The sequence below is a fragment of the Dipteris shenzhenensis genome, chromosome 16 (assembly GCF_047967505.1).
Source record: "Dipteris shenzhenensis isolate YYH24624 ecotype China chromosome 16, Dip_SZ_1.0, whole genome shotgun sequence".
In the NCBI taxonomy this organism is placed as follows: Eukaryota; Viridiplantae; Streptophyta; class Polypodiopsida; order Gleicheniales; family Dipteridaceae; genus Dipteris; species Dipteris shenzhenensis.
Genome location: NC_141611.1, coordinates 54,407,018 through 54,479,106, shown reverse-complemented (window position 1 = coordinate 54,479,106; position 72,089 = coordinate 54,407,018). Strand labels below are relative to the sequence as shown.

Genomic DNA, 72,089 nt, shown 5'->3' with positions numbered 1-72,089 from the left:
GGCATCATTTTGAGGCCAAGCAATCTCGATCTTCTACCGCAGATGATGCTAGCCCTTCTCATCGGCTAGTTCATCCCCGACCTCCACTTCGATTCTCATTGGCCAGTTCATCCCCGACCTCCACTTCGATGAAGGCATTGTCACTGATGGTCATGTAGATTTAACCCTCAAAGACTCCATGTTCAAGTAGCAATTGGTCCTTGCTAGTCTGTCAAGACATGGCCAAGGGTAGCCGAGTCAAAATGTTAGCCCTTGGGTTAGGCTAACATGGAGCCACAACTGTGGTCACAGAGCTCCAACCTCAAAAGCAATGAATTGTGAGCCAGGTCCACCAACACTACACAACAAGTTTTGCAATGGTACTAGACATCAACTAGCCTTTTGAAGATCCAATAGCCAAAGCCTGGACCATGGAGTGGCTTACTAACCTCGAGCGGCCTCCCATGGACATTAGTAAAATATATATGTGGCCACCCAAAGGGCATGTGAGGCTAAGCAACCTCGATCTTCTACCATAGATGAGGCTAGACCTTCTCATTGGCCAGTTCATCCCCAACCTCCACTTTGATATAGGCATCATCATTGATGGCCACACACCTTTAACCCTCGAAGACTCCATGTTTGAGCAGAAATTGGTCCCTACTAGATCGCGAGGACATGGCCAAGGTAGCTGAGTCAAAATGTTAGCCCTCGGGTTAGGCTAACATGGAGCTACAACCATGCTCAATGAGTGCTGAGCTCGGAAGCAATGGACCCTCAACCAAGCACCATGTTTGTAGCAGAGGCACAATAGATTACAATGTCACCACCAATCAATAGATGTGGCTTGGGCCAATTTCTTGGAGTCGAAACAGAGAAGTTTATCAGCCCGAGAGGCAACCCTCAAGCTTGTGTCGTGATGGACCTTCCCTCTGACCCTCCTAGTGCTATTTGTATTCTAGATGGAGATGATCCAAAAAGTATTCTTCAAAAACATTCCTAATTCTTGCTTCCTCTATGGTATGGGTGGTCACTTCATCAAAGAATGCCCTTCTAGAAATAACCGCAAAAAGGAAAGACCGGAGCCGCCTCAACAGGACCCATAGGAATCTAAGGTTGTGTTGAGATATCGAGCTCCACTCATGATATGCCAGGGTGACCGTTGTGCATTTATGTCACCGACTTGTTAGCTGCAGATGCGGTTGGTACACCGCCCATGAATAATAGCTGGATGACAGCTATCTTTACGTACTCTAGTTAGTGGCTCAGTTAGTATGCCACCTTAGTTAGCTGAATTTGGTTTGAGACCCACATATAGGGTTTACCTATTCCTTTTGTACTAAGAGAAAAAGTTCTTTTAGCTTTCATAACTAAGAAGAGGAAAACTATTTTTAGCCTCCACCTTTGTGTGTATTCCCCCATTGTGTATGTGAGAAAGTTGCAAGTGAGACTCCTTACTTCTCTCCCACTCTTCACATAGTATCAGAGCTTGGTTCGTGGTAAGGAGCTCAAGAAAGCAAACCAAGTTTGCGGTGTCTTGGTAAGCGGATCAATGTTGCTTTCCTTTTTTGAGTTTGGGAGCAAATCTCTGCAAGTAGCATAGTCGGAAAGTGCAAGAGTGCACTGTCTCAGATTGGGATGCCCTTCGCAGTGTGACAAGAGGTAAAAATATGCTACACAATTGGGCAAAGCCCTAGGTGACATTATTTTTTTGATTCGAGGCCATTTCGGAGCCTGTTTTGGTGGCAGAAGTTTTCTACAAGCACTTAGAAAAGTGCCCTGTTTTTTGCTGTGTGACCACTATTCCGTAGGTCGATGAAAAGTTGCCATAGAAATTGCATCGTATGCCTATGCGCAGAGATGTTGGGAGTGACAAAATCATTTTTATTGCCTGTTGATGCAAAATCGTCACTAGGAAGTGACTGTGTGGTCAAACACCACTTTCATTAGTTTTGCAGATTTGCCCTTGTGAGGTAGAAGAAGTGTTTTTTGCAGTGACAGAATATTTTTGCAATGTTCTATAATGGCGTCTGATGCTGTTTCACAAATAGTCACTGAAAAGCTTGACAAGAACAACTTCTAAGCATGGAAGTTTAGAATGACGAATTTCCTTAAGGGAAAAGGCTATTGGGAGCTCATTACTAGAGCTGAACAAGAACCAGTTATTCCTAATGTTCCCAATCAACAGGAGTTGCAGGCATTTAAAGGATGGCATGAGAGAGCCAGAAAAGTTATGTACTAGCTGTCTATCAGTATTTCAGATTCTATGATTGTGCATATTCAGGATGCAAGCACGTCGAAGGAGGCGTGGGATACTTTGACAAAAATGTGCATCACAAATACACAAGCTAGGAAAATGCAGCTCAAGCAGGAATTGCATAATGTGTAGAGAAAATATGAGCATCAATGACTACCACATGAAGGTGAAGAAGATTGCATATGCACTTACTTCCATTGGGTCACCAATGGAAGATGATGATTTAGTTTCTATGACCTTGAATGGGTCTAGGAAAGGATTATGCACAATTCTGGACATCCATTGCCATCCGTGAAAAATTTCCTGATTTTGAGGAGTTGATTGCTCTTCTAATTTTTGAAGAGTAGAGAAATGGTGGTGCATCTTCTTCAGGAGGAACTTCAAAAGAAACTATCTTCTACTCAAATGCTAGAAGAGGTAGAGGCAGAGGTAGAGCAGGCCAATCTGGAGGCCATGGCAGAAATTAGAATATGCAGCAAATTCAAGAAAACCAGTCCTATGGAGGAGGACGTGGTAACTTTAGAGGCAAGGGGAGCCAAAGAGGTCGTGGTGGATGGCAGAGAGGCCAAAATGCAAACAGCAATGTTGAATGCTACTACTGAGGTAAAATGGGTCATATGGCTAAAGACTGCTATAAAAAGCAGAATGACATCATGAATGAAAAATTGCAGCAAGGCAATTATGCATCCTCTAGTAGACAAGGTGATGACAGAAATGAGCATCTGTTTATGGTGCAACACATGACCAATTTTGTGAAAAGTGCAAAAGAAAGCAATGATGTGTGGTATGTTGACTCAGGTGCATCAAACCACATGACAGGTCATGCAGAATGGATGCAGGATGCAAGGAAAATGGAAAGACCAGGATTTGTGGAGCCTAGTGATGATATTGCATATCCTATTGTGCAGATTGGTAAAATTTCTTTGTCTATGCAAGATGGAAAAAAGAAATACCTGTCTCATGTATTTCATGTCCCAAATATCACCAAGAACCTGGTTTCTGTTGGTTAAATGGTTGAGCAGGGCTTGCAAGTCAGATTTAATCCTCATGGATGCTTTGTTGAGGATATGAAAAATAAAGGTTGCTTGATAGCAAAAGGGAAGAAGAAGGCAGGATGTTTACATTGGATGTGGCCATGCCTGAATTGAGTGCAGCAATGTTTGCACATGGGACCGGTGTAGTTGCAGATATTGATATCTAGCATAAACGCATTGGTCATGTTAATGTACAGTGACTTAAATTAATGCAGGTCTAAAATATTGTTGCAGGATTACCTAAGTTCAAGGTTGCAAAAATGCATAAGGTATGTGAAGCCTGTCAATTTGGAAAACAGGCAAGGAAACCATTTCCTAGACATGTTCAAGAGAGTAAGAGGTCATTGGAATTAATCCACTCTGATGTGTGGACTACTAAAGTTGTATCTATTGGAGGTTGTCATTATTTTGTCACTTTTATTGATGACTATAGCAAAAAAGTTTGGGTGTATTTTATGAAAAAGAAAAGTGAAGTGTTTGGGCATTTCAAAGCTTTTAAAGCTATGGTTGAGAAAGAAAAAGGCCTGCAAATAAAATGCCTAAGGTCAGATGGAGGGGGAGAGTACCTCTCAAATGAGTTTGCAAGGTTCCCGCAGGAGCATGGCATAAAGCAGCAATATTCATGCAGTCATACCCCACAGTAAAATGGACTTGCAGAAAGGAAAAACAGGCATATTGGAGAGGTATCTCGTGCCATGCTCAACGAAAAAGACTTGCCATATTATTATTGGGCACAAGCGGTTGCTACAGTAGTCTACATAATGAACATGACTCCCACTGCATCAATACATGGCATTATGCCAAAGGAGAGGTATACTGGTAGGAAACTAGATATTTCTCATTTGAAAGTTTTCGGTTGCATTGCCTATGTTCATGTGCTAGATGAATTGAGATCCAAGTTGGATCCAAAAGCTGAGAAGTGCATCTTTATTGGTTATTCTCTACATTAGAAAGGGTATAGATGCTACAATCCTTCTACTTAGAAGTTTAGAGTGAGCAGAGATGTTTTTGATGAGAAGAGCAGCTGATATAAACCAGTAAATGTGATTGATGATGTAGATGCACAAAATGGTAATGCTGCACATAATTCACAACAGCAATCACAAAATATTAGTGGACCTATAGTGTCCTCTAGTAGTGGTTCACATACTTTGCCATGGACAGGCTAATTGAGATGAGGAGAATCTCCTAAAAGCAATGCTGATAGTGGTATGCAAGTATCACGAAAGGGAAAAGAGGAAGTAGATCAGCCCATGGTTGATGTGAATCCAGGTCACTCTTATGTGGATGGTGAATCCAGTGGCTCAGAACAAAGCCTTGATGATGAGTTGGGTATTCCTTCTATTGTTACACCTAGAGTAAGGAAGACAAGGGATGTTTTGAGAGCACTTGGTAGTGAGCCTATTTTGCACAGGTCTACTAGAGTTAAGTATCCTGTGGATAGGCTGAAATATGATGGATTTACAACCAAGCCATGGATGAAGAAATGGATGCCTTGGAAGCAAATGCTACATGGGAATTGGTGCCTTTGCCTAAAGACAAGAATGCAATTGGCTACAAGTGGGTTTATAAGATGAAGCATAATGCAGATGGTTCTTTGAGCAGATACAAGGCAAGATTAGTTGTCAAGGGGTATGCACAGACATTTGGCATTGATTATGAAGAAACATTCAGTCCGGTTGCAAGGATGGCAACCGTAAGAGCGGTCATTACTATGGCTGCATCAAAGGGATGGTCTTTACATCAGATGGATGTAAAGAATGCCTTCTTGCATGGTGATTTGCAAGAAGAGGTCTATATGGAGCAGCCACCATGTTATGTTCATGCTATTCATCCTGAGTTTGTTTGCAAGTTGAAGAAAGCCTTGTATGGCTTGAAGCAAGCATCTACAGGATGGCCTGAAAAGATAGGATAGTATCTTGTCACTATTGGCTTTCAGATTTCCACAACAGATTTGTCACTTTATGTGAGAAAAACAGAGAAAGGCATTATGCTTCTTGTCATTTATGTTGATGATTTGATCATCACAGGTGATAGTGATGAAGATATCCTTCATGTGAAAATGCTATTGAAGCAGAAGTTTGAGAGGAAGGATTTGGGAGAGCTACCTTACTTCTTGGGCATTGAGGTGATTAGATCCACAAGTAGGATATGGCTCTTCCAGAGGTAGTATGGATTGGACATGCTGTCCAAATATGGGATGACAGGCTGTAAGCCTATTTTAGTTCCTTTAGAGCAGAATGTGAAGCTGAGCGCAGATGCAGGTGAGCTTCTAGAAGACCCTACTATGTACAGATGCATAGTAGGAAGTTTGATTTATATGACTATTGCCAAGCTAGATTTGAGCTATGCTGTTGGGTTGGTAAGTCAGTTTATGCAGGTTCTAAGGAAACCGCATTTGGATGCGGCTAGACGCATACTGAAGTATGTGAAGTCCACATTGTAGGATGGACTATTTTATGAGATTGGGGTTTAGATACAGTTGCATGGATACACTGATGCTGATTGGGCTGGTAGTATTTCTAATAGACAAATTACTAGTGGATATGTGTTCTCTTTTGGGAGTGCTACAGTCACTTGGAGCAACAAGAAATAGCCTATAGTTGCCTTGTCGGGCATAGAGGCTGAGTACAGGGGTGCAACAATGGCTACATATGAGGCAGCTTGGTTGCATAATCTACTTTATGATATGCATCAGTCTACAGATGGGCTAGTTGTCATTTATTATGGCAGCATGAGCAGTATACACTTAGCAAATAACCCAGTCTATCATGCTAGAACAAAGCACATTGAGGTGCATTATCACTATGTGCGGGAGAAGGTTCTAGTAGGTTTTATTGATCTAGTTTATGTAAGCACAGAGGATCAGGTAGCTGACATATTCACGAAGGCATTGGGCGTAGAGAAGCTGCGCAAGTTCAGAGACCTGCTTGGTGGTGCAGGAATTGGGATTGAGCTTGAGGGGGAGTGTTGAAATATCGAGCTCACTCATGATATGCCAGGGTGACCATTGTGCATTTATGTCACCGACTTGTTAGCTGCAGATGTGGTTGGTACACCACCCATGCATAATAGCTGGATGATAGTTATCTTTACGTACTCTAGTTAGTGGCTTAGTTAGTATGCCACCTTAGTTAGTTGAGTTTGGTTTGAGACCCACATATAGCGTTCACCTATTCCTTTTGTACTAAGAGAGAGAGTTCTTTTGGCTTTCACAACTAAGAAGAGGAAAACTGTTTTCAGCCTCCACATTTGTGTGTTCCCCCATTGTGTATGTGAGAAAGCTGCAAGTGAGACTCCTTACTTCTCTCCCACTCTCTTCACAGGTTGTATAGGCCCTCACTAAACAACTAGTCTCTTCCCCCTCCAGAGACTAAACTGAGGAACAGAGTAAATAAACCTTCAAACCCATCGAGATCTTAGGAGGTGAATCAGAAGGGGAAGGTAAAGAGATCAATGCTGAAATGGAAGAACAGATGGAAGATAGCTCGGGGGAGGAGGTTACCACCCAGGATTTTGAGGCACAATTGGAGCACGTAGAACATGAGTCAGCAGACAAGGAAGGCCCTCCCTTCACAGTTGTCAAAGGCAGAAAAACCACCCAAGTGGGAAAGGCAAAGGCACAAGCTGACGAGGTAAACATAGGAGGAAAGGAAATCAACTCAATTGAAAGAAAGAAAAGAAGGATTTCAAGAGGCTTTGCATTATCTCCCCAAAACAACCGAGTCAGTTTCAAGAAGAAGAGAAACAAAAACGTCTCTCAATGATGCAAGAAAACTTTTACTTCTTGAGCATCAACGTCCAGGGCTTAACAAATGACCTTAAACCTACTATCTTTAAAAGGTGGCTTTGTTTTTCAAGCCTTAGACCTGATTTTGTAGCACTACAGGAGGTTAAAGTTTCAGGGGCTAAGCTATGTTGGAAACTTAGCTAGATAGATGACAAAAAACAGTGGTTTTACACTAACCATGATGAAGGGAGAGGTGGAGCTATTTTGGGAATAGTAGCTCACCTTACCAATGCAGTTACATGGCCACTATTAATTTTTGAGTCCTTTGAATTAGGAATTGACTCTTGCTCATCCTCTGTTGCAATGTCAAATTTTCTCCATTTACGCCCCTAATTCCGCTAGGGAAAGAGCTCTTCTTTGGGATTGAAAGATCCTTCAAAATAATTCTATCCTTCTAGGCGACCTCAATATGGTAGAATCCCATAGAGACAAGTGGAAGGGAATAGGTAACACATTAAGGGGCACGGAACTTTCTTCCTAAAATGCCCTCAAAGATTCTTCTCTATACTCATGGATATCTCTTTAGACACGTCCTTCACCTGGACTAACAACCAATCAGGCCCTCTCCATAGGAAAGAAAGAACAGACAAGATGTACTACTCAAGAGATATTGTAGACTCATCGCTATGCTTCAAGAGCGAAGCCCTTGCTTCTCTTCCTTCTTTGACCACAAACCAATCATAATTGCTCTGGATAAAAGCCAGGGAAAGAGAAGAAATTTATGTTTCAAGGCTAACCCTTTCTTATTTCGTTTACCCTACATCCACCAACAAAAGATAAACAGGATTTGGGAAAAAGCTTTTGATGGCACAACCAACATAACTGAAAATTGGATCAAGGCTATAGAAAGAATAGGCATTTTCCTTAAAGCCATCAAGAAGCGAGCAGATTCTATAGAGCTAGCAGGCGCAAACTAATTGAAGAGCAAATCAAGCTTCTAGAGGAGGATGAGTCAACCCAAGTATAGGAAAGACTCAAAGCCTTCAGAGACAGAGCCAAGGTAGAAGCTATCATTGGGGCAGCGCAATCCAAAGTTTACACGAGCGAATGGTGGGCTGGGAAAGGTGACAGACCCAATGAAGACATGTTTTGATGTCTTAGGAAAAAACAAGCTCAGGAATCGATAGAAACTCTGGTACACGAGGGCCGCTGTAGTGTGGGTCTCAGTGGTGACTCACGTGTCGTGGGGTAGTTAAAAATATGCCGATGGAGCTTCCACTCTCAGCTACTCCTTGTGGGAGAAATGCATAGTATGAGCCGTCTGCAAGAGTCACTCAAGCGGCCTCCGGATTGTTGTAGTGTGGTTTCACGTGAGAAAGAGTGAAGGGGAAGAGGGGAGGGGAGAAGGAGAGGGAGGGAGAAGGGAGAAAGAGGGAAGGGAAGAAGGAGAAGGGAGTGACGGGGGATAGAGTGACAACCACTAAGGTACTACAATGGAAACAAGAGAACACCCAAAACACTCCTTTGGAAGAGAAGAGGGATCTTGTATTCAAACTTGTGCAAACAACAATGAAGACCAAAGTCAAACTTTTGGCCTTTTATACAAGTCACCTTTTGAAGGGAGGGCCAACCCTTTTCCTTTTTAGCACTCTCCCTCACTTTACAACCATGGGCTCTTGGGCTCATAGGGCACCAAGGCATATTGCTCTTCTTATCGACTCTGCCTACTAGCGGAAATAGCGCTTGTGTTAACCATATTAAAGCACTTGGAACAAACCTAGTATTAAGAGGTGATCCTAATCGGTTCCCGAATAGCGCTTGTGTTAGCCTCGCCACTTCTAGGCTCAGGTGATTTGGGGCTCAAACTCCTTGAGCGCCCTCACACCTTCACCTGTTTGGTGTTTGGACCTCATGAATGCAGCTCAAAACTTGGAGTGACAAGGTTGGGCTTCTGTGAGACACCCCACGACAACCCTGAATGTTGGTGGGAAGCCTTTTCTTTGGAATATTTGGGGATCAAACTTCCTGAGTTTGAGCTATACTCCTTTCATGGCTATTTTCATTGGTGTCACTATTTCCTGTGGATGTGGAGCTGAACAGTGCAAGGCATATGCACTCTGAAGTGTGCATCTCCTTGTTCCAACACCTCCATGTTCTGGGCGGGGGCAGCTGGAACATACAACCTGTGCATGTTGCTTGGAGTCTTTGGACTTTTGGGCGTGGGCTTGGGGTATTTGGAATCAAACTCCCTCAGTTTGAGCTATACTCCTTCCGTGTGCACATTGCTTGTAATCATTGGCCTTGGTGTATGTGGGTATCAAACTCCCTTAAGCTTGTCCTATTGCAGAAGATCATTCTACTTGGTCACCTTTACTCATTGATTACCCTGAATTTGGCAGTTGTACTCAGATTGTCGCAGAGCATTCTAGAGAATTCTTGGGGAACCGAAAATCCTAACCACGGAAAAACTTAGAGCAAGGGGAAAATGTCGAATGGTCAGAAGGAGAACAATCCAACGGTTCGACTCCATCTTCCTAGACAAAGAACTCTCCCTTGAAGAGTTAAAAGGCACAGTCACTTCTATGGCAAAGGGAAAAACTCTTGGTGAAGATGGACTCCAAATTGAATTTTACCAAGTCTTTTGGGACACAATTGGCCTGCACCTTCTCCTACTCTGGCAGGAGTCCAAAGCAAAGGGGTTCCTTGATTCACGGATAAACATAGGCATGATTAAATTGATCCCCAAAGGTGGACCCAAGGATGCTCTAAAGAATTGGAGAACACTTATAATGCTCAATACTAGCTATAAAGAATACCATGCTCTAAAGAATTGGAGACCATTTACCATGCTCAATGCTAGCTATAAATTTTTTGCCAAAACCCTAGCTTCTGTTAGGCTCAAATTCAAAATGAAAGATTGGATAAGGGAAGAGAAAAAAGGCTTCATTCAAGGCAGGCACGTTCTAGAGGCCATTCTAACCCTTGGGGAAGGTCTAGAGCACGTAGAAGAGACAAACCAGGACATCTACGTATTTTTGTCAAATTATGTACTAAGAATATAGAAAAGTCCCAAATCTATCCTCTTGAACTCCTCAAAATAAAGCCATTGCCTATTGAAGTGATCACTAATTATGATCAAGGCATATATGGGCGACCAAATTGTGTACATTGAATCTTCAGGGATGGAAATCCCCCCCCTTTCCTTAACCTCCAAATTGGCTAACTCAGGGAGGAGACCCGAACTTTAAATAGTTGACCATCTAGTTGGCCTGTTTGACTGACCTAGCCCAAATACATGATTGGCCCCTGGGTAGCCTCAAAGAACAACACTAAAATTAATAGATAGGAAATTGGCTAATTCTCAACAAGGTGAGGGAGATAACATCTATCTATTTAGAATAATTAGAGCTTCTTTAAATGTGTGCGCAATGTGTCTAAGGAGAGAAGAGAAGAAATCTTGGTCGTCCTTATGACAAGTAAGATCTTGGCACAATGTTGTTTTGTCATAGGCCCCCCAAAACAAAGTAAGACATGTGACCCCCCTCCCCCACGTGCATTTGCAAGACCCCCCCCCTCTCTTTTGCACGCATGCCCCCCCCCTTTTGCACACATGGGAACTCTCCCCCACCCCCCCTTGCACGCAAATGAGTGATTTGGTATGAAAGCGGCCTCTAAAATTGACGAGGTTCCAATGATGGCACACATATCACCAAGAATATATTGAATGATGCCATTTTGTACAATAGGAATAACTCATCAACTCTATCCCAAGAAATTGTGGTCGTGGTCAAGGCTCCTCAAAGTCTTATAAATTATTTTATCAATGTTCTTACTAACTCAAATGATATGTGATGGTTTCTTGCAATACACAAAGGAGAATCGACCCAACCTACAAAGCTCATCAATGAACGTTGTAATGGAGAAAGTGAGCTCGTTACTATAAATGAAGAAAGGAAGATGAACGATGGGAATAGCAATTGTTCTTCCACGTTTGGTCAACTACCATCCTTACAAATGTATAACCCTATATGGCTAATGGTCCATCAAGATATATGAACTAATACATAATCACATCGTATGGCTGAGAGAGTGTACTCTACAAGAGGTTGCCCTAACGTAAAGATAATATTTTTCATATGTTTATGGATCAAAACTACAAACACTGAGAGTGTACTCTACAAGAGGTTGCCCCAACGTAAAGATAATATTTTTCATATGTTTATGGATCAAAACTACAAACACTGAGAGTGGAGCTTCGAGCAAGGCATATGTAGGATACATTGTTGTTAGAAGAAATGTGTGACTTAGTTAAAGCATATGCAATGGCTTTTAATCATGTAAAATTTAATGATGTCATTTATCACATACGATCGTCAATGTTCATCTTCTATGCCCATATTCTACTCTCCAACTATTCCAATATATTGTCATGCTTAGAGGATATGATAAAACATCAGCAATGTTAAGTACAACTGGCAAACATCTTCAATCTTAAGTTTTTCATCATTAGTTGAATTATTTTGAATATAAAATGTTATACAAAACATCCAAGCTCTATGCATCTATCAATGACAATCTCATAGCAATCTCGTATTAGCTAGTATAATAATGATGACATAAGCTAACATTTGAAGACTTGTTATAAGAATACATCACTAAACTAGTTGCACAATGTGGTCTCCTACTAACTCTTGATATAACATTAACGCATATCCATGCAAACAATAATCTCACAAAAGTAGCTTATACATGATAAGCTAGCTAGCTCAAATTAGATCGCCCTTTCATCATACAAGATCGTTAACTGCCTCTATAGTCTACCCAATATAGACCTTTTGCAAAGACATTGGATACAATTTTGTCTTTTTTTTAAAATGAACCCAAAGGATAAGGAAAAACCTTCTATTCGACCGCCTATCATACTTGTCTCGACCCAAACAACTCTCCCATGATCCTCTAGCCAACATGAAGTCCTTGAAATTGATGCCTTCTACACTTCGTCTCCCCCCCTTTCTTATGCTCATGATGGAGGCAAAATCTCAATAGCCCCTAATGCTGTTGACCATAGTCAATTTCTAACCGGCCTATCTTGCAACAGCTCTTCAAAGTGTACTATCCATCCAATACTAAGCTCAAAAAGGTATAGATCTATCTTAACACCCCTCCTAATGTTGTTTCCTATGCCCCTGAGAGCTTCATTTATGGAGCTATGTAGGTTGCCAACCTTATGTTTGATGGCGATTATAAGGTATCCAAATGGATTCCATTTACAAACTACCTTAGCTTCACCTATACAACGGCTTTAGTTGTGGATTGTGCTACTAGTTGTGAATGCTCAAATTTAGGGTATCATCATTGCTCAACTACAGCAATTCATGTAGGCCTCGGATGTTCTCTAAGATATTTTCTTTCTTGGTCGTAATTGGGTCCTCTAGAGTGGACTGAATCATCCCAAAGAGAACTCATTTAAACCCCTGAGGACAAGCAAACGAGCCTATAAATATCTGAGCTGCAGCCGAAGGCAGCAAGGTCTTTGGACTCACTAATATTGAGCAAAACTCCTATTTAAGTATTTATTTCTTTCTATTGCAACTATTAATATTTCATGTTGCTCTAGTTCTCTCTCTATTGACTCTTCAACAATGTTGCTGACTGGTTGCACGAACTCAACACATGATCAGCACAGCCTAGGACATTTAAGGCTTATGTCAGCATACACTTGGACAATATCTGCTTACGTAGCTCAGCCCTACAAGTCACCACAAACCAAAAACTGTTTGGCACTCATTGAACTGACAGACTAGGGACTACAAGACATAGGAGTCAATGTCCAGAGATAAAAAATTCTTACATAAATGTGCCTGTAAGTCAAGGTCCCCAACAAAACATTGCATTTGTACTTGGGGAATGTCTTAGTTCTTTGATTGCTCAACAAATGCTTTCACACAGTAAGGAATAACAGTAACCCCATATTCTATAAGTAACTTCAGTAACTTTAAGGCAATCCTCATAGTATCATCAATGTGCCTGTCAGTCAAGATCCCTAACAAACCTTGCATTTTGAATTCTTTCTTGATTGCTCAACAAATGCAATCAATCACACAGTAAGCATCAAGAATAACCCCATATTCACAGAAAAGAGTAACATTCTTGTGAAGGTCCATATTAATCGTTCGTCTATAATGGCCATATTTGGCCAATAACAATTCCTACCTTAATAAATGTACTTTTTAGACCAGCCTTCGCAAGAAGGCTCTATAGACAAGGTGCCCTTGCTATACAGAGACACCAAGAGGTGCAAAATGATCCAAAAACCAGCTGAATTTTCATTTGCTAACGGACAAACCCACTTGTGTGCCGGTCAGTCTAGAGGTGCAAAATGATCCAAAAACCGGCTGAATTTTCATTTGCTAACGGACAAACCCACTTGTGTGCCGGTCAGTCTAGTGTGCCCTTTGGTTGAAACATCTCCATCGACACTACACAACACCGAATTCTTCCAGCTCTTTCTTTACACGCGAGAAATAAGTTTCATCAGGCTACACAGTTCCAAACAACCCAATGATCAGCATGATTCAATAATAAAGGGATTGACATGCATTGCAACATAATCACTGCTCAATCAAGCAAATAGTTATAAAACAAGTTTATCGTCACTTCTGATTTTTACCGACACCAGTGGCCAATCACTAACCAAACAACAAATGGGAAGATGCCATACACCAAGCATTTATCAAATCGCTCCACTAAGCCGGAAACACACGCACCAGTAAAATTCGTCTCCTAAATCATTTCCCCTAGTCTACTGCTATCCCTGACCTATTGCCACCCAGCCCTCTCTACAATGCATGAGTTCACAATAATGAAGAAATGTTCTGAGGTTCTACATACGCTCGATGGTGGACCAGGACTGGTTGAGGCTGGCCAGATTGACCTTGTCAAACTGAGCATGTCAATCCAATCAAGCCAGCCCCACCAGATCCACCACAATGTCAGCATAGCCTGTCTGTGAAAGCAGCCTCATAAGGTGCAGCCCCACTCGCTTGCTTGAGCCTAGATCCTGCAGCAAAATGTTCCCAAGATCATCCAACACTCAAATATCACACTGCTATGGACGTGTGCTCACATGTACTCCCAAAGAACACCACAGACCTCAAAGACAATGTATACTCAAGTCACAGTCATGTATATATGATGCTCCAATTAGACAAACCTAAATACAAAAGGCACCCTCTGTGTACCTTAGTACCAAAAGAGGGCATTATGCCGCTCTTACAGGTACTCTCCTTCCAGCCGCCACATGCATAAGTGGTCTGTTGGGTTAGAGATCTAAGGCACTTGTGGCCCTCTCTATAAAGGTGGAGGTGCTGGTCTCCAAGCGGACTGAGGTGCTAACTGCCCAACCTTGCATATGGGCCAACCTGGCCCCTCCCTTCTGCCCCAACCTGGCTGTCTCAGCTTCTCATGGCCCTGCCATTCAGCATTTCTTCAGGGCATGCTAGTCCACATAGTTGGTTCATTGCCCTATTTTCTTGGGCCACCGATCCCACGTGTACTTGTTAGAATTATTGCTATAATTTAGCAGTGACCAATGTAATGTAATAAGTAGGTTAGGGTCACTTTTCCCTCACTTAGAGGTTTTTTCCCCCTAACCACAGTTAGTTCACTAACTATGGTTAGTGAAGTGATAAGGTTTTGTCACTTAGACAAAACCCATCACTCCATTCAGTTGTACCTTACTCTCATCTAATTGCAACTACATTTTCAGCTCTCTCACTCTCCTGTTTCTTGCTCTCACTGTTGCTCTCTCCCCTTCTTACATTTGGTATCAGGCGCCATACTATCTGTTCCGTAGGTATCTTCGCCGTACAGTTCCGTACACTGCTCGTCTGTACTTGCACGTGTCGACCGTTCGTACCAGCTCGTCCGTACAGGTGTACGGATTTCGACCGTACATCGCTGACAGATCCGTACAACTGCCGTACAGCCGGACTGACAGTTCCGTACTGTTAGTCCGTGTAGTTTGAAGGTGGGCTTGGAAAGTCACATTTTTGCATGATTTGCTTTGCAGGAGGATATTGGAAAGTTTTTTTGTCAGGCTCTTATGCATACAACCATTGTTTGGCTGTATTTTTGGGAACACATTTGGAGCTTTGGCAGACATGTTACAATTTTGGGGCTTTTGTAAAAATTTTGGCACACATTGCAAGCAAATTGCAAGGATTGGCCAAGAAATTGGGGCTTTTGTAGGAGATTAGCTATTTGGGTGAAATTTGGCTCAATTTCAACTCGAAATTTGGGGCTTTTGCAGACAGATCTACAGATCTAGTCTGAAATTTGGGGCTTTTGTTCAAAAATTGCAGATTTGGGGCTTTTAGTAAATTTGCCCCTTTTTGGTTGCAATTTCAAGCCACAAATTGGGGCTTTTGTGTTGGGAGAGCAATTTGATAGGCTTCAGTTCACACTGCCTTTCTGTGAGTGCTTTGAAGCGCTTTTTGTAGGTTTTGGGAGAGATTGCATGCTCTAGCAGATTTCTGACAGAGACATTACAGAGATTTGAGTTGCATTTTTAGCCAGTGTTTGGCTGTGTTTTTTTGGGATTTGTGCACTCCATTCCCAACAAGGGAATTCAGATTTGCATTTGCTGTATTTTCTTTCTCAGACATGGCCCAGCAAAATCAGAATGATTTCGGTTTCAGTAGTCTCTCACAAGAGGACAAGCTGGATGGTACCAACTACTCCCTCTGGAGTTTTATGGTACGCAATATTCTGATTTCTCGTAATTTGTGGGACTATGTAAGTGGGGATGAGTTCCGGCCAGCAAATGTGGCACCTAATACCCCTCCCCAACAAGGAGGAGGTAGAGGTCGTGCACAGGGTACAGCTGCAGCACAAGCTATTGGTGCAATTATACCTACCACTCCAGAGCAAAAGAGATGGGATTCACGTGATGCTTTAGCTTTGTCATGTATTTCTCTTTCAGTGAAAAGATTCATCATTCCACATATCCAGTCGTGTAAGACCTCAAAGGCAGCATGGGATATTTTGGAGAGCATGTATGCAGCTCGGAATGATGCCAGGGTGTCTTTTTTGAAAAGAGAATTGTCTCATACACATATGGAAGAGGGTGACTCCATGTCAGTGCACCTCACAAAGCTACAGGATTTACGAGAGCAATTGCTGAATATTGATGAGATCATTCCTGATTCAGAGATGATTACCACTACTCTGAATTCTCTTCTTGAGTCTTATCTCAGCTTTCATACCTCGCTGAATTTGTCGTTGAGGGGGGCTGCAAATCCTCACTTTTCACGAGTTGATAGGACTTCTGCTGCAGGAAAAGCAGACCAAGAAAAACATGGCTTCACGAGCAGGTGAACATGCCATGCTCTCAAAATTCAAGCCTAAAGTAAAGGGACAGGCAAAGACTTCAGCAAATCAGCCTTCCAGTGGTTCAAGACAACCTTCTCAAAAGGCTAAGGGTGATGCAGGTAAGCCCAAGAAGAAGGGAATATGTCATTACTGCAAAAAGCCAGGTCACTACATTGGAGAATGCAAGAAAAGGCTTGCAAAAGAAAAGAAAAACAGCTCCGGTATGGCTGTCTCAGATTCAACTCCTCATGCATCTGACAATGAGCAAGCTACAGCCAACTTTGTGGAGCACGACTATGCCTTCTTGTCTTGCATTTCAGACTCTCAGTTGGCTGCTCGGGATAGTACAGCCACTTGTAATGATGACACTTATGCTTTTCTGACGTGCAGTTATGATTCTTCCAAGGATGCATCAGCTTTCAGTGTCAATGAGACACAGAATACATGGTATTTTAATAGCGGTGCCTCAAAGCGTATCACTTCCAGGAAGTGTCTCTTCACATCTCTGTATCCACCACCTGTTGGTAAAAAGGTCACATGTGCCAACAACTCCTCCTATTCAGTCTGTGGTACAAGAGAAGTTGTCTTGTATGTGCCTGGTATCACAAAAAATCTACTTTCAGTGTCCACTCTTAACAGAGCTGGATTTCAGGTCATTTTAAAGATGACAAGTGTGCAGTCCATGATAGAGAGCATGACTATGCCTTGAGACTGTCTGGCACTTTGTTATGTGGTCTTTTTCAGCTTGACATGTATGAGAAAAGACCAGCACATGCTCTTGCAGTTTCCACTCCTACTGCTGCTATGCAGAATGCAGAGTTATGGCACGCGAGATATGGACACATGCATTATGGCAGCTTGATGACGCTTCAAAAACATGCCATGGTTGATGCATTGCCTCCTCTTGAAACACCTCCTCCACATGCTTGTGAAGGGTGCATTCTTGGTAAAATGCACAAATCTCCTTTTAAGAAGGATGGATCAGTTAAAGCTGTTCGAAAATTACAGCTTATACATAGTGATGTATGTGGTCCCATGAGGACTCCATCATTGGGTGGTCATCTTTACTTTGTCACTTTTATAGATGACTACTCCAACTACACTTGGGTTTATGCGCTGAAACGCAAATCAGAAGTGTTTATGGTCTTCAAACACTTTGCAGCCATGGTTGAGAATGAATCCAGACTCAAGATACAGACATTATGCACAGATAGAGGAGGGGAGTACATGTCTGCAAATTTTGATGCTTTTTTGAAAGACAAGGGCATTGTACATCAGCTTACAGTGAGGCTAACTCCTCAGCAAAATGGGAAAGCTTAGAGAAAAAATCGTACTCTTATGGAAATGGATAGATGTATGCTGAAAAGCAAAAAATTACCTCACAAATTTTGGCTTGAAGGTCTCATGTGTGCCAGCTATGTTTTGAATCGGGCACCCACAAAAGCTTTGAAGACCAAGACTCCCTATGAAGTTTGGCAAGGGAGAAAGCCTTCTGTGGATCATTTCCGTTCTTTGGATGCCTTGCATATGCTCATGTGCATGTTGAGTTCCGGCATAGATTGTCTGATAAGGCAATCAAATGCATTTTTGTTGGGTACAGTGCAGAGAGCAAGGGGTACCGTCTCTACAATCCTGTCACACGCAAGATCATTGTCAATAGAGATGTAATATTTTCAGAAAATTCAGCTCACACTCAAGCTGAATTTGATATGCCTTCTTCTTCCGGTGATGTCTTTGAGGGGTTACTACCCATTGCCTTGGGTTCCCCTGCTGATTTTCAGCCACAGGATGCCATACCACCTCCGCAAGCCGTGGAAGAGGTTGTTCAGCAAGAAATTGCAGATATACATGCAGCAAAAACAGTCCCAAATTGGCTGTTACAGACTCTCAGGGAGAGTAAAATTGATGCTCCATTACCCGGCAGAACTCGAGTGCAGTAAGGCATGGGGGAGGTGCTCATTCAGTTGAATCAGCTTATGCAGGTACTCTTCTTGATGAGGAGGAACCTGAGACATTTGAAGAGGCACAGGATAATGTGCATTGGATGAATGCCATGCACGATGAGTTGCAGTCCATTGACAAAAATCAGACATGGAAAGTTGTCGATTTGCCACCAGGTAAACATGCCACGGTGGGTTTTCAAAGTTAAAAGAAAGCCCGATGGCACCATTGACAGGTACAAGGCAAGGCTGGTCGCAAAAGGATATGCCCAGAAAAAGGGCATAGACTATGAGGAGACTTTTGCTCCTACATCCAAAATGACAACCATCCGGTCAGTTATTGCAATGGCTGCAAATTTTCAATGGAATGTTCATCAGTTGGACATAAAAACAGCCTTCCTTAATGGAGACTTGTTGGAAGGGGTTTATGTCAAACAACCTCCAGGCTTTAAAATTTCAGGAAATGCACTTAAGGTATGCAAGCTAAATAAAGCTTTGTATGGGCTGAAACAGGCCCCACGTGCATGGTATGCAAAGATTCATGCCTTTCTGACCAGCAAGGGGCTGCACAACAGTCCAACTGAAAGCACCCTCTACATCAAGAAGGATGGGGGGGATATTTTAGTCATCATTCTTTATGTAGATGACTTACTGCTCACAGGGTCAAATGAAGATAATATTGCAGATTTTAAAGCTGAATTGCAGTTGGAGACCATGTACTCAAAAATAAATCATATGTGGAATACTACATCAAATGAAGGGACCTTCTGACTCCTCTTGGCAGCCCTCCTCTATTGTAGAGAAGTACCACTACCTACTCAGCTGATGCAGTATTTGGAAGGCCTTGTGGGCATCATCATTGTTGCATGGAGATGCTACTGTGCCATCTATTCCTGTCACTGTTTTCCCTTTTTTATTTCAGAGACTTCCCAATATTTTAGTGGGAGGGGAGGACCACAATAAAAGGGGCTAGTTTAGTTGGCTTTTAAATTGATTTTGTAGTTAGTACTACGTACTTTAAGATGTTAGGAGATGCCACGTGGAAATTTTGGGGCGTTGTCCCATATACGCAGTTGTAAAACAGCCTGCCTTAATTCTATAAAAGGCTTGGCTATTCCATTTGTACTTGCTTAAGCTGTAATTCAATAAGGAAATAACCATTAATTCTCGTTGTGCAGCCCCTCACAAGGCTCTGTTGTAAGTCCAGCCCCCAACGTACTTCTCCACCCAACTCTAAAAGGTACCTCTCTGTTCACTTCAGCAATGAAATCTAAGCTAATAAATGAAAATTATCTCACCTAGGCTAAGAACTTCCTAATTGAACTGCTCATTTCTGCTCTAAGCCCAGTTAGCCTATATTAGCTAGGGTTATCCAAAGATAGGCTGGATCTGTTTCACTACAGCCTATAAATACTCTCATTTGTGGCACAACAATAAGCACAGGCATCCCTCACCCATTCTTGGTGCACAGCTACAGCCAGTAGGAGAGCACATCATACTCACTAGTGACAGTCGTTCCCCCTTCTGTAAAGGGGGAACATCATGCCCTAATTGTAACAAAACCTGAAACACATTCCTCGATCCCAGAACGCGTACCAGATCTGGAACACCAAGGACCCCATTCACCCATTTCTCAAACACGTTCCCCCCACGGTCCCTGTCTCGCGCTGTACGGAACCAGTAAAATGCAGAAAACTAACTTTGTCCTCTGAGCCTAAGTCCAAGCCTGCTTGGCTGTTTCAATTGTCCAAGCTAGCAAGTTACCTGGCCAACCTCTTTGCTACTCTCCTACTACCACTCTCATCCAGTGCAAGGCATGGCTATACTAAGCTATTAGGAAAAAGTAATAAACTCCAATAACATGGCGACCTTCAAACTAAAACATCAAAAACTGTACAACAAATATAACCATAGAAACTTACAAATCCATGGTTGCTTGAGCCCCCACTTGTACGGGTTTTATGATGAATCCCTGACCAGCTACACGAAAAAGATGGACTTTAGCAAAAGAAAAAGGCAAAATTAAATCAGACAAAATCACACTTCAGTCCCTGAAACATGGTTGTGAAATCCACAAACTGGAACTTGGACTAGAGGTATTGTGAACTAAAGACAAACAATATTACATTTTAACCGCAAACATAACTGTGAAGATTTCTCACACAACTACTGCACTTGGACTAGAGTGCTTACGTGACCACATCACTTTGGCCCGTTGTGACAGAGGTCCCCACACAAAACAGAAGCCGGTGATTCCAAGCCTTCTTTAAGAGCTCCAACACTTCTTCCCCATCCTTGGTCTTCGGAAGATAAGCAACTCTAATGGTACCAGCATACGGCCTTCCAGGATTGGGGTGCTCAGCAGTCTGCAGAGTGTGCAGCCAGAAGGATAGAAATTAGTACATCTTTCAAAGCAAAATAAAAATATGTTGGACATTTACAGATCACCAATACATCTCCCATAACATTGCCGTGAGATCTCTGAGAGGATCATTGTAACAAACAGGCTCTATCCACTATTGCCCACGAGGATAGCTTGAACATGCATAGATTTATATATGATTGACTCTCATTTCCACGTATTAGCATGTATAACACACATTCAATGGAGTGCTGGATTGTTCCATGACAGAGATTCCCTATCTGGTCAGGATATATGGATATATGAACTCGAAGTAGTAAGAAGTACGAGAAAAGTGCATTTGTTCTACTGTAGAGTTTTGGAATCTGATCCAAGCCACCAAATGTGCAAGAGGTGAGTGCTAGAGGTCATTCTAACACTAAGTTGGGAATGCTTTTTGAAACTAGAAGTATGTTGCTGGTGCAACAAGTTACATACATAGAGAATTCAATGATGTGAAATGTGAAAATAAGTTGTAGTATTCAAGGCAGGAATGATAAACTGAAGTGGGCAGGTCAGAAAAACACATATTGAAACTCAATGTAATTTGCTTGACACATAGGGCCATCTCTTGCAGTTTGGTTCTAATACTTACATCAGCAACATCTTGTGCTTGAGCTGTCTATAGCCTTGCATGTAGTGGAGGAGCCATGAGGTATTTTCAACGGCACAAATAATCATCACATGTGCAATATGCGACATGAGAGAGCATACACACACTGTGTTTCAGTACTTGTATTGATCACATGTTGGTCTCACGATAAAATCTGTCTGTTTCTCCTCTTTACCTACTTTCGCCCCATCTCCTTGCTCATTCAGTTATCAGACCTCCCTTCTCGACCTTGTACCTTATCTTCTCAGACTCAAGCCTCACCTTCCTCTTTTAACCTGGAACATGTACACTACCTTGCTGCTAGTGGAGACTATAACCTGCACCATTTTGACTAAATTGTGAAACGTTGTGTTACTTGTTGTCACGGGAAGCCTGCAAGGTTGCTGAAACCATTTAATGCATGGCAATGTCTGTCCCTGACATACCAAATAGCTGCTGAATGGCTGAACAAACCATGAACGCACCGTCTTCATACTCTAACCAACCTCATTTACATAGAGTGCATAGTTAGCATTAGGCAGCTGATCTTCCCAGCTGCCATGTGCATTGTAATGTGTGCAAGCTGATGCAAATCAGTAATATTGCTTGTCGTTTTCATTAGGAGATAGGTGTTTGTATGTATATGCTGAGTGCTCACAGTAGTCCCGGTATTTTTGTCTTGTTCTCTGCCCGCGTGCACAAACACAGGGTGCATTATTAGAGAAGTAGCATAAAACATACAATGCTTGGAAGTGTACTTCCTCAATTCATTTTCTGAAACCAAACAACTTGACCTTTATTACATTTTAGCTATCACTCTACCAGGTTAAGCTTAAGTAGAGAAAGAGTAGACAAACAAAGTAAGCACAAACAGAGTCAGTTTGTCCTATAGCAGCCACAGTACATCCACAACCCTACAACTCTTACGTGCATGTGAGGTCTGAATGTCGTGTTACTATTCCACCGTGCTAGCAGACAATAATTTTTTGAACGTTAGATGGCATCTCGCACTAAGTTGCATCAGCAGCCAATCACAAGAAGGCACAACAGTTGGTTCCATGGATGAGAGCCACATAGGCAGCATGAGGTTCAGCAGTTCATACATAGTTCAGTTCAACATGCAACCTTGGCAGACCTACAACAAGCACCTCTCCCTGCTAGAATTTTAGGAGGGGGGGGATGCCTATGCACATGCATGATTAGTGTGTGTGATTGCATATTGCATTGTACAATAGGCATGCATTTGGTCAATATTGTTAGCCAGTAGCCTGGAGCATTTTAGATATTCCTCCGAGAGAAGAGGCAGACTGTGTGGATTGTGCAATGCTTAGAGAGGGATTGGTCATGAATGAACACCCCCCCCACCCCTTCCCCGACTGTAGAAGTGGTTTAAGACACGCCCAAGCTTGCCTTATAGGGAAGAGAGAGAGTAAGTAGGAAAGGACAGCTTATCAGCTTTAGAGTGAGAGTTCAGAAAGACGCCTAGATCTAAGAAGGGAGTGTTCACAGGCTATATTAGCAACTTTAGAGAGAGTTGAGAAAGCCACCAAGATCTAAGAAGAGAAAGATTCAAAGGGTGGATCAGATAGAGAGCATCTGGCACACAGCCAATACTAGTGCTGCAATACTTTGAGTATGGGGACAGAGCATGATGTATGTACTTCAGAAAAACTTCAGTAAAAGAACAATAAGCACACCACTTGTAGGAAGAGAGCATTCAGACTCTATTTTAGGACAAGAAAGAAATATAACCAGCAGCCAGAAATGTAACCAGCAGCCAGTACAGAATAGTGAAGTCTACAATTACAATAGGCCAACATCAACTTAAGTCTTTGAGACCCTGCCAAGGGACATTCACAAAAACAAGAAGCTATATATATACCTTTGTAAGACCAGAATGTATCCAATTGTAAAATTTCAATTTTTTGTTGTTCTAAATTTCAAATTTCTACAATAAAAATAAAAGAGAAAACGAAAGAAAGAAAAATGAGCTACGAAAATATTTTGAAAAACAAAAGATAGACATACTAACAAGCAAAGCAATGCTTATGTCATCATCAGTGCCAAAGTATAAGCAGCTATACTGGGTTTCTAAAGACCTGCGGTGTCTCTTGGGCAAACCCAGTACAAAAATACGTCAAATAAACAAAGAAGAAAGGAAGAAGGTGCCTAATTAAAAACAAACAAACCAAACAAAAAACAAAAGAGAGCAAAAAACAGGAATAAAATCTCTCTCTCTCTCTCTCGCAAGGTATCATAACGACGGAGGGGAGGGACCCCATATGGATGGAGTGAAAGAGGACACGAAGAAAGACAAGGCTGGAAAAGAACATCACAGGATACAAGGGAAATCACTCATATGGCACACCAAATTTTCAAAACACGGGAGGATACACGTGCAAGACAACTCAAGGATCAAGAGTGGTTGATTATGTGATCACAAACTCACATGCACAACACATGATTGATTATATCAAGATTGAGGAGTCGTCTCTTGAGTCTGACCATAGGGCAATATCAATAGGCACAAAGGGGACAAGAAATGCTATGAAAAAACAGAAAGTTATTGCAACCCAGGTTAACAATGGACTTCAAAAATGCCCATATCTATGAAAGGGAGTTAGAGGAGGTAATGGCAAAAAGGAACATGCCTTCTACATATCACGAAATGAGCAAGCACATAACAGATATGCTACCGTCAAACAGCCCAAAAATGCGTCACTAAAGCAACAGTAGAAGCAAGGGAATTCCATGTGATCACTGCTATGACCAGGTTGGTAAGGATGCGACAAGACAGCAGTCACGACTCAACAGAAAAAGAGAATAAAGTGCAAATGTATAAGCAAGTGGTAAGGAACAAAAAAATATTGTTTCTCAAGAGTATGCAGCTTGAAAGCTTTGAAGAGCTGAAACAAAATCCCAGGGGCAGATCACACCTACCTCTTCTTCAGCATTTCTACCCCTCGTCCCACACTACCGATCACTCACATTACCTATGTACCCAAGCAAAACAATACGGGAATATCTGGGATCCACAGCTTGTGAGGGGCTGCACAAGCAACAAGCTAGGAAGAGAAAATCCTATACGGTTCAGCTGGAATGGCTGTTCATGAAATGGTTCAAAGTATGAATACATGGTACCTTTTTATAGGGGGGGGGGGGGGGGGGGGTGTGTGTGTGTGTGTAGGCCTTGGGCAAAATATGCCACAATGCTTATGGCCATGTGGCAACATTAGGCCCTCCTAAGTACTCCATATATACAAAGCCATTTAAAGGCTGCTTATGCTAAAATTTAGCTACCTAAATTGACCTTTGTTACAGTCCACCCTGCTCTAAAGAAATTTGTCCTCAAATTTGCAATGGTGCTGTGACAAGGATCACAACAATAGAATCAAGAAGAGGAGCTCATACTTGGTCATCGCATGTATGTAGCAGTGAGTCCAATTGTAACATGCAACGGTTAATGATTGTATAATCACGAGACTACCTTTAACCATATTGCGAGGCATATGCGTATGCACCACAGAGGAAGAGAGAGAGAGAGAGTTCCAGGGTTAGAAAGAAAGAAAGAAAATTCATTAAAGTCTTCGGAAGACAGACGGGTCTATGAGACTGTGAGAAACCTGATACAAGCCAACTGAAAGGGTGGAGCTACTAATCGAGCATCTACACCCATACAAAAGCCAAAACTATATCCTACATAATCATATCACAATAGTAGTCATCTAACATCATTATCAGAGTGACTCTCATCAAGATACAAAGTAAAGGTAAAATGTGCTCCAAGGTCACTTGTGTCCTCCCCTCGTCAGGAGCGAGGGAGCGATAGCATGAAATCATATATAGAGTACTGCCGGGCCCTTGTGGATGCAACCCTACACTGTCTCTTGGTTACGGCTCTATGTCTAACAAGGGCAACACTCACCCTTGTCGGTCACGCTCCCACTCTGAACATGGAGGGAATGTCCCCAAGTGTAATCTGTGCATCAACCCTCACCCTAATCTGCCGTGACACCAGATTAGGTCCATGTTGCCCACTAAGGGCCGCCTTCCCCAAATCGATGCACCAATAGATTCTTCGGCTTCCCAAGATGGGAGATGTCCTTTTTGGCCAAATAGATTCTCTATAAGTTTTTTGATTGTTTTAAAGAGAGCTCTCTTTCACATTACCTGCATAAAATTGAACTTATTCCAAGAGCATAACCTGTGAATAGACCACCTTATAGGATGATCTTTAAATAAGAAGATGAGGTGCATAGGCAACTAGAAGAATAGCTCAAGTTGGGGCAGATTCAACCGAGTTTCTCACCTTTTGCTGCACCAATAATATTGAAGAAAAGAAAGACGTTACCTTCCAATCACGTATCAGAGACTGAACATTATTACGGTTAAGCAAACACATCCAATGGCAAGAGTTGATGATTTGTTGGATGCTTTGCAAGGTGATTAAAACGCAATTACCATCAGATAGGAATTCGTGCTCAGGATGTGCACAAAACTGCTTTTAAAGCAAATTCGGTTACTATGAGTTTTTGGTAATGCCATTGGGGCTCACCAATGCTCCAGCTACATTCGTCACGCTGATGCATGATTAACTACACCCGTACATCAAGAAGTTTGTAATACATTTTATTGGTGGCATTGATCTACAGCAAAAGCCTTGCTAAGCATATAGAACATTTACGAAAAGTGTTCAGTACCCTGAGACAAAGCTAGTCTTTGCGTGAATGAGAAGAAAACTATGTTATGCACAGTTAAGCTAGAATATATATTGGTTTCCTTATAACTCCTGAAGGGGCTGAATTGGCTCCAAAGAAGGTGGCTGCTATTTTAGTGTAGCCAGTATCTAAGAAAGTGATGACTTTAAGATCCTTCTTAGGGTTAGTTCAGTTCTATTGAAGACATATCAAAGCGTATTCTTATATCCTCTCTCCATTTACTGAGTTGACCTCAGATAAACTAACTTACATTTATGGAAAGAATCAACAAAAAAGAAATAAAGAGAGTGAGTATCTCAAGGACCTGTGTCAAGGATCGTTAATCCCCAAAAACTTTTCACCAGTGCAAGTGGCATTGTAGTACGAGTCGTTCTGCTGCAAGGAGGGAGGCCAATTGCCTTCGATAGCAAGAAGCTTTCCCCTTCTCAGAAGAATTGGCCAATTGAAAGCATGGAGACATTGTTTATAAAGTGCAGAGGTTCATGTCAATGCCTATCATGATACTTTTGTAAACAGGCTAATTTGAGTGGCCGAATGTGTACAAAGTTGGTTGTTATGTCATGTTGAAACAGCTCGGTGAATGATTTGTCTGTCAAGGTCTTTGATGATGGGGTTCGAGACAACTAGAAGGAACTCCTATGCGTATTAATGTGGGTTAATATACAAGCCATGCACCTTGGGGGAAGTGCCTAGGGGCAAGGATGTGGTTGATAAGCTAGATGAAGATCCAAAGGGGCTAAGATTGATAAATGCATTAGGGAAATTAGTACCTAGCAAGCAGCTAGGAATAGAATAGTCTTCTAGGAAATTGGTGTCCATTTGGATACACACTACAAAGGAAAAAAATGTGATGAAGTCAAGATTTGATGCATGATAATCCAAGCTGGGTCGGTGCAGCAGAAGTGTGTATGACAAAGAGAGAGAGAGAGAAGTAGAAGTAGAAGTAGAATTTATTAGCGGCCTCAGGGGGCCAAAAATGACCCATGGGACCCGTCTCGATATAATGTTAAAAGAGTCTCCTCAAGGAGAGGGGTCAGGAGTCTATGAATTCCTGACGACAGGTAAACATTCCATGTAGAGGCTGAAATGCTGCCTCCCCATACTTCCACTCCATATAATACTGTCTGCACTACATATGCATCAAACAATACATTTCGAATTTTCCAGTTCCTAGTGTCGGTGTGCCTGCAATCATTCTCAAGCTGGTAGTACTTCCCCCAACAAGTGTCCATCCTTCTATGTATACATTGCCACCATCTGTGATCTGCCGGGATATCAACCCCTAAGTATTTGAAGGTGCTGACATACTCAATGATCTGTCCATCAAAGGTGATCTCAGGGGGATGTTCTGGCTGATTGGTACAGACTGCAATCATCTTTGTTTTTCCGACATTTACTTGCAGCCCGCTTTCCCTACAAAAAGTCTTAAGCACTTGTAAAAGTTTGTGCATAGATTCCGGATCGTATGCAAAAAGAACGACATCATCTGCGTATAACAACAATAGCACTGTCCAAAGCCCCAATTGCGGTCCTTGCAACCCTTTCTCTACTGCAAATTCATTGATGAGTTCCTCCAGTTGGTCAATGCATATTCCGAACAAGGGAGGCGATAGAGGGCAGCCTTGCTTCACTCCCATATTGCTCTCAAATACATCAGACATACCTTGTGTTTGTTTGAGTCGGCATAATACCTTTTCATAGATGCGAGAGATGCCTACCCTTAAGGCCAAAGGGACTCCTATTTCTTGCATTCTCTTCCATAATCCTCTTCTTGGAACTGTGTCAAATGCTTTCTTGAAATCCACAAAACAACAAAATAGAGTGTGTCCTCTCAGTCTGCATTCATCCATGAGGACCCTTAAGGTAATAAGGTGGTCGGCTGTCCTGTGCTCCTTGCGAAAGCCTGCCTGTCCGGTGGCTCTTTTCTGTGCCTCCTCTGCCCATGAGCTGATTTTCATTTCAAGCACTGTACTGAAGAGCTTGGCCAATGTAGAGCTGACCATTATAGTTCTGTAATTTGTGACTGAATTTTTGTCTCCACCTTTGTATAAAGGCTGGACCCAATTTTCTTGCCATTCCTGAGGGAAACCATGGTGTAGAGCATGTGTTAGGATGTGTGAGAGCCATGTTCTTGCTCGGTCTCCTAACCATTTCACAAATTCCGCCTGTATCTTCATGTGATCTGATGCTTTGCCATTAGCCATCTTCTTTAGTCTAACTTCAATGTCTTCGAAGGTGAAAGGACTAGTGCATGTGACCGATAGATCCTCCTTCCCCATTTCAGGAGAGAGAGAGAGAGAGAGAGAGAGCTGAAAATTCATACAAACACCTTCAGTTGCTAGCACTTCATATATTCATAGATTTTGCTTATTGCAGCATTTGATGAACTACATACACGGTATGGTTTCTCTCTAAATGCCAATATGTGTCTCTCTTTTAAAAATGCAAAGAGAATATGAGTGGGATTCCTTACTATTCATATATACCTTTGTAAGACTAGAATGAGTCCAATCATACAAATTTAGATTTTTTGTTGTTCTAAAGATCAAAAATCTACACAGAAAATAAAAGAGAAAATAAAAGAGAATATGAAAGAGAAGCAAAAAGAGGTAAACAAAAACTTTTAAGAAAAACAAAAGGACAACACTTATGTCGTCATCAGTGCCCAAGCATAAGCAGCTATACTGGGTTTCTAAAGCCCCGCGGAGTCTCTTGGGCAAACCCAGTGCTTACTAAAATACGTCAAATAAACAGAAGAGAAAGAAAACAAGAAATAAAGAAGAAAGGAAGCATAAACAACTGGAGAAGACATACAATGCCCTCACAAGGAAAAAGAAAAGAAATTATATTTTGGAAAGAGAGAAATCTGATTTGGTCACTTTCATCAAAAATCCAAGAAAGGGCTGGAAACAAGTGAAAGGCAGACGGAAACAGGTCATAGGGGATATATCACCAAGTTGTACAATCATGCACATGCTACTGAAATGGGGAAGGAGGATCTATCGGTCACATGCACTAGTCCTTTCACCTTCGAAGACATTGAAGTTGGACTAAAGAAGATGGCTAATGGCAAAGCATCAGATCACATGAAGATACAGGCAGAATTTGTGAAATGGACAAGAGACCGAGCAAGAACATGGCTCTCACTCATCCTAACACATGCTCTACACCATGGTTTCCCTCAGGAATGGCAAGAAAATTGGGTCCAGCCTTTACACAAAGGTGGAGACAAAAATTCAGTCACAAATTACAGAACTATAATGATCAGCTCTACATTGGCCAAGCTCTTCAGTACAGTGCTTGAAATGAAAATCAGCTCATGGGCAGAAGAGGCACAAAAAAGAGCCACCGGACAAGCGGGCTTTCGCAAGGAGCACAGGACAGCCGACCACCTTATTACCTTAAGGGTCCTCATGGATGAATGCAGACTGAGAGGACGCACTCTATTTTGTTGTTTTGTGGATTTCAAGAAAGCATTTGACACAGTTCCAAGAGGAGGATTATGGAAGAGAATGCAAGAAATAGGAGTCCCTTTGGCCTTAAGGGTAGGCATCTCTCGCATCTATGAAAGGGTATTATGCCGACTCAAACAAACACAAGGTATGTCTAATGTATTTGAGAGCAATATGGGAGTGAAGCAAGGTTGCCCTCTATCGCCTACCTTGTTTGGAATATGCACTGACCAATTGGAGGAACTCATCAATGAATTTGTAGTAGAGAGAGGGTTGCAAGGACCGCAATTGGGGCTTTGGACAGTGCTATTGTTGTTATACGCAGATGATGTCGTTCTTTTTGCATACGATCCAGAATCTATGCACAAACTTTTACAAGTGCTTAAGACTTTTTGTAGGGAAAGCGGGCTGCAAGTAAATGTCGGAAAAACAAAGATGATGGCAGTTTGTACCAATCAGCCAGAACATCCCCTTGAGATCACCTTTGATGGACAGATCATTGAGTATGTCAGCACCTTCAAATACTTAGGGGTTGATATCCCAGCAGATCACAGATGGTGGCAATGTATACATAGAAGGATGGACATTGGTTGGGGGAAGTACTACCAGCTTGAGAATGATTGCAGGCACACCGACACTAGGAACTGGAAAATTCGAAATATATTGTTTGATGTATATGTAGTGCATACAGTATTATATGGAGTGGAAGTATGGGGAGGCAGCATTTCAGCCTCTACATGGAATGATATTGAGAAAATGCAAAAAGCTTTCCTAAGGAGACACCTTGGTGTCAAACCCACTACTCCATACTCAATACTTCTGTTGGAAACGGGAAGAAGACCAATTGAATTTCATGCATTGATCAGAGTTATGCAATACCTAATAGAGGTGCAGCAAATGCAACCTGATAGGCTGCCTCATAAAGCATGGAATGCCAACACAAAGCTTCAAAAGAACTACAAAAGTAAGGTCATCTGCACAAGATGGGCAACCGACATAAGAAAATGGTTCAGCAGATGGAAAGTGGAAGCATATTTGATCATGCCGCCTGGAAAGGTCAACATGCAAGAGTTTCAACTATCTTTACTGAGCACTTTGCGGAATCACTGGTTGACAAGTGAAAAGAGGGTAAAGCTAGAATATTACCAAGACAACATAAATCCCACATGTTGGTCTACATACATGTCCATAGAGACTCATGCTCAGTCTTATATTAGCACACCTATCCCCCTTCTATATCGCAGAAACATCGCCAGGTTCCGTACCAGATCTCATACATTTGCCATTGAGCAAGGAGCTTGGATACACCAGCCTAGACATGCTAGAGTCTGTACCCTTTGTGACATGTAGACAGTTGAGACGGAGGCACATGTAGCTCTACAGTGCCCCCGATATGCACATATCAGGGAGGACTACCAGCAGATACTGGGGGACTCCGCTAAGTTGACATCAGTTCTCTCCACTGCCTCTCCGGCAGCATTGGGATCTTTTGTCACTCGTCTTTTTACCTGTCGTCAGGAACTCATAGACTCCTAACCTCTCTCCTTGAGGAGACTCTTTTTACATTGTATCGAGACGGGTCCCATGGGTCATTTTTGGCCCCCCGAGGACGCTAATAAACTCTTTCTCTCTCTCTCTCTCTCTCTCTCTCTCTCTCTCTCTCTCTCTCTCACTCTCACTCTCACTCTCACTCTCACTCTCACTCTCACTCTTATTTAAAACTTAAAAAGCTAAATGGTCCTTTACACTTATGTATTGTTTCCTACAAAGAGTCAAAAATACATTTCTAACTTAGAAAGCACAAGCATACTCAAACAAACTCTCTTTTGAAACTTCAAGAATGCTACACAGAATGTTCACATTTCTGATTCGAATGAAGCAGGGGATGGAAAACTGATGAAATCAAAACCCAATTTAGCAATAGATTGGTGTTTCTCTTATGTCAAGAGGGCATACCTGAATCCCATTTGGAAATCTGTATGTAATTCGAATGATGTCAGTATTTGGGTAACCTGCCAAACCAGAGCTTGCTTCCTTGCTTCCATATGTGATGTAATTCACATGCATTTCCCCAGGTGGCTGAGTCCCAACAATAGTACCATACAATGTCAAGCATTCTGGGCAACTTGGCCGGGTTTGAAACCATGACTCAATGCATTCTCTATGATAGGAATGTTTGCATTTCATAAGCATAACTGCTCCTCCTTCCTGCAGACTACTTAGGCAGATAGAACAATCCTCGATGTCGGAAGGACTCACATAGTCCACGATTTCCGCAGTGTTGTAAGATGGCCTTTCCAAAATTTCAGCTCTGAGATCAGCTCTTGTTGGTGCTTGAGGGGGACAAAATGGATTATTCAAGCGCTGTGGCCTACTCTGTGAATCTGATGACGACATCCCACTGTGTCCCCTTGCACCTAGGCTCTGAGAGCTGGTAGCATTGGAAGTCACATTATCAGCAATGGAGGCACTGGTTGTGAGTCCTCCTTCAGAGGCCATGTGACTACAGTGTCTTCGAACACCTCGAGAAAACTGAGTGATCACGTTGTATTGCACAGCGTCAGCTTCAAACTCAATAATGTAGGCCCGGGCATTAAGAATAAAAGATAAACCTGCGGGAGCATTCTGCTTTCTAACAGTCCTGCTCAGATTGCACTCTTTCCATGTTTCCTCAATTCGGGCTGCCAAGTCCACATCATATGCATGAAAATGTTGTGTCTCATCTTCCCACCAGAGCCAAGATACACGTGTCCCTTGGTCTGCTGGTTGTCTCCCAACCGGTCTGGTTCTACGGGTGAGCAGATTTGTCTGCAAAGTACTGCAACTCCATAAGTTTCCATTGGACGTAAACCACTATTTACACTATCTTCAGTGCACTATTGCTCATAAACAATATTTCGGTCAGTATAATCAATATTTTGGTCAGTATAATAGCACACGAGAAGGGAAAGCCAAACACGTGTCCCAAGTGCGGTCAAGATTTTCTGGCAATGACATACCGAAAGTTTGCAGCATGAAGCCCATGAAGATAGGGTAAGCTTATCGAGCCTGCTGCAATTCGGAACTTTACTAGCCGCTCAAAATTCGTAATCGGGTTATTTAACGAAATTCAAGATCTATCAATTGGTGTCGGACACGGTTATCGAGTTCTTTTCCTTTATCGAACTACAAGTATTCATCGCAGCCTATCGTCTAGTCCATCACGCTACCTCCAAGTCCCGAACTCTTTCTCAGTAAAGAATTGTCACCTGACGATGTGTAAAAGACTGAAAGCAGACGGTGTAGGAGTTGCGAGCGACTTGAAAATTGACTCCAGGTTTGCCAGATTGAAAAGCTGCCTCGATGGTGGAAGACAAGGGGGGAGGGAAGGGGGTCCATAAAAGGGTATCAGAGCACCATTCCCATTCAACAAGGTCATCGCCATTGGTGGCATGGCGAAGGGAGTGAGCAAAGGAAGCAGGCTGTTGTGAAGTTTGATGGGAGATCTCGTGGGACTGGGAATCGCGGGAGTGCATGATTGATGGCGAGGCTATGGAAGGCCGCTTCTGTTTGCTGTGGTGTTGGTCGGAATCAGGAGGAGGAGGAGCAATCAGGGGAGCATCTTTGTAGAGCTTGTGTTTCAAAGGAGGCATGGCAAAAAAAGTGCAGTTGAAGAGTCTAAAGAAATCAAAGGTTAAAGAAGCTGAAGCCCAAGTATATACATCAAAAACAACGCTCCCATTGGTTGTGACCTTGGCTTGGGGACTAAGCTACCTTTTTATACGTTTTGCTTCTTTGCCTCTTGGCTTCCTCCTCCTCTTACATTTGAGTTCATTTCCTTTATTATTCGAGAGAGCCCCATATAATATTATGCATATAACCTAGTTAATTGCAACTCGGTGCCTCCACTCACTTATCTAATTTTTAGCTAAACTTTGGAATTGTCAGTGACGCTTTGGTTTGAGGCCGCCGCGTCCCTCCTTACAAGGAACGGTGCCAAAACAAAGTGCTCCTCCACTTGGCCATGCTCAAAAGTGGGACGTGCGTGACTACTCTCTAGGCAAAGATCTAAATTCTCCTTGTTTATCTCAAGCAAAGCTCGTTGCCTAATGGGCCATAGGTGGCAGAAAAAAAGCATATTATGATACAAAGATGGTGAAGCTTCAATATGCATGCTTATTCTTGCCTTCTTTCACATTGTTAGCACAATGATTTTCATCTCCAATTGGTGGGGCGAGAAGCTCCAAAATGCTTTTTTATCAACACACTAAAAATGGTAAAATGAAGGAAATGCCCTCGTGGTTATGTGTGCTAAGGTTGTTCCGACATGTTTACTTTTTACAATTTCTTTTTGGCCATGTAATGTCCCCTTTTTCACCTTAGTCTTTTTGAGAAGTGCTAGACACCTTGTTACATAAGCTTGGAGGCATATCAAGCTCCTTTGCCCTTCATGAGGGCATGTCACAAAGGCACCCACTATGCAAGACCCCTCATGAAGGCTATCTCGCTACAAAAGATAGAGTAGGGGAAGTTCAAGATCTTTGGCCCCTCATGAGGGCATCTTGTTACGCATAAGATAGGACCTAAACTTTCACTTGTTACATAAAGCAACCTATAGGAAGTTCTAAGATCCTTGGCCCCTCACCACCCTGTTATGCAAGCTAGAGGAAGTCCTCCTCATCATCTAAACCATCGATCTTCTATCAAATTTGATGGACATGTCTATTAATGGGTCTTTAATCTTCAAAAAAACATAACTCAATGCCGAATTGTCAAGCGAAGAGTGATTTGCCTTATTGCGAAGAGTTATTTGCCTCATTATCTACACCATCGATCTTTTATCACATCTAATGGACATCTCTATCAATGGGTCTTTGAACTTCAAAGAAACCTAACTCAATGATGAATTGTCAAGCAAAGAATGGCTTGCCTTATTGCATATCTGAAAATCAAAGAAGATTTCAATGCAACAAAATTAGTTATTGAAATATGACATTTCACAATTCTTCTAGAGTAATTTATGTTAATTTCATGGTTCCATATTTTGTCTAGTAAAATTGTGAATGGTCATGCCAATTTTACAAACTTCTATTTTCAATGTTCAAAATTCAAGACTTTAATGTGCTCCAATGTGCTATCTTTGCACATCTTTATGAACTATTATTTTTTATTTTATGAAAAGATGACTAACTCCACCTTTTGTATGCTTTCATATATTCTTAATGTTGTATTCCATTTTGGGTTTCTCTTTTTTATTTTGGATAGTAGCATAGCTCAAAATTAATGAGATGTATGTTTATTTTATTCTTTTTTATTTTAACAAAAAGTTATCACCCATGCACTTGGCTATTTGTGGCTATTTCTATGGTCAATTATAGAAAGGTTTTGTGTTGCCATTGAAATGTAGAACTGATGACATTATTACTTTTGGGCTTTTAAAGATAGCTTGTAATTGTAATTAGACCTAATGTGCCATGCTACAAAACCTCCTAGCAACATATGCAAGCTACTTATAAGGCCATAATTTCAAACCTATTCTATTGTGAATTTTCATGTCCTTTATATCGCAACATGAACATTTTGTAAGATCCTAAATCTGCTACTACTATGGTTACCACACAAAGAAAAAATAACATGATGCAATGATAGTAAGAGTAATAAATAAAGGAAGCCAAGCATATGGATATGAAGTCTATAGATTTCCCAATGAAATTTGTTGTCTTTACAAAACCGATAGCCTTATTGTATTGTATTTACAAATGGAGATGAAGTTGCACATTATTAACAAAAGTTCAACTTCTAAAAAGAAATAATGATTCTTTTATTACAAAGAAAAAAAAGACCTACTAACTAGGCAACAATTTCATGTGGTTATGTGTTGTCTGGTGGAGACACACGTGTCATGGGGATGTCGAAAGTGTGTCGATGGAGCTTCTCACTCTCATGCTACTCCTTGTGGGAGCATTGCACAGCAAAGCCTTCACTTGTGTCACTCGAACTGCTACAGGATCGTTGCAATGGGGTTTCCATCGAGAAGAAGGCAGAGAGAAAGAGAGAGAGGAGGGGGAAGGAAGAAGGGAAGGGTAGGGAGAAGGAGAAGAAGGTGAAGGGGGATCATTTCAGCAACATACTTCGCAAACTGTGGGTCCTTATAGTATTGAAGGCCTTCCCACAATTCCTTCTGCAATATGACCATCTTGTGAATGACACTCTTGGGAACTCTATGCTCCTCCTCCAAGTGATCAATCTCATCTACGATAATGTTGGGTTGTCAAGGGATCAAAGGAAAACAAGAAGAGCAAGAAAACCTCAATCTCAACACATGAGCAAGCACAAAGCTTGTATTTCTCAAAGGTTGCATACAACAATGAAGACCAAAGTCAACCACTTGGTCTTTTTATACAAGTAACCTTTTCAAGGGAGGGCCAACCCTATTCCTTGTACCCTCTCTCTCTCTCTCTCTCTCTCTTTTGTTACAACCACTTGGACCCATATGGCACCAAGGCATGTGCTGATTCTCACAACCTTCCCTCTACCTTCAAATGGCTCGTGTTATTCTTGCCAATTTGTGCGATCCCGACCACTACCATGATCTTGAGCCATTTGTGGCTCAAAACCCATAGGGTTTGGATGGGCTAGATCTGTCAACATGCTCAATGGTTGTCAACATGCCCCCCTTCCTATTGCTGAGAGCCGCAGCCGCGCTGCAATAGGTGGGTGGAGAGAATCGTTTGGAGTACTACATAGTGGTCCAATTGCCATGGGGTGATCCATGTGAAATAAGCCCGATACTTCCAGAAGTGGGTGGCATGCATGTCCTCGAATGTGATGGCCATGGAGGTTGCAGACCCAGAGGTACATGCGTAAGTCTTGGAATTGGGAGGGGCTGATGTCAAGGTTGAAGATAATCTGGCTGTTGAGATTGTGAAGTTTGTCGTCAATTGGACAACTGTGGGCGGGGAGATCTCGGAGCAACAGCAGGATAAAGTGATTGAAGTGCACTGCGGCTACCACCACGGGGTTGGGTACTAAGCCCCGTAGGTATCGTTGAATGTTTGAAGGCGAAAGCAAAATCCTTCTTGAGTCATTTCTTTGATGAAGTTGTACTTAGGGAAGTTATATATGATATTGGGATCTTTCTGTTGGAGCTCCCATCATCATTCCATGGGCATGTAGAGAGGATGGATCTACCACTCGAGGGGTGAGTTGTGATAGTAGCACCAAAATTGCTCCTTTTTTAAAAAGGGAGTGCTGAAGGCTAGTGTCCATGTCAGTGAGGGGAATGGGCATGTATGCGGTAGTAGCCACCACATGTGTGCTTTGGGTTGGCTCACCTCCAGCCGTTGAAGGACTGAGTGATAAAGTTAGTGAGGGGGTGAACTTTCATTATTTCATACAGGTGAAGGCGGGAGCCTTTGAGTTGTGCCTTCCAGTGATGCATGAGGGCACTGTCGAGTAAGTCCCGGAAGGATTGCAGGCCATGCTGCCAGTGGACATCTTCTCACGGTGAGGACATCATCCACATTTGGCATGGGATCTCCTCCTCTTCATTCCCTGTGGGTGAAAGGTCAATCGGACTATGGACCATATAATTTTGTGCATGGAGTGTGTCAAAGTGCATCTGAAGTGTTTGGGGGATTGTGCGTGGAGATAATGTTAGGTGGCGAGTTGTGCACATATCTCTCTGTATGTCCATCATGGTCTAAACCAAGGATTCACTAGTAGAGAGCTCATCCTTGAGCTTTGTAGCAGTAACCTCCCGGTCTTCGACCTTGACCCTTTACTCCTCTACTTTGTCTAGGGCGGTTTGCTTAGTAGCTTATGTGGCAACCATGAGGGTGTGATTGTCGTGCGCCCTAACTTGTGCTTGCAATAGAGAGGAGGATAGTTGGGAGGCATGTTCTTGCCTTCGCTACAAATTTGTGCATAGTTACCTGAGGGATTCGGGCCATTGTATCTAGTAGTTGGAGCTCCATGTTGTTTTCATTTTATAACTATTTGGCCAACATTTTGTTGTATCCTCCAGGTGTTCAGCACTCAGGTGCACTGCAAAACTGTAGGGCTTTTGTGAGCCCTACCCATGGAGAAGAGGAAGAGTCAGTGACAAAAAATGATGGCTCTTGGGGGTGGACTATGGTATGGCTACCTTCTGGAGAGCAGATGAGGTGGGGGGAATACTTGTTGCTTCGAGGTGGAGGTCAATATTACATTTCCACATCAATGGGGCCTGATGGTTTGTGGCCTCGAGGTGTCTCTGTCTCTCCAGGTATCCCTACAATTGACGATCCTCCTATTGCTGTCTCAGTTGTTTGTCGGGTGGGGCAGCTTGGTGGGGTTGCACTCGGATCAATTTTGAGCTATTTGGGGTCGGCCACCATTTTCTCTTCTATTAGAACGTCTCTTGTGGCTTCTTTGTCGGCTAGCCCGTATCTGATTGGCGACTATTGTTCCAACATGTGGTAAAGAATGGCCATATAAAGCATTGGGTTGCCCTAAACATTGCCAATGTCTTTAGGTCCTCCCTCATCTGAGTACAAAAATAATCTACCCAGTTGATGACCTGCAACTCTGCTAGCCTCACAAGGTTGATGGTGGTCCGTGTGCTTGACCTAGGTCAACAGTTGGAGCACTCTTGCCAATTTATCATGTGCAGGCACAGTGAGCTCTAAGAAGTGAATGCGGCCCTTGCCTTTCTTCCTATCATAACAGATCTTGCCAAGGGGCTTGTGCAAATTCTTCTTGTGTGTATACTTTTTTGCAACCACTGGTTAGGCCGAAGGCCGAGCTCACTACATCTACATTGAGGTGGTGGAAGTGGGGGATCCTTGTTGCATTGCGAAGGATGCCGGCCTATGAATTTGAGTTGTACCTGTCGATGAACTCCCCAAGCAACGTCATGTTGAGGTGGCATGGCAGTCGGTCTGCAACTGGCTTGAGACCTGTCATCACCAAGGAGGCTTGCACCTCTACCTTGAGTGCTTGGTATGTGGCCGATGGTGTTTGCATGGGCTTGTAGGAAGGTTCTTATATAACTACCCTGCTTTTAGGGATCGGTTCTTGTGTTGCTCCCATGATGACCTTGGCAACTTTCTCATTGAGTTGCACTATGTGGAATCATGATATTCTTTGGGCTCGTAGAATGGTCCATTGTGCTGGGCCTGAGGGTAGGTTCTTGTGGGGGTAGTCGATAGAGCGAGTGAGAAAAAGCGAGCGGGCCCAAAAAAGCCAGCGATGTTTTCCACAATCCCTTATAGAGGTAGCCAACATAGCTCCGTGAAATCTACTATTTGGGAAGAATCTCCAAAATGAAACTTAACCTACTTTCCATATTTGGGAGAGTAAAGCAAGTTGATAATATATTATAATTATCTTGATAATGTAACTTGGAGTTGGTAGCATAGGAGAGACTAAAGCAACTAACACTTTTCCAACAACTCAATTCTCATATCCTTCAGTGAGTCTATTGACGATGACTTGCACAATTTATTGATATTTCATAGTCCCTCATATGGCTGCAAGTTGTATATTCATGCCTATGAGTCTCACTATATACGCATGTCAAAAGCTTTTATTGATTTTCTTTCTCTTCATCAAGATCCTAGGTATTCATTTGCCTCATATAAAGTTGCAAACATATCTCACGCCTTTTTTAATGTTTTCATTGTATTTAACTATCCAAGCACAACATCTTGTACATTTTTCTTTCTCAAATGGTAATTGTATTTGTCCTTCATATCCCATTTAAATTGTGCATGTGAAATACATTGTGTCTATGGATTACTCTTGGATTACCAATAGGTAGTTTGTTAATGTACCATCAACATATTCCCATTTGTCATCCAATAAACCAATGTACATTTCCAAGTAATGTGATTTGAGTTGTCTAGATTCACTAAAATCTCAAGATTAATGTTTCTTGTAGTTGACATGATTTGGGTGTCAAATGACTTGTATACAAACCTGAGGTCAAAAAGTGATGTTTTGGACTAACAGTACAAGAAAAGATACAAAATTGATTAGAATTATCTCAATAATGTAACTTCCAATATGTGTCATTAGTAATCAAAAGAAAGTGAAGTGTCACTTCAAAACGTGGGATTGCATCACATACACAACAATTCTTCTGCATTCAAAATGGGTTTTATTTTCCTACAATCAAAACATCCACATTGCTTGAAATTATACTTAGTAACATTAATACCACTTCACCCATATGTGGGAGAACCCAAGTGTCATTTGAAAGCATAGGATTGCATAATACATAGAGCAATATTACCACATTACTATTAGCTCACCCATATGTCAAGATACCCAAGTGTCATTTGAAAGCATAGGATTTCATAATACATAGAGCAATATTACCATATTCAAAATGGAACTTCTTTTCACAAGTATCACCAAGCTCTCATCAAAATGGTCTTTTAAATCATATTCTACTCCTCTTGACACTCATCATCAACAAAGTAAATGCGAGCTCGTGGCCTATCTGAATGCCTCTCATCATATCTTCTTTCAGTTGGCATGAATCTTGCCATTTCTTCTGCATAGCATGGTAACAAACTACAATCAAACATACATTTGAAACCATAGTAAGTCAAAATGTTAAAGACACAATAACAACAATCCAAAAATATCCAAATGTCATCAAAGAAAGATCTAAATTCAGTACCATACTAATCATCATATGGATTTATGATGGGGTCCACTCTATGTTCATCCCCATCGCCATCATGCTCTGACCTCACCCGTTTCTCGGAATGGTCTGCTACAACTGGCTCAACAATGGTAGCTGCTATCTGAATCGAAAGAAAAACAAGTTCTACCAGTAGCCACAACCCATCTCCAAAACCAATCCTCCTAGAACACATAAGAGAGACAAAAGGCACCCAACAAAGTAGCAACATCGCTCATGTCCACCTCGAGCCATCTGAGAAGACATAGGCACTATTGCCCTCTCACTAAGAGGCACATAGTGAGTCCATAAATCAGATAGTGGATCAATGGAAAGGTTTTGAAATAGTGGAACACTCTCCTCCAAATAAATTGATGGATTCTTCTTAGCTCTACGTACTAGAGCCAACATAGATGACTGCATCTGTGAATCATGCATAGAGAACCACATACCAAAGAATGACCTTAGCCAACAAGTATCATAGCATGAAAGACTACATGTGTCCACACATATGGAATGCAAATGAAATATATGATTTTACCATCAAAACCTAACATGCATACTACATGTAACATGGCATCTATCAATCCCACATAAAGAAACACATTAAAAAGTTCATGAATGTAGCATTACAACACACCATGCATGGAATTGTAGCATACCTTAAGAGTCATACCATGGTATTTATAGTATCCATGTGGAAGCTTGTCATGAATGACTACACGTCTGACAACTTCCAAGCCTTGAACAAATGCAAAGTGCTCCATCCAAGAAATACAGGGTCCTACAATCAAATGACACTATCTCATACAAGAAAAATGGGAATAGAGGACATATAACAACAATAGTGCTAGATATTGAACCTTACCTGCCATAGGACATATAACTACTAGCCAACCACTATCTGATAATGAAGCTGCTGCAACGGCAAGCCCATAATGCACATGGTCCTCCAATAAGAGGTTCCAAACTGGGATGGGTCCTCTCTCATCAAGTGGAAATCCAATGGGAAAGTCAACCAATATAAAATCCGCATCCCACTTAATCTTCTTACCCAACCGCATGTAGTCTCGATCAGGGCTAACTACATTCATGAAAAACTCATGCAAAATAGTATACTTTTCATTTTTCTTAGACTGTGAAAAGTCCATGCCCATGGTTATGTAATCACCCACCATACAAGCATATAATGGAGTGATACCATGAGTCGATAGACTATCCGGTGACTGTGCCTTATGAAATACATAATGTTGTACTAACTTTGTGATAGATTGTGAACCTACATGGAAAATTTATATCAAACACAACCAAAGCAAATTTTGAAACACCAATAGCAAGAACCAAAAATAACCAGAACCTTACTTGCATGCTCCATTTGATCCTTATCTTGCCTTGGTGGACTAGATGGCTCCTCATCTAAATGGATAGGAAAGAAAAACATTAGTATACTATTCCAAACCCTCATCATAAACAACATTAGAAACTCAACATGTATGTATATTTCTTACCTTTCTTTTGAGCTTGTTCTTGTTTTTGTGCTTGTGTTTTTGTTTTTCTAGAGCTTCCCCCCATTTTATCCTTACTTTCTTCAATGTCCTTAGATGAAGCATATTTCTTGTGAAAGTCTCTCTCATGCACCAAGACTTGTCCCTTGGGGAAGTCTATCCACCAAGGACAATTTGCAAGTTCCCATTGAGAGTGATTGTGCATGCTAGGAGGATACATACAAGCAGCATGACCAATTTCCACCCAACTCTTGCACAAATTTGGAATCTCTAAGAACTTTCTCTCTCTTACCAAATGAGCAAGATACCTACAAATCAACAATCACTAATTATTTGGATCTTCTATATAAAGAAAGGTTCACAAAAAATTTGAGACAAACAAAACTGATTGTCAAGTTCAATGTTGTTATAAGCTTCACAAAACAAAAATAGAAAAGCACCATCATTAAAACTAAAAGGGACCAACCTGTAGACAACCCTGTGAGCGGCCATGTCCAACTCAAAGAGATCGTCTGCTTTCTTTCCTCCCTTACTCTCAATCTTTGAATCCTTTGATCATAGAGCTAAGATCAACGCGCTGTCCATTTCGGTGAAAAGGGCATATAAAATGCTACCCCAATACAAGGCCACTATTGAGCAAGACTTGACACAAGATGGCTTGACACAGTAACTCTGGGATCTGGAAGCTAACTTTTTTTTCAAGTCACCATGCAGGTCAAGTGTGGGAGCATTCTTGATCCCAACAACCAATCTTATTATAGGAAGACTGTTGCAAGTGTGGGAGCATGTCAATGTCCTAAACTGTGAAGCTCTTTCTACCAAAAAAGACATCGCGTCCATTTTGAAGCAAAAGGCATCTAAATGCCACCCCACTGAAAGCCTATTATAAAGCCTAAAAGAGGCCAATTTTGATGCTTGGGATACCGAAATGGACAGCGCGTTGACGCGCTGCCCATTTTGGTGTCAAGAGCATCAAAATTTGCTTCTTCTTTACTCAAATATGAAGGTGGTACATGAAAGGTACAATGGAGGATTTTAGATGCCCTTTTCCATTGAAATGGATAGCGTGTCAACACGCTATCCATTTCAATGGAAAGGGTATCCAAAATGCTCCTACAAATGCTTAATGCCATGGCTCTTCCAAATGCTTAAGGACTCAGTAGAGAGGTCTTGGAAGATTGAAAAATTGGAGGATGAGGATGTGAGGAGAAGAAGGATTCACAATTTCGAAATCAATTTGAGGTACATAGACAAAAATCGATGAAAGATTTTTAAGTTTTTAGTATACCCCCAATGCTTTTTAGTATACCTCCTTTGACATGATTTTGATCTACTTTCCATGAGAAAGGGCAGCGCGTCAACGCGTTGCCCTTTCTCATAGAAAGTAGATCAAAGAGGACCCAATGATTTTGATCTACTTTCTATGAGAAAGGACGCGCTGCCCTTTCTCATGGAAAATAGATCAAAAAAGGATGTGTGTAGCTATTGAGACTAGAGATATTTCAACAAAAGCATGGGTGAGGGAGCGTGTACCTTGGCAGGAGAACACAGCAAAGTCCGACAAGGCGGAGGGGTGAGAGTGAGGCAAGCAAGCGATGAAGGAGGAGAGGAAGTAGGGGGAGGCGATGAAAGAGGAGGGGGAGAGTAGAGGTGGCGATGAAAGAGGTTGGAGAAGGATGAGAGGTGGCGATGAAAGAGGAGAGGCGGGGGAAGCGAAAGCAAGGAAGGGGGAAGCGGAAGCAAGGGAGGAGGGGGAAGCGGAAGCAAGGAAGGAGGAGGAGGAGGAGGAGGAAGCAAGGAAGGAGGAGGATGAGGAGAAGAAGAAGAAGACGAGGAGGATGTAGGAGAACGTAGAAGATGAGGACGATGAGGAGGAGAAGAAGAAGAAGACGAGGAGGACGTAGAAGATGAAGACGAAGCTGTAACGTTATAAAAGTGGCAGAGCTACCAGAGAAGTGTTAAGAGCATTCGTTAAGAGCTGCCAGAGAAGTGTCAAAGAAGTAACAAGTACCGAAGAAACAACAAGTAACAAGAGCTGCCGCGAGATGTGTCGGAGAACGTTGCCGCAAGAAACGAGCTACCGCGACGAGGAGAACACTTTTGCATTTGGAGGAAATTTCAATCGGTGCACCACTTCGAACTGTTGAGAGGTTTCCAATGGAAGCAATAAGGCCACCAATGGAAGCAACAATCAAACGACCACCTCGTCCAACCAATCCAAGAAAACCAGTTTCACGTTGTAGGCAAGCGGGGAGACGAGGCAATCTGAGGAATCTGCAGTTGAAGGAGTGGGAGTGACTTCGGGGGGATCCGCGGTTGAAGGAATGACTTCGGGGGGATCCGTGGTTGTTGGACAGAGGCTACTATGTGGGCATGGCATCGCTACTGTGTGAGCATGGCATCGCTATTGTGTGGGCATGGAGAGCAGCCGCAACACTGGAGATGTTATGGCTCTTATTACAGTAGGAGGCCATAATAATATGTGAAAGTTGGAAGGAGCTTGATGACTGAAAGTTGAAAGTCTAGAGGCTTGAGGGTGATAGCAGAGGCAAGAGCAATTCTGCAACACCGAAAGCTCCAACACCGACCACCACCGCAATCCTCGAAAGGCCTACTTGGAGTAGGTCTAGTGATTGTAATCTCCTCAATAGAAGGGTTTGGCAGGAATGAAGATGTTGGGCATGTGCTTTGCAAACTGAGCATTTGAAAAGCAACTGCTCTCCATCTAGCTTTCTCTTCTCTGCGGCTAAAGCCTCGAGCCTCAGATTGAATAAAGCCTCGCTTACACCAGGAACTCCCGCTACCTAAGAGACAATAATGTTAGAGTGAACAATACATCTAAGAGATAATAACAATACCTTTAGAATCATGCAAAACGGAATTATTTTTGCTTAAAGCAACAGATAGACCCCTACAATTGAATATATTTCTTTCAATCACGTAGCAAAGATGAACGCGTTTGCAAATAATGCAAGGAGTGATTTTGTGCAAGAGCTTAGGAGAGAAAAGAGGGTGACCTTCCGCTGAAGATTGTACTGGTGCCCCAACACATCTCATGTCCAAACAGTCCGCCAACACATCTCATGTCCAAACAGTCCACCAACACGAACAAAGGAAGGAAATGAAGTAGCCAGGAGCACTACCAACACGAACAAATGATGCATGCAATCCGTAAATGAAGGAGGATCGCCACCATGCAAAAATGAAAGTCTCCATAATGTGGTCCAAACATTCCGCAAAGGTAGGTGCAACGCAACGCAAAGGAAGCAGCCAAGTGCACCGCCAAGATTCAAAAATGGAGGAGGAGCAAGAACCAAATGCGAGAGGGTAGGAGACCAACAAGGTCATTTCCTTCAAAATTTGAATTAAACGTCAGTGCTTGAATTGCGAAAAGAGACTCTGTTCCTTTCGATTTCAGCTTATGTTCGTGACTTCGCTAATTTGTTCCGATATCTGAGTGGGGGTTTGTGACTTCGCTACTTTGTTCTTGTTGATCCAACTAAGCTTTTGGAAGAACTAGACAAGCTAGTTGTCGATCACGGGTTTCTTGCAGTAGTTCACTCAGAGTAGAGAGGCTATTGCTGTTGTTTTTGGGAATGGGCATCTAATCTAATGGGCATTGTTTTTGGGAACGGGCATTCCTGTTGTTACCTCAGATTCTTTCAGGAGATATATGACAATCATATCTCTTAGAGCAAATTCACCTACATCATGGAAAATGAGTACAAGGGAAAGAAGAACTAGTTGGATGGGAAATAAGTACTTGAAAAAGAAGACTGGTCTCCTGGCATTTTAATGAACGTGAGAGCCCAGTACACTGTACATCTTTGCAGTGCAATGTACACTGAGCATACTGAATTGCAATGTACACTGAGCATACTGAATTGCAGTGCAATGTACACTGAGCATACTGCATATATTGTACAATAGTGCAGTGTCCACTATAGCCCATCTTTGTAGCCCGTATTTAATACAGACTAACCTTGCATGACTAACCCATATGTTACTAACTAATGCTATCATTACTAAAATTAACATTCTTACATGACTAGCATTTCATGCATAAATGTATGCATTAATTAACATTCTACCATTAAAGTTACAACGTTCTAGTGTTGTAGGCAAGGATATTAAATTTTTCCTCTTACCAGATTCGTGTTTGCAAGTTATGGAGCCTTTATTCAGATTACCATCTTGTGAAATGATTACCATTTTCATGGAAAAGAAACAGGATATTATGAACCATGTCATGGAGCCATTTGACTCGCCACCTTTCAAAGACAAAATTTTTTCACGTCTTCTCTTCTTTTGTCATCTCTTCCTTCTATCAACATCTTCTCTTCTGCTACCATGTCCTCTTCTATCAACCTCTTTTCTTCTATTTCCATCTCTTGTGCTTCCATTTGCTCTTCTGATGCCACCTCTTCTCTGGCAATGTCATTTTTCATCACACTCTTCTACTGGCTGCATCTTCTTTTGTAAATGAAGAGCTGCTAGCTATTCTAGAGCTTTGTCTTCTTTTGCACTTGCAAATTGATGAAATTGTTCTCGTAGGGGGTGGCGCCAATCCTTTAGTGTTCATTTGTGCATCTAAAACATGCCTGCATCTGTGTTCATTCGCTTTGGAGAATCAAAAACATTGTCCATTCGTTACGACACTCCTTTATTAGAGGTCTCCCTAATAGATCTCAAGGAACACTTTCACCTTGCAGATGAGGAGATTAGTCTACATCAAGAAATCGGAGTGGATGACATTGCCATAGTGCTTCCCTTGGTGGACTTGGAGGACGGTCAAAAAGGGTACAAGATCAATGGAAAACAACATTCAACCTTCAGAGTTGAGGTGATAAGAAGGAAAGATTCTCATAGTGACTTTCAAAATGCTAAAGTGAATAGTGTTATTTCACTTATAGAGAAGATGCCTTTGAATAGTTCTTTGCATGTTGCATTAACTTCTGCAGTTGGGGTTGAGAAGGTTGCTGAACTGCCTAAAACTTATGATGGGTATGTTGTCTTTGAACTCCCCCCTTTGCCTGATGGATCTCTAATGTTTGGAATGGAACAAAATGCCGATGGTCATGTATGGACAAAATATTCAACATGTTCACAAGACTTTCTCAATGGAATTGTAACGATGAGTAGATGTTCTGGATACTTGAGATGCTGTAACGTTCATTGTCCTTACCTTGAATGAATGGGAATTCTGAATGATACACAATGGAAGGGAAAGCTTAGGAAGCCACCTGTGCCTAGTCCAATTGATCCAACCTTGGGATCAATTGTCTGCAAGCATTGTTTGGAAATCCCAGAGTGTGTTTATCAATGCAGTACTATAATATATTATTGCTTGCCTCATGAAAGAGCAAAGACGACAAGATGTGCTGTGCATGTTGGGTTCCATGACCATCCTATTGAGAAAGGAAAAAGTCGTGCAAAGGAATTGCAAGTGGATGATCTTGTTTCAATGTGTGCTAGGCTAAATGCAAATTCATCTTGCAAAAACATTGAGGTCTCAGTTACACAAGACCTTATGCTGGATATGTTGCTTGCAAAGGAGGGGGTTGCTATGGAACCTCTAGATTGCCAACAATTTGAAGAGGTTTTGGATACAATCACACCAATGACACAAAGGAGAAGGCTTCAGAGAATAGTGCAGAGTGCAAGATGTGATGCTAGTGGAGGAGATGGCGAAATGGATTCAATACTGGGTTTGAAAAAGAGATGTAGATATCCATATGTGCGAAGTATCTTGTTTCTTGGGCAGTTGCAAGATGAACAACAACCACATATTTTCAAAATGTCGACCATTGGTCCAGGATCAGGGGTTGATTTGGTGAATCGAATGCAGCCAGGAGGTAGCCTTGGATCACAATGGGTGCATTTTGACCACGTCCATCGAGTAAAAGGATGGTCAACTATGGGTGCTCATGTGTATGACCCTTACATAAGGGAACTCTTAACGATAGCTATATGTGAATTCAAGGTGGAATATACCCATGCACAAGTGCAATTCTAGAAGCTTTTGAATAGTCAGATGGAGAAGAATGGTTTTGAACCACCTGAATTCCGAGGATTCATGGTAGATGGAGCAGCTATCCGCATAGTTTACAATGGTGGGCCTGAAAATGTAATGGAGGGTAAAGAAAGGACTTGTGGTTTTCACTAGGAGATGAGCATGGTTGAGCATACCAAAAGATGCATTAAGCCACAATTTCAGGAGGAGCATAAGGTTCTATGTAGGAAATGGAGGGAGGCAACGACAGCTGCTTCTGCAGATCAATGCAAGAGAACATTGATCTTGTATTGGTCTCCATTGCCTGTGAAAGAGGGTGAGTTGCCAGCACTCCACACATGGTTGCCTTGGTGGGATGTTAGAGTCAACCAATGGGGGGGAATGCTTTTGCAACAAGAGAAAAAATTTGGGTTTGTTCCTAGAGTAAATCTTTCAGAGACAAAACACTCTAGCATGAGAGCAGCACATGGGTATGCAAGACACATAACATTGTATGAAGCTTGTGCTGTAGATCTTGCAATGAGTGTCCTTCATAGTGCTCACTATAATGCCTTTTTGAATTGAAAACACTTGGGTACAGGTCCGAATTTGGATGTTCTACAACAAAGAATACTTGATGGTGGTGGATCTAGTAAAGGAGGTAGAAATAGGCTTGTTGATTTGTCACACACTGTGATTGAAGAGGCTAGTTTACACTCTGCAAAGATGGATAGACCGATGATAGAACCGATAAGTATGAGAAGAAAGAGGCATTCTACATGTTCAACTATGGTCCATGCACTTGATAATCATCACCCTGAATACATCACTGTCACTACAAAGAGAGTGATTGAAAAAAGACGACAACTTGATTTTTTAAATCCTACAATTTGTAGAGAGGCAAACATTCATGATGCCAATTGGGCAATTAGGAGAACTGAAGCACATAGTGTTGTCACATGCTTTGGTTACTTGACAGAAATTCAGAGACGATGTGGGGCAATGATCAATGCGCTTGGTAGAAGTGCAAGCAATGGTGTCCCAACACCTTGCTTTAAGGGAAGAAGGGAACATTCCAATGGATTGACAAAACAATTTGTTTGGTTTTGCAATAGTACTGTGACCCATACATGGAAGGTGGATAATTCCATTCAGGGTGTTCCTGGAAACTCTCCAGGTGTGTGGAAGGTTGCATGTGGGACATCAATTACTATGGATGAGAGGGAGACCCTAGTAAGGGTAGGATTTGTATTTGAGACTGATGATGCTATTGGTGTCATGAGCTTCCCATCTCGTATGCAAAAAATCCGTACGCCAAGCCATGTGCACCCATCTCATCGTGATGGAAAGCTTGTGTCATGGAGAACTAAGTTGAATAAAGAATCCAAAGAAAGGATAAGCAAGGTAGTTGCAGAGAATGGGGAGGTTGTAGGAGAGAGCACTATTATTCCAAATGAGGTGCATCTTTTCCACATTCGTACATCAGGTTCAATTTCCAAGGGGCTAACATACTATGTCTCAATTTCAGAATTCCCACATTGTACATGTCTTGATTTCACTCAAAGGGAGACAAGTAAAACTCCTTATATGCCTTTCAAGCACATATACTTTGTGTTCATTGTAGTGCTAGGGTTGAGTGATGCAGTGCATCAGTTTATGCATCAAGCAGCATTGACTAAGATTGAGTTGTTTCAACCACTGGCTGGAAAAAGAAATCCATCTTCCATAGACTAGATGATGTGAAAGACATTCTGTTGTTCTTTGCTGAACATGCGGATTATATAGGTAGGGATCCTTCTATGTTTTTGTAATGGAAGTAAGGATATACTTCTGCAAGCATTAGAGGCAAGATATGTCAGCCTTTAATGTGAATAGTAGAAGATGCAATAGATGTAATGTGCTTTTTTGCTCTACATGCCTTCCATTTTTTGGATTAGATGTTTGGACGATGTACTTCTGCAAACATGGAAGGCATGATATGTACATGTAGAGTATGAGCATGTTTTGGCTATTTGAATCATATATTCTACCTGCTCCTATGTTGTTGTCTCTCCATAAGGATTTCAGTGTGAAAGTAAGGAGAGAAAGGTATTTAATATGATGTGTAGGCTACTCCTTTTCTTTGGATGGGTGTATGGAGGAAGATACCAAGTATGGGGAGGAAGGATATGTGTAGCCTAATATTTGTCTTCATGATGTATGTATGGAATATGTAATCATATAAGCATGGTAGGCATGATATGTAATGTAAAACTTGTGTGCAATGTTAGTTCTTTTTCAAATCTTGTATTCAGTACCACTATGTGTTTGTTTGCCGAATTTATTGTAATGTAAATATATGAGAAGGAAGGAGATGTGCAATTCAAACAATGTGCCCTCTAAGTAGTCTTTGTTTTTGTGAATCATATATTTTATATACTATTGAATCTCTCTCCATAATGAGTCTAATGTGATAGCATGAGAAGGAAGGAGGGAAGCAATATCATTTTGGGGCATGACTCCTCTCTCCAATGAAATTTGATTAATCATATAGTGGATGAAGGGCTGCTCGCTTGCCTGTTGTTTAATCACGCTCGCTTAATTGGGCTCGCTCGCTTTTCCTTGCTTGCTCTTTGGTAATCCTCGTTCTTGTGGGACTACATCAAGAGTTGACACGGGCTCTTGTGTTACTACCGTATGAATCCTAGTGAATTAAGGTTGTGTATTTGGTGTCATTGGAAGATTTGGAACCCAAATGTATCACTTGCCTTGATAGTAGCCTTGGGTTTTCACAAGCCTTGTGGTAACCCAACACTTGTGGAGCTTCTTCCAGGTGGATTTTTGGAATTTGTCCCTAATGGCAAGGCAATTGTTGTTGTTGTCAAGCCCTACTCCTTGTCGAAAACCCTTCCACAACTTCGGTCTTCCAAGGTGGTTGTCCTTTAATGGAGTAGCGTTGTGCACGAGGGATAGCCTTGTGCACCCATAGCTCGCGGAATCTCTAGGTGGTGCTAATAGCATTGGGTGGGGGAGGTAGAGGTGGGAGAGTAATTTGCAGTGAGTGTTTGCCTTTATTGAGATTAGGGTTAGGACTTCGAGTGGCATTGGGATGGATTTCCTTATGAGGATCAGACCAGGGGGCATTGGAGACCTCTGGAGCTTTGGAATTGCTTTCATTTATGTTGAGGCCTAGCTCTCACCCATGTGGCCATCACTTTGGGGAGTAACAGCAATAGAAGAGTGGAGGCCGTATTGTAAGTGCTCATAGTCTAAAGTAGTGGCCTTATCTAGTAAATGATGCTTAGAAATCCGATTGTTGTCGGAATACTATCGGAATATGTTATAAGCACCATATCATCTCCTTTTTGAAGAGAGTTATATGTTGTAAGCTGGGAATACAAACTAGCTGCAAGCCTTTGTCTTTTAAAACCTTGTTTCATCTCTCTAAGTGTGCATTTTTTATTTGTCTCTTTCGGACTTTAGTCAGATGTGAATCTGATTCTGGAGTTCCATTACCAGAAGTGGATGTGTGTTGGTGTTTTTCTCCCTTTTGAAGACACCAGTAACACTATTGGTGATCCTCTACTGTGTTCGAACTCCCTGCCGTTTGCTGCTACATAACAATTGTGCAAAAGAGTGACAACAGTAAGATCCAAAATGACTCGAACAGTAAGAAACCAACAATAGTGACAAATTACACAAATACAATCAACAACGGAGTGCCTGCAGAAAGGCTACTTCAATACAAAACAAAGACGACATAGCAACTCAACAAATCGGTGCATTCATAACACGAATTTATATGAAAATCCAACTTCCAGTGGACTACGGTAGGAGATAGATTACAACTTTCTGCCAGCAAGAACTCATGGAAAGAACATGCTCAAGAGTCTCCAGCAACCTTTGAACAAGTTGGAAGAACTACAACGAGGTGCAAATGACTAGAAAGCCTGTTCTTGGATTGGGTCTTTCATAGAAGCGGATTGACGTCGGCCTAGTTCCGACTAGACAATGTGACTGAAGTTTGTTTTGAAGCAATCCATCCCAATAAAGTCAAGATCAATACGATTACATCGACAAAAAAGTACTACACAAGCTTTCAAATTATCAAGCTCCATCAACATTACAAGCAACTTAGTGGGTAAGACTGCAGTACAAATAATTCAACACATCCAAAATCAGGCCCCACCCATGGCAGGCAGCTAATCAGGTTGCAGTAGGCAAGCAAGGACAACAAAGATTCCACAATGTAGCACCAAGAAGTTCCAATCAGCAAAATTGGGGAAATCAACAAAGACAAAAACAAGATCAAGCATGTAGGCTTGGATGGCCATAAACAAGGACCACAATGTGAGTTGTGGTGTAAGCACAGAGAAGAAAGAGGAATACCTATCATTCAATACAATGAAAGAGGTAACCAAAACCAACAGCAGGAGCCACCACCACATGTCAACATGGTTTACTTAGCATCGATTACTGATGATTATAATATATAAGGACATAGGAATCAGAGAAAAATTGAGGCATTGGCTGTGACATGGTCTAAAGGTACAAAGCCACTAGTCTGGGCTCGGAGATGCCCCAACATACAACGAAACCCATGAATTGGCCCAACCAGGCACAAATTAGAACAAAGCCCTACAACAAGTACTTGACAACAATGCAGGACAACATGCAAAGACAACCCACCACAATAACAAAGGCAAGGGTAAAGTTGATTCGAGGCAAAAGTCGAGGGAGACCAATCCGACAGTTCTCTACCAAAAATAGTCTGACAACAACATGCAGGCAATAATATACAACAAAACAATATTACTCAAATAAGCAAAAGTACAATGGATGCACATGCATCATGGCAATCTTCCTCCAACTAGAAATATCTTTTGAAAAAGGAAACTGAGCTCACTAGTGGAACAAGCTCGAAAACAACTAAATAGCAGGATAGTAGTAGTACCGAAGAGCAAATAACTGAGACTAAAGAGGAACAAATGGTTCCTATGCATAATGACACATTGAATGACAAAAGCCAGATGCAACAGAATGCAAGTGATCAACATCAGTCCACACCACTCTTCAAAAAGCTCCTAGACTCTAAGGTCCCAAATTACATTGGATCAGCTTTTGAATCTGGTTCCAGCATTTGAGAAGAAAATATGTTAGAGTTTACACTCTGAGAAGAATACTCACATATAGAATCATCCACAAGATGAAGATGAAGAGGAAACACCAAATCTATATACTTCCACCATAGAGGATGTGGATTACCAAGTCACACTAATAGATGTGGATTATAAAAGACAAAGGATCCCATAAGTGCTTATAGATGGAGGCTCAGGAGTGAACATCCTATCTGAGGATTTGTTCAAGAAGTTTTGTTGCAATGAAATTGCACCAGCTCCATTTCAAGTCAGGATGGCTAACCAAATAAGAATTCAACCACTTGGAATTCTTAAGGGTCAAGAGATAAGCATTTTGGGACTAACATTCATAGTGACATTTGTGGTACTGAGAATGGATGAAAAAGATTGTGCATATTCCGTGCTCTTGGGAAGACCATGGTTGAGAGCTGCCAAAGTAAAACAAGATTGGGGATCAGAAAGAATCACAATCAGGAAAGGAAAGAATAAGTTCAAGATCAACCTCTCTTCAAAGAGAAGTTTTCCAAAACAAGCACAACCACTACAAGCAGAAGGCATAATTATGATTGCAGAGTTTGATGAAGATGAAGAGGAGGTCTTCAGGAAAGGAAAGAATAAGTTCAAGATCAACCTCTCTTCAAAGAGGAGTTTTCCAAAACAAGCACAACCACTACAAGCAGAAGGCATAATTATGATTGCAGAGTTTGATGAAGATGAAGAGGAGGTCTTCCTTAGAAGAAATCCTACCATGTTCCCCATCTTTGAAATTGATATGGTCAAAATTATGGTACAATATACATACTTAGGTCAATAGGAAAAGCTATCCGACTCATTGCTAGCAATTGCAGAGCAAAGTAGTGTTGGACCACAGTCAGAAGCAAAAACTATCAAAAGCAAATCACATTGTGACAATCACTCAGGTACAGAGGATGCTTTAACAGAGAGCAGCAACAAATCTTCTGCACAATCCATTCTTGAAGATGAATGTCAGTTTGAAGAGCATATGAAAAGGAGTGCAAGAGTTAGATAGGATGACCTAGAAGAAATGAATCTTGGAGAGGCTGACAACCCTAAGACAGTATTGGTCAGTACAAGTCTTCCACCACCATTCAAAATGTCACTCAAAGACTTATTGACAGAATACAAAGATATATTTGCATGGCATTACACAACGATGATGGGAGTAGACCCAAAGTTCTTCCAACACAAGATCAACTTGAAAAAAAATGATGTTCCAGTGGTGCAAAATAGATATAGAATGAATCCAAATTATGCAAAACAAGTTAAGGAGGAAATAGACAAGTTGCTGAGAGTAGGATTCATCTATCCTCTCACACATGTTGTAACATGACTATCACCCATTATAATTGTCCCCAAGAAGAATGGAAAACTTAGAATCTGGACTACAGAAAGCTCAATGCTGCCACCATTATTGATCCTTTTTCTCTACCATTTTTTGATTCTTTGTTAGATGTTGTGGCAGGTCATGAGATTTATAGTTTTCTTGATGGATTCAATGGTTATAACCAAATCAAGATGGCACTTGAGGATAAAGATAAAACTGCATTTGTTATAAAATGGGGAGTATTTGCTTCCAATGTGATGACCTTTGGACTCAAGAATGCTCCACCAACATTTCAGAAATACATTCAGGAAGTATTCGCTGACTATCTTACAAGTTTTATGAAGGTTTTTCTTGATGACTTTTTAGTTTTTGGCAAAAGGATGGAGCACTTGAATCATTTGGCCTCATGCTTTACAAAATGTAGGTTGGCTGGACTCAGCCTTATGTAAGAAAATAATACAACGTCTGTGCTCAATAGATAACAGGATCTCGTACGCAAGAGAGAAAACAAGATAGTATGGAGAATCAAAAATTTGATTACTGTAGAATTGATACAATAGATGGCACTACCTCCCAACCGTGCGCTCCTGTGAAAGAAGCTTTGATGGCATGCTGGAAATAGTAGAAGACGGAGGCTAGATGCTAAGGAATCAGGGTTGCTATGAGGTTGCTATAGCCAGTGATGAAATGGGCTTCACGGGCTTGCTCTTATATAGCCACCAGTTGTAGTCAGACCATGATCATACACCTGCCTCCTTCTTTGAAGATATATAAATTTGCATCAGATGGGCTCCTCCTGAACTCGTTTTGTAGAAAGTAGGCATCAATTCGCTGGTACCATGCTCGTGGGGCTTGTTTCAGCCCTTAAAGTGCCTTCTTCGTTTGTGGACTTTACCTTCTGAACCGGGGATCTCAAAACCTGGTGGTCATTCCACGTATACCTCCTCCTTGAGATCTCCATTCAAAAAGGTGGATTTCACATCCATTTGAAACACGGGCCAACTTCCCTGGGCAGCTAAAGCCAAAACACTACAAATTGTGGTTAGTCGAGTTGCGGGAGCAAAAGTATCTTAATAATCAAAACCATGTACCTGTGCAAATCCTTTTGCCATGAGCTGAGCCTTGTACTTATCCAACGTGCCGTCGGACTTGTACTTGGTCTTGTACACCCACTTGGTTCCAATTACCTTGCGTTTTGGTGGTCGATCCACAAGGTCCCAAGTGTTGTTCTTCATTATGGAGCCATACTCTGACTGCATAGCCTCCATCCACCTATCATTGCCCTGTGCCTCTTCAAGACACTTGGGTTCATCAGCACGGATCACTTCTGTCATCAAAGCATAGTTGCTATTTGCGAGCAGATTGTGAGAGATGGCCCAGATCGCAAGACTACAAATCCCACCATTCGGCGAAAGCGGAAAGTTGGACGGCTTTAACTATCCACTCTGGAAGTTCAAGATGAAAACCATCCTAAGCACATATGAGCTTTAGGACACTGCTACTGGGATGGACGTGAGGCCGGATCCAGCCAATGCAGGACAACAAATAGTACCAACTGCCGATGAGATTCTCGCATGGACAAGAAGAAATGCAGATGCATTGTGTTTTATTGTCTGCAGTGTTAGTGATTCCATCATGGCATTAATTCAACATATCACCACAGCAGAGGAGGCATGGACGGTCTTGAAAAATCAGTACGAGACCCGAATTAGACGCGAATTCAGAATCTAGAGACTCAACTCGCAAACGAGAAGTTGTCTGAGTCTGAAGCAGCAGAGAAGTTCATCACCAGGGTGAAGAATCTATGCGATCAGATGACTGCGATTGGCATCACCATCACCAGCGAGAATCTAGCACAAAGGTGCATACAGATTCTCCCAGCAAAGTACGACAGTCTTGTTACGGCACTGAATACGCAGAACAAAAATTCGCCCCTCAACTTTAAGGACTTCAGTGCGATGCTTCTGGAGGAGGAGATGCATCAAAAGATGAGGACTGGAGAAGATTCAGCTTTTTGGACCGGATCAAAGAAAGGTAAGGGTAAGGACTCTGGTAACCCATCTTCTTCTGATGATAAAAAGAGAAAGAAGAAGATCAAGTGCTCCTATTGCAACAAGGCAAGGCACAAGCAGAATGAGTGCCGAAAGAAGATTCTCATCAAGAACGGAGTAAAGAAAGAGTCTAGCAACAGCGTGCAAGTAGTACCAGTAGAGCTGTTCATCGCAATTGAGGAGATTTGCATGGAGGTAGTTCATGTACCTACAGATGAACCATGGATCATTGACAATGGTGCATCGCGCCACATGACCAGTCGAAAGGATTGGTATACCTCTCTACAGCCGGCAGGGAATGACATCCTGGTAGCAGTCGGCAATGATGCAAAATGTCCAGCAAAAGGAAGAGATACAATTGCTTTCAAGTCAAATGGAGTTGTAAAATAGTTGTCTGATGTTCTTTATGTGCCAGATATCAAGAGGAACTTGTTGTCCGTTTCCGCAGTCACGGATCGGGACCTCAAAGTTCAATTTGATAAGAATGGTGCACAGATTTTGGATCTTCAAGGGAAGGTCATTGGTAAAGGTACACCGCACAACAACATTCACAAACTCTCAGCTTTCAGTGCTCGAGCAGATGTGAAGAACACTAAGCTATGGCATGAGAGGTTTGATCATCTAATTCTTAGTTCTTTGAAGGAGATGCAAAAAACTGGAATGATTGAAGACCTACCAGAAATTTCAGATCTGCCCGATGTATGTGAAGTTTGCATGATGGGCAAGCAGCATCGGTAGCCCTTTCCTAAAGAGGCCAACAAGGCAAAGGCTCCTCTAGAGCTCGTTCACACGGACCTCTGCGGAAAGATGGAGATGCAAGCTTTGGGTGGTTCCTACTACTTCATGACATGATCGATGACTACAGTAGAAGGATATGGATATACTTCCTGAAGACTAAAGATGAGGCTTTTAGTAGGTTCAAGGAATGGCATGTAATGGTCGAGAAAGAATCGGGGAGGAAGGTGAAGAAGTTGAGATCAGACAGAGGTGGAGAGTTCACATCAACTGAATTCGAAAGTTACTGCAAAAGTCACAAAATCAAGAGGCAGAAACCCCCGCCACATACATCACAGCAAAATGGAGTAGCAGAATGCAAGATGTGCGTCATCTATGAAATGGGCCGGAGTATGATGAAAGGGAAAGATTTGCCAAAGACTTTCTAGGCTGAAGCATATAACACGACAGTTTACATCCTGAATCATAGCTACATGAAGGTTGTGAATGGGATGACTCCACTGCAAGCCTTTTCTGGTAAGAAACCTTCAGTTGCACATTTCAGAGTTTTTGGATGTGACTGTTTTGAGCATGTCCCTGATGCTACCAGGACAAAATGGGAACCAAAGAGCCAAAAGTGTATTTACTTGGGCTACAGTGAAGAGGTGAAGGGTTACCATCTCTATAACCCTATTACCAAGAAGGTAATTGTAAGTTGCGATGTGGTCTTCTTAGAATAGCTGCATCAATTGGAGGAGGATGCTTCCTTTCCAGACAACCAGGACCAGGATATCCATCCAATACCTACCACCAATAGCAGACCGAACTCCCCCAATGGTGCTTGGGAGGATTCAAGACAAAGAAGATGAAGAAGAGCCTGCAGAACCACAATGGCAACGACCATTCCCAAAGTGGGTAAAGCAGCTTTTGGATGGCAGAGAACCTCCAGCCATTGAGGAGGAACCATCCGAACACCACCGATCCAAGAGATTAGAGGAGCAAAGAAGGGAACAAGAACAGAGAAAACAAGATAGTATGGAGAATCAAAAATTTGATTACTGTAGAACTGATACAATAGATGGCGCTGCCTCCCAACCATGCGCTCCTATGAAAGAAGCTTCGATGGCATGCTGGAAACAGTAGAAGATGGAGGCTGGATGCTAAGGAATCAGGGTTGCTGTAGCCAGTGATGAAATGGGCTTCACGGGCTTGCTCTGATATAGCCACCAATCGTAGTCAGTCAGGCTCAATTGGGTGACCGACCTAGTCTACCCAAAAACGGTCGACTGGGGGTCGGTCTCGAAATAGGCCACCGACCATACGATAGAACCGGTGCACAAAACATAACAACTGACCTACGGATGCCGTTCGGCCAAGAGCCATCTGAAATCATTTGAGGCTCCAAACGGGCCCCGCAACCCGAGAGTGGGCTGCCCTGGGAAATGCTCTGTCTACCCTCAGTGCGGTCAGTCAAGGGATGCCTTCCCGCACTTGCATGTAGCCTAGTTGGCAGTGTGCCATCTCTATCTAAAGCCGTCCAGCCATCAGGCTACACAAGGCCCCCATCTGGTATCCAAAACTAGGACCTACCGGATAACCGAGCTACTCAAATGCCTTCTCATATGGGGGGCTTACAAGTAGAGTTAGCTGGTCCCCGTGTAGTTACATGAGAGTGGAGCATTGATAGCTAACACCTTAATCTTGCCAAATGTGCATTTGCTATTAGTAGAGGCATTCTCCTTGGACATATCATCTCTCAACAAGGTATGGAGATAGATCCCAACAAGGGATTTGCTATCCAAAAAGCCAAGCCACCCAAAAATATAAAGCAACTTCAGAGATTTATTGGTCAAATCAAAAGGCACTGCAGATTTCTCAGATATTTAGCTGATATATGTCATCCACTTACAAAATTGACAAGAGAAATGGAACCCTACATTTGGGGTGAACCACAAGAGTATGCCTTCAACATATTGAAGAAGATGCTAATACTTGCTCCTATCCTCCAACCTCTAGATTGGACTCTCCCATTTGAAGTTTTTGTTGATGCTTCAGGATACAGCTGTGAGTGCAGTCCTCATGCAGCAAAAAATAGTGAAAGGGTTCAGACCTATATATTATGCTAGCAGAATTCAAACAAAACATGAGAAAAGCTATGCAGTCACAGAGAGAGAAGCCCTAGGTATGATCTATGTATTGCATAAGTTCATACATTATTTGTTGGGTAATAAGGTCAACTTCGATGTGGATCATTAGGCACTTATTTACTCGGTCACCAAACCGCAATTGATAGGTAGATTAGCTAGATGGATGCTCTTGTTGGAGGAATTTGACTATAGCATTGTACATAGACCTAGAAAGTAGCATGCCATTGCCAATTATTTGAGTAGGCTGACATCAGGGGAAGCTCCAATAGGTATACCTAATGAATTACCTAATGCAGGCATTTTCATGGTAAGAATTGAGGAACCCCCAAATTGGTTCGATAAGATGCTCCTTTTTCTTACTAATGGATTGATTGCTGAAACATTAAGTAGGGATTAAAGGAAAAAACTTGTTTTACAAAGTAGGTGATTTTTGGTTATTGCTAGTGTTTTATATAGAAGGGGAATCGACCAAGTCATTAGAAGATGTGTGCAAAGATCATGATCAAAAGGACATCCTAGCATAAGCTCATGGAGGAGTAGCAAGAGGACATTTCTTTGGAGACGTTATAGGTAAGAAAATTTTGCAAGCTAGTTTATGGTGGCCTACTGTGTTAAAAGATTCTCACAATTATGCAAAGGCATGTTTACCATGCCAGAGGGATGATAGACCACTTGATACTGATAGGATCAGCCCATTCTCCCTTTGGGACCATTCCAAAAGTGGGGGCTAGATTTTATTGGTCCTATCAAACCACCATCAAAATTTACAGGTAGCCAATATATTTTGGGTGCAACTGATTAATTGCACAAAGTGGGTTGAGGCTATAGCCCTTAAGACATGCAAAGCCAAAACTATGGCACACTTTCTTTACCACAATATTGTGACTAGATTTGGAGTACCTATTGAAATAGTATCAGATAGAGGTACCCACTTCATCAACAAAACAATTAGAAAGATGACAAGGATGCACATGATGTTGCACAAAAATCCATAGCATATTATCCTCAAGCTAATGGACAAGTAGAAAGTTCTAATAAGCTTATGAAAAAGGTGTTCAGAAGGACAGTTTGGCTAATCATCTATAAGATTGGGAACAGCACTTGGATTTAGTTTTATGCCCTCAGAATAGCTCACACGGTTGTAACTGGTCTAAGACCATTCAGATTGGTGTATGGATGTGAGGCAAAGGTGCCAATGGAATTTATTAAGGGCAGCTTGAGACTTGCAATTGATAATAAGCTATCACTAGAGGATCCATTAATTCCAGATTGCAGCAACTTCTACAATTAGATGAAGATAGACTAAGCAGTTCCCACACTGCTAACATCATTCAAAAAAGAAGAGTTTCTTGGATCAATAGAAATATGAAGTTCAAGTGACTTAGTTTTGATGTTCAATACAAAGTTGGGTAAAATGCCAGGAAAGTTCAAGCTAAGGTATGATGGACCATTCAAAGTACTGGAAGGTATGATGGACCATTAAAAGTACTGGAAGTTCAAGCTAAGGTATGATGGACCATTCAAAGTACTGGAAGGTATGATGGACCATTAAAAGTACTGGAAGTTCAAGCTAAGGTATGATGGACCATTCAAAGTACTGGAAGTATTTGATCAAGGTACGTTCCAATTAGGTGACCTTCACGGCAATGCTTTTGAAAAGCCAGTAAATGGTTTCAGGTCAAAACCCTACATTGGACTTGATCCAACCTAGGCCAAGATCAATACAATATCTTGGCAGATGCCTACTAACTTCAATCAAGAAAATGTTATTGTATTAGTCATTCAAGTTGAAGAATTTAACAACAAGAGATTTTGATATAACTCTGATGCCACCCAAGACAACAGGCTTCAAGGCCACAACCTAGCAGAGCTAGGGCAACATACAATCTGGTCAAGAAAACGTCTCCAATCACTATCTATAGCAACTCCCTATGTGGATTGCAACTAATGTCAACATTTTCTACTATGATCCTACCATAATCAAAAGGAGTACATAAGGCAATGCTACATGGAGCAGCTTCAGTTCAGCTCTTACCATCTAGCTCAAGGCACTAGCCAAGCCAAAAACAACCAGGCATCTCAATCAAAGTCTAACAAGAGTCGGTCTGTAGGCCGACAGGCACAAAAGAAAACCAAATCAACGACCTCAAAAGGCCTCAGGTAAGCTTCAATGCATTCAGCATAAAGCAATTGAACCATATGACGTCCGACTCCAATTCGACCAACGAGCCGCTTGTGCCTGACAAATCCAACTCCAACCAGAGTCCAACCTATTGTACCGACTCCGATCTGTAGTTTACTAAGAAGACTAAGCCGAGTCCAATCTGAACATGGTCCTAGAGTCCAAGCCCACTTCGACTCATAATGCCCATTCTGATCGAGATCCGATAGTACAAAACAACAAACGACCACTTTCAATGACCACCTCGATTCATCGTACCCAAACCAATCGGACACACATAGGATGTACGAGGAATCATCGTAAATCTCAACCACGTGATCGATCACTTGCTCGAGGTGCGTAAATCCAAAGTCTTGATCATTACCAACTCAGAGCCAATGAAACTAATCATACAGTACAAAACAAGCATCACTAGTAAGAGACTTCACATGAGTCTCTCCGCCTCTCCTAGATTGACGACAAGATCACTAGAACTCATGCTTATAACAAGTCAGTGTTCACATCCACTTGCCACAGACTCTGTTCCCTGCCCTGAGCCATATATGGCACCCAAACCAGCTCTCAGACTCACAACCCTCGCCACTCGACAAGCTCTTGAATAGTCGCTTGATCTTCTCAGTGACATCACCCTGCATGATGCCAACATGGGGAAGAAGCCAAGCCTTACCACTACCTGCAAGAGTCCCCAAAAGAAGGAAGCTGGAGAGGAAATGCCTATAGTCGTTCCCAATCTGGAAGACAAGGAGTCTGACAGTGAGACGCCCTTCCCCTCTCAAGAAGCAAATGGTGTAGACTAACCTCGCCAATTTTAGGATCTCACTTGACCTCACAAAGCATAGAAAATGGTTGCGCAAGATTGGTCTTTTGCCATACATGAGCTTACCTTGGAATTCTTGGAAGGACTAGTCTGATGCTCTCACCCAATATGAAGCTTTTTAGAAGTCCGGATGTATGGTGACCCCAAATCTCATGGTTTCCCTGAAAGTCATTGCTAAAGTTTTTCAATTAGCAATTCTACAACAAGAAGTCATCTACAAAAAAGATGTAGATGCAGACATGTAGAGAGAGTTCGGTTCGCGTGAGATGCAAAAAAATTACTTCTTCATTGCCAAAATTGAGGATGCATGCAGACGACAACAACTTGTATGGTACTTGGAACGACTGCAATTGTTAGTGAAGACCAACACCATGAGTCATGACTCTTATGTGACACTTCATATAGTAGAGAAAAGTACAAAAATCTCATGGACACATCTTCTTCACTCTAGGCTGATGAGTGATATTGCAAGGAAGGATTTAAAAACATCAAACGGCCACACCAAAATCGCACGTGTTATTTGTGCACTTTTTGAGTATACTCATTAAGTAGACCAGAAGTGCCCTGAGGTAATTATGCAGTATTGGGAAGAAAGAACAAACACATCCATGATAATCCAGATGATGGTGATGCAAAGGGAAGCAACAAGTCATTCAAGATCTTGAAGCTACACACTACACCAAGGAAGAAGCCACAATGGTTATGTATGATTAGTCATTGCTGCTAGCAGAGAAACTTTGGGATACGCCTCTCACCAGTGCCGAGCTTTTGGCTGGACCAAAGCCGACAAAGAAAATCAAATTAATTCTGAAGGCTAAGTCGATGTTTCCAATTAGGAGAAATGGCAAAAAACCAAGGAGGATCTGCTCATTTTTTGCCAACATCCTCTCGAAGAAGCTTGCTTGAAGCACTCTCCCCTATCCAATAGCTGACGGAATTACAAGAGACAACTCCACACATTAGTCTGACCATAAGCAAAGGTGCAAAGGTAACGACCATGGAGGCAGAACATGCATTGTAGGTATTGTAGACATTCCAAGAGCAGTAAAGAGAAGGGCAGATGCAACTTCACAAACAGATCATGGAATCGAAGCAGGACAAATAGGCTATACATGATTACATTATTCAGCAGAAAACTACCCAGAAATAACTCAAAGAGACAAAAAATGAACTTGCAGCAATGAAGCAGGAATATGCCCAATACAAGGAAATGCAGGATAAGCAGATTTCCAAGCTTACATGCCAAGTCAGCGTGCCGAAAGAATGTCTACCACCAATAGTCACAACCTCGTTAGAAGAAATGAAATCGGAGGTTTTCCTCCAGTTGGAGAGACTTTCTGCCTCACATACGGACCTGCAGATTGAGAACACCATTCTCAAAGAAAGAGTTCATGCACTCGAAGGGGTAGAGCAATCTCTGAAGGAGATGGCTGAAGAAATCGATGGTGTTTTTCTCAGTTCAACATACCTCAGAGATATGAAGCGACAGTCAGCCAAAACCACCCAGGGCCTATGTCATAATTTGAAACAAAGATTATACGTGATTGCTAAATGCCCTTATGAAGTGTTTGCTTCAGCCACTTATACATACAACATTATGGCCATTGAGATGGAACTGCTAAAGTCAAAGCTCATAATTCAGGAACAAAGACAATGCATATTGAGGAGGCCACAACCCCAGATGTATTCGAGGCAGAGTTGTTAAACTCTCAAGTGGCCCTCTAGCACTCTATGCCTACCAAGGAAGACACAAAACACATCAGCCTAATAGATGCCATGAAGCAAGATAAAGCTGCCATAGGAAAGCCCAGTTATGATGTGTAGACAAAAGCTCTATTGAAGTTGAACCCACTGAACAAATTGTGGAAAATAAACCAATTCAAAGTGCAGTAGCCAATGACAAGGAATGGATAGACCCTGAGCTTGCCAAGACAGGAAGCATTGACATCAATTGCACACAAACCATCAATGTACAATTGATGGAATATTTATAGTAAAGGGTCCATGTCCCCATTTTTTGGGAAAAACCTCTCCACCGGGGAGTGCCAGGTGTTGAGGCCCACCTCTCACCCATTTGGCCATCACTTTGGGGAGTAACAGCAATAAAATAGTGTAAGCCATTTTGTAACGTCTCACAGTTTAGAGTAGTGGCCTTGTTTAGTGAATGATGCTTAGAAATTTGACTGTTGTTGGAATACTATTGGAATATGCTATAAGCACCACGTCATCTCCTTTTTGAAGAGAGTTGTATGTTGTAAGTTGGGAATACAAACTAGTTGCAAGCCTTTGTCTTTTAAAATGTTGTTTCATCTCTCTAAGTGTGCATTTCTAATTTGTCTCTTTTTGACTTTAGTCAGACATGAATCCGACTCTGGTAGTTTCATTACTAGAAGTGGATGTGTGTTGGTGTTTTTCTCCCTTTTGAAGACACCAGTAACAGTTTAAAATTTCCTTGCCTCTTGCGGGTGGTCGTATTGTGGAGGAAGTGGAATCATCTTTACTGAGAGAAATTATTGCGGTTCTCCCCCCATACGTAAGAGTGGCGGTTCTCGCTTTCTAATCGATTTGAGAAATTTATGGCATAGCCCTAGGTCCTTCCCAGGATAATCTATTCATCAGTCGTCTTTTTTGGAAGCACATAAAAATAAATCTCTACCACCTGGTGGACAACAATTAGTTTCAAGTCTACATACCCCAATGTACTTAAGATTTGACCATTGATAGCCCAAATTAAAGCAACCATAAGGGTTAGGGCTACCTCTAGCGCTTTCCATACTTAGCGGGAGATGAAGTTATGGCTCACTCGTAGATCTATGAGTTCCTCGATGCTTGTACTTGGACCCTACAATTGGACACACAACCTAGCCAGATCTACCATTAGTTCATCAGTCTGCTTAGCATGAGTGCAACCTCACCAAGCCGCCTTGACCAACAACAAGTCTAAGGCCAGGCAAGGGATCAATACGAACACTGCCAAATGCAAGAATTTTTTAATAAACAGAGACCTCTCGAGGCATCCAACCACTAGTCAAAAGGTAAGGAGACGGTTTTGGCCCCCATTGATGTAGAAATTTTCCCAGGGATAGATACAATCGATATTGGCCTCCACTCTGGGGCAGAATCAGTTCCTCCCACCACATCCATCCCCCAAGCTATAGCCACCACTCCCACCCATGACAAGGTTCCATCTTCCTTTGTCACCATCAGACCTCTTCTTCAAGGCTAACAGAGGCGCTATAATTTTGCATTGCATGGGAATACAATGCACCCCTGATGGATACAACATGATGTCTATAGAACAATTGTTGAGAGAAGACAATATGGAATTCCAGCTCCTTGATGCCATAGCCTATCTCTCTTAAGTACTTCGTACCATTTTGTAGCAAAGGCAGGATCATGCCACCCAGCTGCCCTCCTCTCTACTATAGACCCAGGTCAAGGCACATGAGAGGCATACACGCATGATCTTTGTGCAAGCCATCAAGCAAACTGTCCTAGATAGAAGAAGAATACTAGGATAAGGTTGAGGACTTGGAGGTGACCATAAGAAAGCTCAAGAATGACCTCTCCGCGAGCAAAAGTCCCTGGATCACACCATGATGGACCGGTTGGACAAAGCTGAATCCAACCTCAGAATAGTGGAAGAGCGACTTGAGAAATCCAAATAAAAGTATGCAAGGCACCAGGATGGTTGTGAATGACAAATCCAAGTGCTCCAAGACCTCCTCTCATAGGAGCAAGATCTCACCATCACCTTGCAGAACAAGAATGAGCAGCTTTGCACCTCTGGCTAACTAGAGGAGTCAACACTGGAAGACAGGGAGCAAGAGGAGTTCACCATGGGTTGGGAGGTCTCTGCATAGCTCACCACTTACACCCTCTTTCCATGCACAATCCTCCAAACCCTCTAAATGCACTTTGATGCACTTAGTGCAAAAATCTCATTTTTCACATTGACCTCACTGCCCCTGTCTCTTGCCCAACACACTCCCTACCATCCTTCATCAGAATCCTGATCACTGTCGCCCTATTATCACTATGTCATACTTTTGTCTTGATCTCCAACCCGTTAGCCTATTTATAGCCCGCCCCTCTGACCTTTAGACTCTTGCTGCTCATCCATTCTATTAAACTTCTAGGCGTGATGTAGAATAATCACTGAGTCCACTAATTTTCCACATGATGATGAAGTGATGTAGCTAGCCAAGTCCGAAGAACTGTGCCCATGGGTTTGTACTCTTGAAAGGATCCAAGATCTAACATCAACTAGATGCAAACCTATGGCTGGTCTTTGGTGCTCCAAGCTCAAATTCATTTAGCTGCCTATCATTCCACAACCTATCACCCCCTCAGAATCATCGCTTTGTTTAGCAGGGTGCTACAAACTCTCTAGGATTCGCAAGAGTCCCTAGTTAGCGATTTTGAAACAATTCATGTAGCATATCTCGAAGTTGTAACCAAGGAGGATGGTCAGCAAGCCATCTCAATTTTCAATGCCACCACCCCACTCACTGACATGCCTAATTCCGAGTCCACTAACCCCACAAACCCTGCAAACCCTCTTGAATTACCCACCAATCTTGTCCCGTCCCCTTTTCCACACAAACCATCCTGAGTACTCCTCCCACGCATCCAACACCAGCACCATGCAAAAAAAGACCTCCCAATCCAAGTCCTCCAATGCTCCTATTGACGTACTTGACAAAGCTCTCAACATCGTGCTTGTGGCCGACTATTCTACTTGATAGACCCATGGACTTTTTCACTGTGCAGGATAGGAAGAGGAGGAACCTATGCCAATTCTCGATGATGATTTTCCCCTAGCTCCTCCCTCATCCCTGCCGCTAGAAGAGTTACACTAGAGGCCCAACCTTTAGTCATTCCAAGAGTTACTTGACAATGCTCTAATGCATCATTGAAAAGCTCAACTCAAAGGCCCCCCTTCATTTGTATGAGATAATGGAAGTTTGCCCCCTCACCACCTTCCAGTGCTTCAATGATTAGAGGGGGGCCAACCCCAAGTGCACATACAACAACTATACCTTAGCTCTTGGCATGCCTGTCCCCATCAACGATGCAAACATAGGTCTCAAACCTCGCTGACGTATCCTATTTCTAAAGAAGAAACAATTTTGGTGCTATTACCGCAATGCCCCCCTTGAGAGGTACATCCATTCGCTCTACATGCCCATGGAACGATGGTGGCTCTAGACCCAACTGAGAGAGCTATAGATGGAGGATCCCAATATTATATACAATTTTCCTAAGTACAATTTCCCCAAGGAGATGACTCAGGAAGCAGTCATTCTCAATGACACCTATGCCTCAGTACTCAACCCAGTGGTGGTAGCCGCAGTACACTTCAACCACCTTATCTTTCTGCTGCTCTGAGATCTCCCCGCCCATAGTTGTCCAATCGATGAAAAACTTCACAATCTCACCAATCGATGACAAACTTCACAACCTCACCAATCAGATTTTGTCTTCGACCCTGCCATTGGCCACTCCTAGTTCCAAAACCTACTCTTGTACCTTCGTGTCCACAATCTACATGGCCATCACATTTAGACGTTCGAAGACATGCATGCCACCCACTTCTAGAACTACTGGTCTTATTTCACAAGGATCACCCCACAACAACTGGACCGCTACGCCATGCTCCAAATGGTCCTCTCCACTCACTTACTCTAGTGCAGCTGATTCGAGGATGGTTCAACAAACAAGAAGGGGGGCATTTAACAGCCATCAGGCATGTTAATGGATCTAACTCCCAAGGGTATAAAAACCATTGGCAAGTTAACGGATCTTGTTAGATATCAATGATCCACTCTCGTGTAACTACGCGGGAACCAGCTAACTCTACTTGTAAGCCCCCCATATGAGGAGAAGGCATTTGAGTAGCTCGGTTATCCGATAGGTCCTGGTTTGGACACTAGATGGGGGCCATGTGTGGCCTGATGGCTGGATGGAGTTGGCACACTACCAACTAGGCTACATGCAAGTGCGGGAAGGCATCCCAAGACTGAATGCACTAAGGGTAGATGGAGCATTTCCTGGGGCAGTCCACTCTCGAGTTACGGGGCCCGTTTGGAGCCCCAGATGATCTTGGATGGCTATGGGCTGAACGGTGACCGTACGTCAATTGCTCTATTTTGTGCACCGGTTCTATCATGTGGTCGGTGGCCTATTTCGAGACCGACCCCCAGTCGGCCATTTTGGGCAGACTGGGTCGGTCACCCAATTGGATCTAATCGCCTACTAGTGGTGGCTATATAAGAGCAAGCCTGTGAAGCCCATTTCATCACTGGCTACAACAAGCCTAATTCCTTAGCATCCAGCCTCCGTCTTCTATTGTTTTCAGCTCGCCATCGAAGCTTCTTTCACAGGAGCGCACAGTTGGGAGGCAGCACCATCTATTGTATCAGTTCTACAGTAATCAAATTTTTGATTCTCCATACTATCTATTTTTCTCTCTTGCGTACGAAATCCTGTTATCTATTGAGCACAGACGTTGTATTGTTTTCTTACATGGTATCAGAGCCTGGACTTTAGCAATAAGATTTGGTAGTGTGTTTCTATTTGCGAGTAGATTGTGAGAGATGGCCCAGCCTACAAGACTGCAAATCCCACCGTTCAGCGAAAGTAAAAAGTTGGATGGCTCTAACTATCCACTCTAGAAGTTCAAGATGAAGACCATCCTAAGCACATACGAGCTTTGGGATACTACTATCGGGGTGGACATGAGGTTGGTTGCAAGATCGAATCCAACCAATGTAGGACAATAGATAGTACCAACTGCGGATGAGATTCGCGCATTGACAAGAAGAAATGCAGATGCACTGTGTTCTATTGTTTGCAGTGTAAGTGATTTTGTCATGACATTAATTCAACATGTCATCACAGCGAAGGAGGCATGGATGGTCTTGAAAAATTAGTACGAGACCAGAATCAGATGCAGATTGAAAATCTGGAGACTCAACTCACGAATGAGAAATTGTCTGAGTCAGAAGTGGCAGAGAAGTTCATCACCAGGGTGAAGAATCTGCGTGATCAGATGACTGCGATTGGCATCACCATCACCAGCAAGAATCTAGCACGAAGGTGCATACGGATTCTCCCACCAAAGTACAACGGTCTTGTTACGGTGCTGAATACGCACAATAAAAATCCGCCCCTCAACTTTGAGGATTTCAGCGCGATGCTTCTGGAGGAGGAGATGCATCAAAAGACGAGGACTGGAGAAGATTCGACTTTCTACGTTGGATCAAAGAAGGGTAAGGGTAAGGACTCTAGTAACCCATCTTCTTCTAATGATAAAAAGAGAAAGAAGAAGATCAAGTGCTTCTATTGCAACAAGGCAGGGCACAAGCAGAATGAGTGCTGGAAGAAGATTGCAGATGAGAAGAACGAAGTAAAGAACGAGTCTAGCAACAGTGCGCAGGAAGTACCAATAGAGCTGTTTGTAGCAATTGAGGAGATTTGCACGGAGGCAGTTCATGTACCTATGGATGAACCTTGAATTATTGACAGTGGCGCATCATGCCACATGACCATTCAGAAGGATTGGTATACCTCTCTACAACCGGTAGGGAATGACATCTTGGTAGTAGTCGGCAATGATGCAAAATGGCCAGCAAAGATGGAGTTGTAAAACAGTTGTCCGATGTTCTTTATGTGCCAGATATCAAGAGGATCTTGTTTTCTGTTTCTGTGATCACGGATCGCAACCTCAAAGTTCACTTCGATAAGTATGGTGCACAGATTTTGGATCTTCAAGGGAAGGTGGTTGGTAAAGGTACACGGTGCAACAACATCTACGAACTCTCAGCTTTCAGTGCTTGAGTCAATGTGAAGAACACTATGCTATGGCATGAGAGGTTTGATCATCTAAACCTTAGTTCTTTAAAGGACATGCATAAAAGTGGAATGATTGCAGACCTACTAGAAATTACAAATCTGCCCGATGTATGTGAAGCTTGCATGATGGGCAAGCAGCATCGGCAGCCCTTTCCTAAAGAGGCCAGCAGGGAAAAGGCTCCTCTAGAGCTCGTTCACACAGACCTCTGCGAAAAGATGGAGACGGAAGCTTTGGGTGGTTCCTACTACTTCATGACACTGATCGGCGACTATAGTAGAAGGATATGGATATACTTCCTGAAGACTAAAGACGAGGCTTTTAGTAAGTTCAAGGAATGGCATGTAATGGTCCAGAAAGAATCGAGGAGGAAGGTGAAGAAGTTGAGATCAGACAGAGGTGGAGAGTTCACATCAAGTGAATTTGAAAGTTACTGCAAAAGTCACGGGATCAAGAGGTAGAAACCCCCGCCACATACATCATAGCAAAATGGAGTAGCAGAACGCAAGATGCACGTCATCTACAAAATGGGTAGGAGTATGATGAAAGGGAAGGATTTGCCAAAGACTTTCTGGGCTGAAGCATGTAACACAGCACTTTGCATTCTCAATCGTAGCTACACGAAGGCTGTGAATGGGATGACTTCACTATAGGCCTTTTCTGGCAAGAAACCTTCAGTTGCACATTTCAGAGTTTTTGGATGTGACTGTTTTGTGCACGTCCCTGATGCTAACAGGACCAAATGGGAACCGAAGAGCCGGAAGTGTATTTTCTTGGGCTATAATGAAGAGGTGAAGGGTTACCGTCTCTATAACCCTGTTATCAAGAAGGTAATAGTAAGTCACGATGTGGTCTTCTCAAAACAGCCGCATCAATTGGAGGAGGATGCTTCCTTCCCAGACAACCAGGACCAAGATATCCATCCAGTACAACCACCAACAACAGGCCGAACTCCCCCAATGGTGCTTGAGAGGATTCAAGATAAAGAAGAAGAAGAAGAGCCTACAGAACCACAATGGCAACAACCATTCCCAAAGTGGGTAAAGCAGCTTTTGGACGGCAGAGAACCTGTAGCCATTGAGGAGGAACCATCCGAACCGGTCCAAGAGATTAGAGGAGAAAAGAAGGGCACATGAACACTTAGTCAACTATGCTTTGATGACAGAGGTGATCCATGCTGATGAACCCAAGTGTCTTGAAGAGGCACAGGGTGATGACAGGTGGATGGAGGCTATGCACTCGGAGTATGGCACCATAATGAAGAACAACACTTGGGACCTTGTGGATCGTCCACCAAAATGCAAGGTAATCGGCACCAAGTGGGTGTACAAGACCAAGTACAAGTTCGATGGCATGGTGGATAAATACAAGGCTTGGCTCGTGGCAAAAGGATTCGCACAGGTACATGGTTTTGATTATTAGGATACTTTTTCTCCCACAGCTCGACTAACCACAATTCGGAGTGTTTTGGCCTTAGCAGCCCAGGGAAGTTGGCCCGTGTTTCAAATGGATGTAAAATCCACCTTTCTGAATAGAGATCTCAAGGAGGAGGTATACATGGAACAACCACCAACTTTTGTGATCCTTGGTTCAGAAGGTAAAGTCTGTAAACTGAAGAAGGCACTTTATGGGCTGAAACAAGCCCCATGAGCATGGTACCAGTGAATTGATGCCTACTTTCTACAAAACGGGTTCAGGAGGAGCCCATTTGATGCAAATTTGGAGGAGCCCATTTGATGCAAATTTGTATATCTTTAGAGGAGGAGGTAGGTGTATGATCGTGGTCCTTTATGTGGATGACCTTGTCATAACAGGGAACCATGAAGAGAAGATCTCGCAGACAAAGCATTTGCTAGGAAGAGAGTTTGAAATGACAGACCTCAAAATGATGCATTTCTGTTTGGGGATTGAAGTTTGGCAAGAGCCAAAACAGATCTTCATTTCACAGCTGAAGTATGGTAGAGAGATACTGAAGGCATTTGGCATGGCTGAGTGCAAGACAGTTGGTATCCCTATGAAGGTTGACGTGAAGCTCTCAAACGAGGATTCATCACCACTGGTGGACGAATCGAAGTACAAAAGGCTTGTGGGCAGCTTGATTTACTTGTGCAACACACAGCGGGACATCAGCTTTGTGATTGGTGTACTAAGCAGGTTTTCCGATAAGCCCCAGGAGAACCATTAGAGGGCAGGGATGCAAGTGCTAAAATACATCAAAGGCACACTTGATTATGGCAT

The 72,089-nt window shown here is 42.3% G+C and overlaps 1 protein-coding gene and 1 long non-coding RNA gene across 2 annotated transcripts; both read right to left on the bottom strand.

The window, feature by feature from the left end:
- Positions 1–12,908: 12,908 nt before the first annotated feature.
- LOC147893139 (uncharacterized) lies at positions 12,909–33,175 on the bottom strand. The gene is made up of 6 exons (XM_087386721.1): positions 32,724–33,175; positions 31,432–32,283; positions 20,506–20,678; positions 20,235–20,292; positions 13,373–13,539; positions 12,909–13,295 (listed from the first exon to the last, which is right to left on the bottom strand). The coding sequence occupies exons 1-5, from the start codon at positions 33,105–33,107 to the stop codon at positions 13,480–13,482; spliced, it is 1,527 nt and encodes a 508-aa protein (XP_087242847.1). The 5' UTR covers positions 33,108–33,175; the 3' UTR covers positions 12,909–13,295; positions 13,373–13,479.
- Positions 33,176–41,345: 8,170 nt separating this feature from the next.
- Positions 41,346–41,690, bottom strand: LOC147893138 (uncharacterized). The gene is made up of 3 exons (XR_015542336.1): positions 41,635–41,690; positions 41,489–41,542; positions 41,346–41,405 (listed from the first exon to the last, which is right to left on the bottom strand). It is a non-coding gene; the product is annotated as an uncharacterized LOC147893138 (long non-coding RNA).
- Between the last annotated feature and the right edge of the window lie 30,399 nt (positions 41,691–72,089).

Coding starts and splice junctions, on each gene's coding strand:
- LOC147893139 (XM_087386721.1), bottom strand. CDS start 33,107: ATGCCTCCTTTGAAACACAAGCTCTACAAAGATGCTCCCCTGATTGCT. Junction 20,679..31,431: donor GATTTCCAAATGGGATTCAG/GTATGCCCTCTT, acceptor CACACTCTGCAG/ACTGCTGAGCACCCCAATCC. Junction 13,540..20,234: donor GCTCAAGCAACCATGGATTT/GTAAGTTTCTAT, acceptor GGAACTGTGTAG/CCTGATGAAACTTATTTCTC.